The sequence below is a fragment of the Quercus lobata genome, chromosome 10 (assembly GCF_001633185.2).
Source record: "Quercus lobata isolate SW786 chromosome 10, ValleyOak3.0 Primary Assembly, whole genome shotgun sequence".
Classification (NCBI taxonomy): domain Eukaryota; kingdom Viridiplantae; phylum Streptophyta; class Magnoliopsida; order Fagales; family Fagaceae; genus Quercus; species Quercus lobata.
In genome coordinates this window covers 41,935,929-42,008,017 of record NC_044913.1, presented here as the reverse complement: position 1 = coordinate 42,008,017, position 72,089 = coordinate 41,935,929, and the positions used below count along the sequence as shown (strand labels likewise).

At 39.0% G+C, this 72,089-nt stretch overlaps 4 protein-coding genes across 4 annotated transcripts; 1 reads left to right on the top strand and 3 right to left on the bottom strand.

Annotated features, from left to right (window-relative positions):
- The first annotated feature begins 19,208 nt into the window (after positions 1-19,208).
- LOC115964776 (stress response protein nst1-like) lies at positions 19,209-20,716 on the top strand. Its single transcript, XM_031084028.1, has 3 exons — positions 19,209-19,415; positions 19,838-20,284; positions 20,357-20,716. The coding sequence occupies exons 1-3, from the start codon at positions 19,209-19,211 to the stop codon at positions 20,714-20,716; spliced, it is 1,014 nt and encodes a 337-aa protein (XP_030939888.1).
- Positions 20,717-22,678: 1,962 nt separating this feature from the next.
- Positions 22,679-25,536, bottom strand: LOC115964775. The gene is made up of 3 exons (XM_031084027.1): positions 25,204-25,536; positions 24,641-24,903; positions 22,679-24,011 (listed from the first exon to the last, which is right to left on the bottom strand). The coding sequence occupies exons 1-3, from the start codon at positions 25,534-25,536 to the stop codon at positions 22,679-22,681; spliced, it is 1,929 nt and encodes a 642-aa protein (XP_030939887.1).
- Positions 25,537-39,038: 13,502 nt separating this feature from the next.
- Positions 39,039-39,551, bottom strand: LOC115964774. Its single transcript, XM_031084026.1, has one exon. The coding sequence runs from the start codon at positions 39,549-39,551 to the stop codon at positions 39,039-39,041; it is 513 nt and encodes a 170-aa protein (XP_030939886.1).
- Positions 39,552-62,852: 23,301 nt separating this feature from the next.
- LOC115966083 (putative methyltransferase DDB_G0268948) lies at positions 62,853-70,226 on the bottom strand. The gene is made up of 2 exons (XM_031085416.1): positions 69,966-70,226; positions 62,853-63,664 (listed from the first exon to the last, which is right to left on the bottom strand). Exons 1-2 carry the CDS (start codon positions 70,113-70,115, stop codon positions 63,032-63,034), a joined length of 783 nt encoding a protein of 260 aa, XP_030941276.1. The 5' UTR covers positions 70,116-70,226; the 3' UTR covers positions 62,853-63,031.
- Between the last annotated feature and the right edge of the window lie 1,863 nt (positions 70,227-72,089).

Genomic DNA, 72,089 nt, shown 5'->3' with positions numbered 1-72,089 from the left:
TGGATGGTTACCTCTTTCTTTGATTTGGTAAACCTGCTGTAGATTTTTTCCAAATCGACTTTGGGTTCCTGAAACCTAGGTTTGGATGTACTTGTTTCCTTGACTAGGGTTTTATGGAACTCACTAAGCCTTTGAGCTTTCTCTTCCGGGTCCTTGATCTGTTCTATGAGATCGAGGAGCAGCTCTTCTTGCTTGGTTAGAACATGGAGAGTTTTGTTTCTACAACAACTATCCTGGCAAGCTAGGATTTCACCTGAGTCATTAGAGGAACTTGAAGATACTCTAGAGGTTTCAGAGGATGTCCTAAACAACTGGTGTTTCTCCTGATCACTAGACTCACTACTTGGGTGGTCGAGTTCTAGAAGTTTGAAGATTTCATTCTTGCTGGTTTGGTCACTAATGAGGGTATTGATAAGGGTTTTGGCCTTAGCTTTACACTCTTTCTGGTAATGACCTTTCTTTCCACATTTATAGCATGTTTCTGATGCTTGTGGTGTGAACTTGTTTGGAGGGCTGGATCTACCTTTCTTATAGAAGTCATTAGTCTTAAACTTTTGACGTCTATGATGTTTGGGGGTAGGTTTTCTCCTATGGGTTTTCTCAGAGGGTTCTTCACCTCTGTGTTTGGATTTCCTTTTGGGAATGATGGAAGGTAAGCCATATTGGGTACAGAAATTCCCTATTTCGTACTTGGCTTTGCTCTTGTTGGCTTGGCTCTGGATTTTGAGATCTCTGCACATCTTCATCCCCTCATTTCGGATTGTGCTTGATATGTCTCCATAAGTTAGGTTATCATAGTCAATGATACCTAAAGAGCTAGCAAGAGTTTCTTTGACCTTCTGTCCAAACAAGGTGGGTAAGCCATTGATAAACTTCTCCTTCCAAAATGGAGAGTTACAATCGCTTCTATGCATGACATGGGTGGTGAACACATCTTCATACCACCGGTATTCTCCAAGGTTCTTACATCTAAGGTTACTCAATTGGTCGTAAATCCTAGATGTGACATTGCTGGGTTTACCTATGAAGTGTTTCATGATCGTATAGATCAGGGTATTGACTCCATCGGGAATACCTCTTCCTATGCGTTCATCAAAGATAGGGTTCTCGTCCTCATCTTTCTGAACGGCATGCTTAATGTCTTCCTTAGAGGTGGCTGTCATACAGTGGTTCCACCAATTCAACAATTTTCCAGTAAATCCTAAAACAATGAGCTCTACAACCTCAGTATTTGGAATACCATCATTTAGATAGTTATTGGCTACCATGGTTATATGCTGGATTTTGTTTTGGATTTCTTGCTCGGATAAACCATCTATGTTCCATTCATAAAGTTTACCACTGGACACTGTGAATTGCATGGATCTTTCCTCAAACTGGAGGTCAGGGGGTGTTGGTCTGGGATACCAATTCTTGGTAAGGCTAGTGGGCGTTACCTTGGGTTGGTAAAGCTTATTTACCTGTAAACCTCGAAATTGGTCTTCTATCTGTTCTATCTCCTTTTCAGTATCTAAGGAGGTTCTGCTAGAACTGCTAGAAGCTGTATGAGCATGTAGGGTGTTTGCCTGGTGTTCAAGCCTAGGGTCCCTACTGGTCGAGGTGTGATCTGGTGAAGGGGTGACTGGTTCCTTTTTCACAAGATCATCAAGTTTTTGAGCCATTTCCTTCAGGGCTGTTTGCTCCTTTGGTTTGAGGCTAGCTTGTCTGGTTGTGGGGAGCTTGACTAAGGGTTCTTCTAGAGTTTGGATTGGTTTGTCAAGGTTTCCTGGTTGGAGGAGGACCGTGTTATCAACCCTATTCTCTATTCTATCAAGCTGTTTTCCTATGACCCCTAAACACTGGTTGGTATAATTGTTTTGCTCTATTACTTTCCTAACAACCTTTTCATCTGGGGTTGTAGCACATTTGAAAGGAGAGGCAATAACATCGGTACCACGCTGGTTAAAGAGGATGGCTTCCTGGGGAGGATGGCTAGATCTAACAATTTCTGGTTTGGTAGAGCTTGGTACATCCTTTTTGGGAAGTAACTTCCAGTTGGTTTTGGTAATGACACAGTTCTTTTTATGCCATTGGAAATGTTTCTCAAAGTATTCAAAGAAAGGATAATCTGCTTTTACCTCTTTCATGAATAACTTCCATTTCTCCAAAACTTTAATCTTTTGTTCCTTGGTATGGTTGGCTCTGTAGGCTTCTCTTTTAACTCTGTTCTTTTCAGAATTAAATTCCTTTTCGAGCATGTCCATATCTGGAACGAACTCTTTGGTTATCACTAGGAGCTGATGGTCGTATTCAGTTTCTTGCTGAATAGGATTCTTAAAGTCAGATCCTGATGGTGAGGGGGGTTTAAGACTGTCCTGACTGTTGTTGTCTTCTTCTTGATCAACAACTGAGTCTTGCTTGGCTGTGTAACAAGGGGTACTAACCTGGGAGTGGTCTTTAACACCTTGAAACTTTGGACCTAAGTCTCTTCTAGATGTGGGGTAAGGAGTTCGTGTTCTAGACGAACTACTCTGGGGTGCAGGTCTATCTTTTAAGAGGATAGTTGGCTGCCAAAAGGGATGTCGTAGATCTAAAGAAGATCTGGACCTTGGTTCCTGGTATGTTTCCTGGTGCAGATCTGACGAGGATCTGGGCAAGGGTTCATCATACTCTAAGGGTGATCTAAACCTAGACTGGTCAAAGCTAAGTCTAACCGAACCGTCGGCTAGTTGCTGGACATAATCTAGATCTGGATTCCTAACAAGATTCTGGATCTGTAGAGGATAATTTTCATTCTCTAAAGACCATTGTGCTGGGAATGTTATTTCAGACCATTTCAGGGTTCTTGGTACCTGAACGGTGGATCTAACATCTGAGGTTTGGATAAGAGTGGTTTCACCTGGTTTTCTCTTATCGAAAGCTTGGACGGACATGTTTGTCCTCATGCACTTATAATACACTCTGTATATAAGAGCAAGCTGCTTGGTGCCATGTAATACAAAGATTCCATGGGTTCTGATGTTGAGGGTGAGGACCTTCAAGATATGAGGGTCGTCAAGTGCAACTGTGAGGTTTGGAAAACAGTCGAAATGAATTGGACCGTTACTCAAACTGGATTCTATGGTTCCTAGAAGGCTGTCTCTAAATCTGATGAGACGAGTATCTCTGAGGGCCATAAGGACCGAGTTGTCTAAACCTTCTCTGATCAGTGGTTTAACTCCTACTTGGACAAGTCCTATGTGGAGGTATTTGTGACCAGATTCCCTATGCGCTTTTATGGCTGCAGGGGATAGCAAATAACAGGTTTCATATTCCTTGTTAATGCTGTAGACTTGTTCTATAGTCCTAACATGGTAGTCGTTCTTGAAAGACTTTTTCAAAGACCATGACGAAGACTTATAGACCTGAGTTGTGGGAACTTTGGGTATGTTCCAATCTCCTAACTTCTGATCTAGATCTGAAAGCTGGTACGACTCTGAGTTGATTGTTCCATCTTCTTGTGGAATCTCAGGTGGGTTTGTACTGCTAGATCTAATTGAAGTGGAAGAGTCACTCCTTCTAAACATCCTATTCATCATTCTGGATTATAAGCCTAAGAAATCAATTACAACCTAGACTACCTTTATCTTCCAATTTCTGGATCTATCCTTAGATCTGAAACAGGGTGTGTATGGACGCCTATTGTGTTTTGTTACCAACTTACGACCGCTCGGACACCATTCTGTAGACCTTGCTACTGCTTATACTATTTCGCTTTGTTGAGTGTACTTTCCCTATCGTTTCCGACCCTAACGCCTAACGCTGTCCTGGCTAACGGCTCAACGGGCATTACAGATTGACTCGGGCTTCCTGCTCAACTTGGGTACTCTAGACTTTCTGGGTAGCAAACAGTTACAGAACTGGAATTACTCCTAGAATTACTGGATAACAACTTGACACAATACCTAGCATAGTACACATCTGCAACAAATTGTGGGGAAAGAAACAAAAAATGGAAAAAGAAGATAACTGGGAAGTAAAGGATTAGCTTAAACAGATAATCACAGGATAATAAACAGTTTGAATGAACGGGAGGCTCAGCCTACCACAAAAAGAAAGAACAGTATAAACTGGCTAAGATGAAGTAGTAGATGAAAAATGCAACATATGGGAGTGGAAGTGCTATCAGAAAATAGATGTAAAACAAAATAATGTTTGTTAGAGATAACATACTTTCAAAGTAATGAACACAACAAAATAATGGATAACTATGGCATATATATAAGGGTTTTAAACTTTAGTTGTCTCAAATTTTATCAAATATTAACCCAATAATTAATTAGATTATTTATATATGCAATAGATTTGAATCAAACAAACATCAAATAAGCATAGATCACATGAACACCAAGAATGATGACCCAGGAAAACTTTTGAAACAGTGGTTTCAAAGTAAAAAATGTGGGGTGGATTTAACCTAAACAATCCTCAAGGCAAAATTTCACTAATAGAATCAAAATTTATATAATAGACTTAACCCTAAATCTACTGCTACTTCATATAGTACTTACTAGCATGACCACACGTAACTTTGAATTCACAAATTCTTCTACTGTAAAACTCTAACACACAAACTCCCCTATTTGTGACTCTGAGATCTCCACTCAACGATTTAAATCAACAACTGTGGTTGACTAAATTCTCTATGACTTCATACAGATCTGCACTATGGCAGCAATAACAATATTGTGTTGATCTTTCTCTATATGCTCTTAAACTCTCACAGGTTGAATAGATAAAGGCTCAAATCAACTATGAAAGTCTCCAGTATAGTGAGATTGAGAGAAACTTGCTTATACAAACCCTAGCCGCATATACAATGATTTATCTCTCTGAAAAGCCTCCTTAGGGATAGCTTATGATGTCCTTTAAATAGCACAACAATTGGATCATGAATCGGGTATGAAATGAGCAAGTTATGAGCTTTTTCACGTGTCAGATTTTTGCTGATATCACAATCTCGATCGATCGAGCCAAGTGTTGACTGGTGTCAAAGTGACAATTTCAATCAGTCGAGCTGGTGTCAAAGTGACAAAACCAAAACCTTTGTTTATTGCTCTAAACTTGATTCTTTCTTGATCTGAACTTGGATCTTGGTCTTAAACTATAAAATACACTCAATACTAATCAAAAAGACTATAAATGGATTACATTTGATCACAGTTTGCCAACTTAAAAATATGGGTCTTGGTCTTGCTAACATTTTGTTTGTTTCAAAGATCAATTATGATTGGTGCTTATTTGGGTTTAGGTTAAATTTATGGTAGGTTTCAATTAATTATCATACTTAATATTTGGTAAAAGGTATTTTTTGCTCTGTTTATAACTTATACTATGATAGATTGATAGTGTCTTTTATGTTCTCCCCCTCTTTTACTTGGAACTTGCATCCTCTTTTGATTTATCAAATTATTTTAGATTACATTGCTAGTACAAATTCATGTTATACCATTTTCCAAACACACGCATATAATTTAAGAGAAATATTACAAACTATTTTACAACAATTTCATACTATTGAGTTGAAAAGCTTTTATTGATTCTCATATATTCTACTACTTACATCATTTTTATTACATACCAATAAAAATTTGTTGTATATAGTATATACATGGATAGGTTGTAATAATGTTATTTGAGTTTAGAGAATATTGTTTCATAAAGTAAAAATTCAGGTTCTGGAATTTTCTAAGTGAAAATTCAGAATTAAGCATTTTTAATCAGTCGAAGCTTTGGCTCGATCGATTGAAATGGTAAAGAAAAAATCTTGGAGCTTCTGGATGGCTCAATTGCTATTTGATTCTTGTTTGATCGATCGAAAAGAGCATTGAATCGATTGAAAGAACCTCTCGATCAATCGAAACTCGAAAGCTGAATTTTTTGCAGAATTTTCTGGGGATTGTTCGAAAAGGTTGAAGAGGTTTCATGCCTTGTGAACTATTTTATGAAATATATTAACTCTCTATACATGCCTTTTGATGAAATATAACACTATGGGTATAAATTGAGGCCTATGTTCACTTGAAAATAACCCAATATCTTGGTTGTATCTTGGGGACAAATTTGCGATAACCCTTTAGCAACAATAATGTGGGGGGCAAATATTGTCTAAGGAAACTGATATTGTGTTTCCAAGTTATTTATTTTCTGTTTGTGTTTTGTGTTAACCTTGTTCTTCTATTATTACTTTGTATAATATCTCCAACAATCTTAGACAATATTTCCTATGATAGAAGGAACAAGTGATGTTTCAGCGTTGAAGATGTTGAATCATGAGTTGGTGAAATTGGATCGCTTTGATGGAACTAATTTCTCTCAATGGAAAGACAAGATGAAATTCCTACTTACTGCACTCAAACTCTTCTATGTCTTGGACCCGAAGTTGATGCCTTTTCCTATTGCGAGTGATGAAGACACTGATGAGATAAAGGCGCAAAGAAAGAAATGGGAGGAAGATGAATTGATATGCAAAGGGCACATTCTCAATACTCTTTTGGATCGTCTCTATGATCTCTATACATCATTGAAGTCACCGAATGAGATTTGGAATGCTTTGGAAGCGAAGTACAAAACTAAGAAAATAGGTACGAATAAGCTTATTATTCAAAAGTATTTTGATTATAAAATGCTTGATAATATCTCAGTTTTGGATCAAGTACATGAGTTACAGATTTTGGTCAATAAACTCCATGATTTATCAATTAATATTCCTGAATCATTCCAAGTGGGTGCAATCATTGCAAAACTCCCACCAAGTTAGAATAATTTTAGGAAGAAGCTTTTGCATATGTCAGAAGATCTCACTTTAGAACAATTCAAACAACATCTTCAAATTGAAGAGGAAAGTCAGGTTAGAGATGGGACTAACACCGATTCTAAAGTGAATGTGAGCAATGTTCAAAGTGGGAGTTTAAGTAAGACCGATAAGTACATGAAAATGAACAAAAGTGGGAGTAATTTCAAGAAGAACAACTCCAAGAATCACAACAAGGACAAGGAGAACCGAGCATGTTTCCATTGTGGAAAGAAAGGCCATTATATTCGCGAATATAAACTCTTAAAGAACAAGAAAAATGATGAAGAAGGCAATACCATTGAAACGAATGTCATTGAGGACATTGTTGCTATGGTGAGTGGCATATATATTGATATGATCACTGAAGTTCATATGGTTGTGATTACAAATCCTTTTGATTGGTGGTCCGACTTGGGTGCAACGGTGGATGTGTGCAACAATAAAGAACAATTCAGGACTTATGATGAGTCTTCCATAGAACAACAAGTGCTGATGGGCAACCACAATAAAGCAAAGGCTCTTAGAAAGGGCACCGTTGAAGTGAAAATGAGTTCTGGTAAGATGCTGATCTTGACCAATGTTTTTCATGTATTCAATATCAAGAAGAATCTAGTATCTGCCAATTTGTTATGTAAGAGTGGTGTAAAAGCTATACTTGAATTAAACAAGTTAATTTTGTTCAAGAATGGGATATATGTAGGAATAGGAAATGCTACTGATGGCATGTACAAACTAAGTATAATTAATAAATAAGTTTCTGGTTGTACTTATTTTGTTGATTCTTCATATTTGTGGCATGTTAGATTAGGACATTTAAATTTCAAATACTTGAAGTTTATGTCAAAGCATGATATGATTTCATATAAGCAAGATGATAAAAAGAAATGTGAAATTTGTATTCAAGCAAAGATGACAAAGAAACATTTTTCTAAGTTAAATAGAAATTCTATTATACTTGAACTTGTACATTCTGATGTATGTGAATTGAATGGTGTATAAACTAGAGAAGGTAAAAGATGCTTCATTAAATTCATTGATGATTTCTCTAGATTTACATATGTGTATTTAATGAGAAATAAAGATGAATCCTTTGACATGTTCAAACGTTATAAAACTAAAGTAGAAAATCAAAAGGATAGGAAAATAAAGATCCTATGAAGTGATAGAGGTGGTGAATATTTTCCTAATGGTTTTTTTACGTTTTGTGAGGACCATGGTATAATACACCAAAATTCAGCCATTTATACACCCCAACAAAATGGTTTGGCTGAAAGGAAAAGTAGGACTCTTGTAAATATGGTAAATGTCATGATCTTAAGTGCAGAGCTCCCATTTAATTTATGGGGAGAGGCATTGCTTACAGCATGTCATGTGCACAATAAAGTACCTTCTAAGAAGATTAAAGTATCTCCATATGAGTTATAGAATGGAAGGAAACCAAACCTTGATTATATCAAAGTGTAGGGGTGTTTAGCCTTTTATAGAGTGGTAGATCCAAAAAGAACAAAGTTAGGACCAAGAGCTATAAAAAAGTGTGTTTGTAGGTTATGTTGAAAATTCAAAAGCATATAGATTATTAGACTTAAGCTCTAATACAGTGGTGAAATCAAGAGATGTTGAGTTTATTGAGGATAAATTCAATAAAGATTCCATGGATGCTTTGATACCTACTCAAACACAACAATGTGACTCTAATCCTAATACTACTTTGCGTGGTAATAAAAGGATTAAAAGTGATTCACCAAGTGAACAAAGAAAGAGTCAAAGGATAAGAAAAGTAAAGGACTTTGGTCCAGACTTCATTTCTTATCAAGCTCAATTGTTTCTTATTAAAGGAAATAAACAAGTGGTCCTAAATAAAATACCTATAGTGTTTAATACAGAGGATGATCCTAAATCATATAAGGAAGCTATGGCTTCTAGAGATTTAGCTTTCTGAAAAGAAGCTGTAAATGATGAGATGAACTCAATATTATATAATAATACTTGAGTTCTAGTGGATTTATCTATTGGTTCTAAACCAATTGGTTGTAAATGGGTATTTAGAAGAAAATATAATACTAATGGATTAATATAAACCTTTACAGCAAGGTTAGTGGCAAAAGGCTTTAAACAAAGGGAAGGAGTAGACTATTTTGATACCTATGCACCGGTGGCTAGGATCATGTCTATTCGTGTAGTATTAGCTCTTGCATCCATATACAAGTTAATTATACATCAAATGGATGTTAAGACAGCTTTCTTAAATGATGATCTTGATGAGGAAGTTTACATGGAACAACCTGAGGATTTTGTACTTCCTAGAAATGAAAAGAAAGTTTGCAAGTTAGTCAAGTCTTTATATGACATGAGAAGTTTGACTCAGCGATTTTGTCTGATGGCTTTGTGCATAATAGTTCCGAAAAATGTATGTATTCCAAATTCACAAAGGAATATGGAGTCATTGTATGCCTTTATGTGGATGATATGCTCATATTTGGTACAGATATTAAAGGTGTATGTGAAACTAAAAAGTGTCTATCTTCTATGTTTAAAATGAAAGATTTAAAGGAAGTGGATACTATTTTGGGAATCAAACTTAAAAAACATAGTGAAGGATTTTCATTGTGTCAATCTCATTATGTTGAGAAAGTGTTTCAAAGATTTGAACATCTTAATATAAAGGAAGCAAATACACCTTTCGATCGGAGCATAAAGTTGGGTGAAAACACTAGAAGAGCAATTGCATAGCTCGAGTATGCTAGTGCTATTAGTAGCATGATGTATGCTATGCATTGTACAAGACTAGATATATCGTTTTTAGTGGGCAAACTTTTTAGATTTACAAGTAATCCAAGTGTGGATCACTGGAAAGCAATTGGTAGAGTTCTTGGTTATTTAAAGAAAACCATAAGTTTGAGACTCTTTTATTCCGAATTTCCAGCTGTGTTGTAAGGTTATTCGGATGCTAGTTGGATTACTAGTGTGAGTGATAACAAATCCACGTCTGGTTGGATATTCACTCTTGGTTGGTGTGCCATCTATATCTAACAACATATTTCTTAGTCATTCCGCTTCCTTGCCTGCTGCCGCCAAGGCTATAAATTCTAATTCCATGATGGAGTGAGAAATACACGTTTATTTCTTTGATGCCCATAGAGTTATGACCACAACCAATACTAGCTATTTTGGTGTGCTACAATAGTGAAGCCACCTTGGGCAGAGCATATAGCAAAATGTGTAATGGAAAGTCTAGACATATAGGTCTAAGACATGATTACATAAGACAATTAATAGAATCTGGTACCATTTCAATTGTCTATGTAAGGTCAAATAGTAATTTGGCAAACCCTTTAACCAAAGCAATGTCTCGAGATATGGTTGGGGTAACATCCATTGGAACAAGACTAAAACCCTTCTTTTAAGAGAATCACCAATAGTGAGAACCCAACCTCAAATTGATTTATTCTAAAGAGGTTTAAAGTGTAACAACAAGATATTGATACGTGGTTAGTAAGAGTACTGATTTTGTGTCTCATTTAGGATGGATTAGTGCAAACTGTTACGATGAAATTGAGGATGAGTTTTACACTCTTAATGAAGTTCATAAAGTGTAAATGTCTGTGTAACAAGGACATAAGAAGGAACTTCACCTTTGTGAACATAGAAGTGGTGTCACTTCTAGCAAGAGTAAAGGGTTTTCTCTTGTAAATGTTCACTAAACCGGGAAGAGCGTAAGGCCATAATAGTGCTAACAACAGTGGATTTCTAAATGTGTTGTGGATGTTCTCATGTGTGTATTGTTTCCATTTTCAACACTTAAGAGTTTTGGTTTAAGCACCAAGCCATCATTAACTCTCTTGATTTCTTAAGCAATTACACTAAGGGAAGGTTTAAGTTGAAAGATACATTTCATTATGCATGATAGAATATCAATCAAGTGAGACATATATTATTACAACCTAGTAGGGGATTGTTGTATATATAGGTATACACATGGATAGGTTGTAATAATGTTGTTTGAGTTTAGAGAATATTGTTTCATAAAGTGAAAATTCAGGTTCTGAAATTTTCTAAGTGAAAATTCGGAATTAAGCATTTTCGATCGGTCGAAGCTTTGGCTCGATCGATCAAAATGGTAAAGAAAAAATCCTAGAGCTTCTGGATGGCTCGATTGCTATTCAATTCCTGTTCGATCGATTGAAAAGAGCATTCGATCGATCGAAAGAACCTCTCAATCGATCGAAACTCGAAAGTTGAATTTTCTGCAGAATTTTCTGGTGACTGTTCGGAAAAGTTGAAGAGGTTTCAAGTCTTGTTAATGGTTTTATGAAGCATAGTAAGTTAGAGAGAAACACAAGAAATCCTGTGGTTATTCTCCAGAATTGCTATCTATAGAATCCAACATATTGGTTGTATCTTGGGGACAAATTTGCTATAACCCTTTAGCAACAATAGTGTGGGGGGCAAATATTGTCTAAGAAAAACGATATTGTGCCTCTAAGTTATCTATTTTCTGTTTATCTTTTGTGTTAACCTTGTTCTTCAATTATTACTTTGTATAATATTCCTAACACAATTTGCTAGACAATTGTGATGATTTTATTTTATTTTATTTTTTTGTGCTTTTAGACTTATTGCGTATGGATTTCTTTTTCAAGGCTTATAAAATCCTTCATTCAAAATCTTATTCCTCTATTATATATGAACTTAAAATATGACTGTCCAACATACTAATGTACCAAATTTTATTTCATGGTCTCCTTTTGGAAGTGTTAAGTTAAATACCGATGATAGCTCCAAAAGAAATATGGACCATTTCGAGTCGGAGATATCATTAGGGAATATTTAGGTCATTGGATTGTTTTGGTTTGTCTAAATAGTGGAATTATAATTTGGGTTTTAGAAGTCTCTTTTTGAAGTTGATTCCTTATAAGTATATACTACTTATAAATCTTATAAATCTCTAGTTAGAACTTCAATCATTCCTCCTTATTTCACTATTCTGTTTGTTGATTGCATATCTATAGAGAAGCCAATAAATGTGTCTCATTGTGTAGTGTATATGGGCAACCAACTTTTGCATCCTTTTGAACTTTTTTGTTTTTGATAATTCAATAGTTAGGGTTAGGAGATTTGAATCTTAGATGTTTTTATTGAAAATACAGAAGTGCTAATTGAGTTATATGCTTACATGGCTCTTGGCACTTCTTTTTGTACTATTTGGTAATTCATATGTAATTTAATTGCCTATGGGAAACTCGGTAGTTATCCACTTGAGGCTAATATGAGTCCAAATCTTTTATCCCACTTTTCTTGCTCTACTCTATACTCCACCAATAAAAACTTGTCACATATTCATCTAATTAATTAATTACTACCATTAATTAATAATGGTAGATTAATAAGTCAATAATGGTAGTATTCAATTAGTTAGGTGAACATGTGGCAAGTTTTTATTAGTGGAGCATAGAGTGGAACAGGAAAAATGTGACAGAAGATTTGAACTTGGCTAATATACCCATTTTTCATATTATTTGTTATCTATTTGTAATATGAATCATATGATCCTAAAAAGAACCAACAACGAGAAACATACTCAAGAATCTTCCAAATGCAACAAAACATTCTCTTCCAATCTGAATTAATTAGTAACCTTCATAATAGTCTACTTAAAGTTCACAACTTAACTTGTAAATCACAATTATAGTCACTATAGTTTGCATTTTTTATTAATAGCCCCTCGTGATAGCCAACTGAAAGTTTACAACTTAACTTCAGTTAATTACAACTATAGTCAATAAATTTTGTATTTGTTAATAATTCAACGATTTCAATCATTAATGATGAGGAAATAAAGACAAATGAAATATCTTTTGAGAATCTAAGTTTCAAGGTGAATAATATTAATCAAAAAGCGCAAAGTGCAACCAAAAAGATTTTTGCTCACTATTTTGTCCATATCTCACAAAATATTATGTATTTCAAGATGAAATTATTTAATGTCAAATTACACATTTAGGCCTTCCTTTAAGCACTTATTCAACCTTCCGCTCAAAAAATAAAATAAAATAAAGAAAAAAGAAATAGTTACTGTCATCAAAGCTGCCATGCCCGAAGTAACCCAAAATCCACAAGGAGCTTGTCTAAGAAATCTAGTTGTGGGAGGATTCTCTGCAGAAATTTCGCTTGAGAATGCTAAAATTGAATCTTGAATTGCTTTTATCCCAAAAAAGTCCAATCACATCACCTTCTTTTAGTTCCCTCCTTATAACAAATTCCTTGGTCCAATCTTCAACGAAGACATTGCTCCCATTTGTTCTCTGTTTGAAGATCAATTGATGCTCAGACTTGGTATCAAAATCCCAAACAACCACTTGTACCCCATACTTAGTTATGAAATCTTCAATATATTTTTGTTCTAACTCAGTCAAAACATGCTTCTTTACCAAGTCTGTCTCCAAAAAGAGCCTCACCCATTGCTCGTTACTATAGCTTGCCTCAACCCTCTTCCTTATAACGCAAGTATCCTCAAAGCCGTTCAATGAAGCACCTCTATGACTTTCTTCCTTTAAAACTTCATGGCCATTAACTTTCTTTCTTTTGCTTATTTCACAATCTTGAGACGCGAGAGAGACATTGCTAGCAAAGTTTTCAAGTGATTTCCTCTTTTGGTTGATGCGATTAGGACCATAACCCAACCTCAATTCTGTTGAAATCTCTTCCAGTTCTTGCTGGTTCTTGGTCTTAGATAGTTTTGCTTCACTGATCTGAGGGTCGCGATCTTTCTTTTCCATCGTAGCAAGAAAATTATAAAAGACAGGTTCTCTTTGTTTCCTCGTAGAAAAAATCAAATTAATCTGATCATTAGTTGGGATATTCTCTGTCATGACCTTGGAAGAAACCGATGGAAGTTCACTCTTTATGCCATCTCTTAGTTCTTGGTTTCGCTGGGCTTGTAGCATGGCACTCCTTAGCTTCAACACGGCTGTTTTTCTTTTCTCTGGCATAGAAGAAAGCAATAAATCCAAAGAAAGTTCACTCTTTTCTCCTCCTTTTCCTCGTTGGTTTTTCAGGGCTTGTAGCCTATGCTTCAAAGCAGCAAGTTTATAGTCAACAGCTTGTGCAGTTCTGGGTTTAGAGAATAAACCCGACTCTGATGGGCACGGTAATGCAGATGAACTGGGTATGGAGGAACCTGAAAATCCTTCCATCACGCTGAGAAAAATTAAGAGAGAAAGAGTTTAACAATTATGGGGGTGGTTTTTGAATGAATGAGAAAGAGAAGGCAGTGTTAGAGTTAAATAGAAGAAGAGAATAAACGGTGTGGGAAACGTTCAATGCCAACACGGAAAACTAAAACTCATCGCAAGAAATTTAAAGCTCAAGTAGTATTAGTAATTTGTGTTTCCAAATCCTATTAGGAATTGGCTTAGTCGGTGGTTCTAATTTCTAACGGCTAGAAGCCTAGAAGAGCAAAACAGATGGGCGTGTGTATTGGGCCTTGTTGGTTGGTACTCATTAGGGCCATGGTCAATTCCAATTAGGTAAATAGGTTTAGGACAACTACTTTCACAAGTATTGAGGTGGCAATTTTCTGATTGGTATGCAGATGTTAATTATAGTTATGTGCAAAAGTGTTGTATTAAACGAATGTAAAGCATTTAGAACAACATAAGAAATTAAGTATACCTCGTGGTAGGTCAATTGTGGCTTCTCTTGCTCTCTGTAGCTCCTGCGCCGATGAGAGTGGTGATTGCTTCTCTTCCTCACCTCTTTTTTGGGATAGTCTATAAGATTTTGTTGAAAATGAAATTCTTATTTCCCGTAATGATTGATTACACAGCTGTGCTCTTTATATACAAAACAGAGCATCAGTTACTAACTTAACTGATTAACAAACTCTTAACTGATTAACTAACTCTCTTAACACAAACTAAAACTCACGTGCTCTCTCACGTGCAACACTAAAAGCTATATACAATAGAGCTAAACTACCTTCAGTTTATACACAGTGAATTATGCAGAACTACAAGTCGTTGCTTTCTTGTTCTAAGTCTGACTTCTGCTCTGAGTCTAACTGTTGTTGCTGCTGCATATTCTGCTGCTGCTGCTGCTTCAATCTTTGACATAGTCATTTGTATTTGCTTTGAGTGTTGCTAGATCAAGCTGACTCTAGGAATGGATTATAACGTCATCAGGTATTGTTCTGTACTTTGTGTGGGTCTCGCATCTTTCGATTAGAAAGTGAAATTGTGGCTTTGGTAGTGCTGCTGTTGGTGGAATAGTTGGAGAGGGTGTGGCCATGATTGCCCTTCCACAATCACTAGTTAAATTCAGATATGTGTCATATATTTCACGCACTGACTATTGCAAACTTACTGTATACACAATATCACCTAGGCTGAATTATGTTTTGAAAATACGATTTTACAATTTTAGCTGAATGCGATTTTACAAGGAATGTATACAAAGTGTACAATAAGAAGTGTGCAATAAGAATTATTTTTTTATTTAATTTTTTTTTTTTTTGAGAATAGTGCTATCAATTATTTACAATATTTTCAAAACAATACTTAGGTGGCAAGTTATTATTGATTCTAATTTAGACCCACCACTAACGTAACATTTTGTTTACTACTTATAGTTAGGGAGACAATATTCCACAACAAAGCCTAGGTATAAGCTATTAATGGTAAATAAATAAATAAATAAAAGTGACGAAGGGGATGCAGATGAGAACTACTAACAGCTTGTCACCTAGGCTTTGTTATGAAAATATTGTGGATGTAGAACTATTCTATAGATATAGTACATGATTATTATTATTATTATTATTATTATTATTATTATTATATATATATAACCGAAACATTTTAAGCTCCCATAATTTTCCACGTTAGCAATACTTAAATAAATAATAATAAATCTTTTTTTTCCACCAAATACAAATTACGAACCGTAGGTTTCAGCCGCAACTATCTCAAACCTATCTCTCAAACGCAAACTCAGCCCTAACAAAACCCTCGATCAAACTCTCTTTATTTCAAGCTCACTCCCATCTCCTTCTTCTTCTTTAACTCTCTCATTCAATGCAGCTCCCTCCTTTTCTCAGCCACAACTCCTTTGGCTGATGTCAATTTTGATTCATGGTTATTTTGTTCTTGAGTTTTTATCATCTGGGCATTGATTTTTTTTGGCCTCCTTTCTGGGCATTTGATTTTCAGGACTGACTTGAAGAATTTGGATCGTTTTCCGTTTCTGATGTTGGATGAATTTGGATCCTTTTTCGTTTCTGATGTTGGACGATTTTTCAGGTATGAAGAATTCCAATCTGATCTTTTTCGTTTCAATTTTATTTGATTGATATAGGTTAAAATTCACATTGAAATTGGTTTAAATGGAACAAAGCCTCAAAGTTATGTTTTAATTATATGTCTTCAATTAGGTTTTCTATCGATTTAGGGATTTCAAATTCTACAGGTTTTGTAAGAAAATATTGTAAATATCGATGGGTTTCATAGTGGAGATAGTATCAATTTAATGGTTTTTTTTTTTTTTTTTTTTTTTTGAAAGGCCTAAGAGTCGGCTTGATGATTAATTTATTTTGGCTAAAAAATCAATTCATATTGTTGTAGATTGTGGTTTCAAAATTTTCAATGATATGTATGGGCTGTGTGTTGCAGATAGTTATGGGCTGCTACTGGGGTTTGTTTAATTAATTTATTTTGGGTTGCTGTTGGGGTTTGTTTCAGTTTTGGGTTGTTGGAGTTTTTAATATCGTTTTTTATCTGAATTTGTTTTAATTTAGGCTTATGTTTGGATTTATAAAAAACTTAGGCTTATGTTTGGCCATGTGATTTTTTGAAAGAAAAATTATTTTTGTTAACAGAGAATGTTCATAATATACGATTGTTTAAGGTCCTCATATATTGTCAAGAACTATTTTTTTCTTTTTTGTTTCTCTAAAACTACACAGTAAATTAAAACATGCATTTCTCTTTATAGAAACAGTCCTATGGACAGTGAGATTGACATGTCTTTCCATTTTATTTTTGAATTTGATTGTTGTAAGGATTGAAATTGTATTGATCCCAAAACCGGATTGGGCTTAAACTCGAACGGCCCAAACAATAAATTTGTAGAGCGTGGATAGAAGAACTAGATTTATCCCAGAAGAAAGACAATCAGACTTAACGATTCAAGATGGTTTGACACAAATATGATTATCAAATTTATCCTCGGAACAAACTAAGCTCTTTGTTTCATATGGTTTTCTTCAAGACCTAAATTGTATAGAAGATCCAATCCCTCTTTTAGTGCATTCTTCCAGGTTATATATTGCAATCTTCATGTCATCCTTACCACACATGTGTATGTTAGATTAGTCTGATTCCTTCCTGTCCCATCCAACACTTCCTGGAACCATCAACCAGTAGCTGTAAGACTACTTGATCACTGTTCAGGCATCACTTCCACATTAATGCGGTCAGAGAGTTGGTTGAGAGGCAATTAATGTGGAGGTCGCAGCCTTTGAAGATATTTGTTTGCCTTTTTATTCTTATCCCTGGTCCAATGTCCTACCCTCAGCTGTGACGTAACCCCGAAATAAGTCTGTGATGATAAGGCACTCAAATTTACCTCGGACACATGTTGCCGAGAATACTTTTGTCCTCGGACGCTTACTGGACCTCTCTCACATTGCCTCTACTCCTCTCTTAACTTTATTCTACTCATAGCCTTATTTGGGCCTCCTCGGATGGTCTAACGTCCTCATATAGGGCCTTAGGCCCAGTTAATACCACTTTTAACAATACTTCCTGATTAACTGGGCCCCACAATAGCCCCTCAAAATCTTGCTTTTTGGCTCCTCGGAAGAAAAGGATGATTTTGATGTCCTTATCTCGTCTCGTTTTTGGCTTTACTCCATATTCCTGACCTCCTTCATGTCTTTTGGTATGCTTTGGATATGCTCTTGACGCTTCGATGTCCAAGGCATGCCTAGCATTAAATTTTGGCGACGCCCTTGTCTCCCACGTTCAATGATAATATGTAAATCAAACGGTGGGAGGCTTTTCTTGTTTTACGAGCAGGAACTTTCCCACTTGTAACTTCTGAGCCACTATAAATATTTTTTCAAATCAACTCTCTCTCTTACTTTCAACAATCACACAATCCTAGAGCTCATACACTGAACCTGTCACTTTCTTTCGTTTCCTTGTGCGTCTACAAATACTAGACTCTTGTCCGAGGACCCTCTTTCAAACCATTAAGTCTTCTTAAAACCTCTTTTTAACTTCCATCTTAAACTTATTGATTTTTCTTCGAAACCCCTTAAGAAAATGGGTAAATTCGAAGATCTGGTTAAATCCGAGGAGGGTATGAGAAGTTTCCGGGCCAAGTATAGGATTCCACTAACTGTGGGTATGAGGTACGTTGCCCAGGGGGAATGGGTTGGCAATAGGAGAACAGGGGAGGTAGTCATTCCCATGATCGCCTTCATAGAAGGTGGGATGACCATTCCCATGGGTCCCATTACTAATAGCTATCTTAGGTTTTTTAGGTTATCTCCCACACAATGTGCCCCAAACATGTTTAGGGTCCTGGGAAGTATAGAAGCCTTAAATGAGAGAATGAACTTGAACCTGACCCATCTTGATGTAAATTGGGTGTACAATCTACATAATTTGAAGGGGCAGGGATATTACCTCAAATCGAGGTATTCCGCAGTAAAACTAATCCAGTGCCTTCCCACTTCAAACAAAAATTTAAAGGAGGACTTCCTTATTTTTTCCGGAGAATGGCATGATGGCTTGCCTTACCCAACGGAGGAGGGAGAACCAGGTGGCAGTATAGCCATGGACTCATGAGTTTTAGTATACATCTTTTCTTTGTTTGTTCCATGTCTCAATATCTTTGTTTCTCATGAAACTTTCCTTTAATTCAATGACTTTGCAGATAGGCATTATACCAAACCCAACCTCAACCTAGTCAACAAAGCGAGCTTGGATAGGGTGTTGCGAGCCGAGATATATGTGAACGAAGCTGATGGTCAACTTCGAGCATCTCATTTGATTCTCGGATACACCCCTCTTTCATTCACCTTCCAAGCTCCTAAGTACGTAATCCGAGCTCGTGACCCTCGGCTCCAATGTATCAGCGTTGCCTACCAAGGGTTTTTCGTTCCAGAGGGTATCCCACTCCCTAGAGATATTCCTTCCACCCAACCACTTTTTGTTGCCAATCTTTCAGCAGAAGCATCCGCATCCCAACCCGTCCTTAGAGAAGAGGAAGACAGAGGGAGGAAGAAGAAGAAGAAGAAAGAAATCCGGACAAAGTTGTAGACTTGACAGATTCGTCAGACGAGTTTGAGGTTTTTAATTAGACTATACACTCCGAGGACGATCCCGACGAAATGGGTATACAAAGAAAGCCCCAAAAAAGTCTAATGGAGCTGATAGAGAACCAACCCGGGAAAAGTGCACCGGGGAGATCTGCACAATCTCAAATTCCTCCTCCTCCCACTAAGTCTCCTCCTCCTGCTCGACAGCAACCTCCTCAGCCGGTCAGAGTTGAAGCTGTTGACTTGAAAAGGCGAAGGGAACAGAAGGGAAAGGGCATGGTAGATACTGGAAAATCCCGTCCGACCTAGGAGGAAAAGGCTCAACGAACTGCAAAGCAGCAGAAAACCAGTCATACTTTACAGCGGGGCCAGGAAAGGTCAGACACTCAACCTCCTGAGCCACAAGCTTGGCTGCTAGCACCTATGCATGGTGGGGAGCCCCTGAGGGATGACACATCAATTAGGGACTTCAACGGTGGCATTGGGTGCCACGTAGCCTCGGTTGTAGAGAAGGCTTTATTGCTTCCTAAGGATATGGCCGAACTAAAAAATGCAAGGAAGAATGAACTCATCCTTAATAATAAAAGATATTTGGGAATGGTATAATGTTCAACTCTCTTCCCCCTTTTTCTTTTTACTTGCAACTATCATTTACTGATGTGTGCTATTTGCCAACTATGGTGTTGATCTTTTCCTTTTAGGTTATCCAAAACACTTTTAGACTGGATGAGATACTCAATAACTGCTACAATCAGTTAAAGGATGAAATGAAAAAACGGGTGTCTGCCGTGCAAACTCTAACCATATCGGAGCACGACCTGGCCGAAGTGAGGAGAAAATTAACTATTGAGGAGCAAGCTCGCCGTAGCGCTGACTTGGCCTTGGAAGGTGCACAAAGGCAAGCTGAGGACCAGAGGAAGAGCCTACACGAAGCAAATGAAGAGTTGAAGGCTGCCAAGGAACAAATGGCAGCCCTTAAAAAGCAGTTGGAGGAAGCCCAAAGGTTAAAAGACCAGGATGAGAAATCCAGGGAGGAGGCTGTGAAGGCAAAGGTTGAGGTCGAGCAGGCAACGAATGTGGCCGAACAGAAAGGTTACGACCTCGGTGTAGCTGAGATCGAGGAAACCCTTAGGGCAGAGGTCCCAGTGGTATGCTGCATTTACTACGCCCAAACTTGGGATGAAGCCCTTAACTGAGCTAGGGTTGAGGCTTCATCTAAGTTAAGGAAGGCAAAGAATGTGTTCTACCCTCCTGCAATTCGAATCTCGAATCCTCCTTCCACTCAAGTCAAAGTGACTTCCAAAACTACTGATCCAAATCCAGAAGAATCGCTTCAAGATCCTCCTCCTCCCAGCCAACAAGAACCAGCCAAAGAGGCCAGTGCTTCCCAAGTAGCACCCCTGGATAAAGTTGCAGCCATTCCAGATGCTGAGGTAGCTTCTCAAGGCTTTCAGCAAGATTTGGCTTCTATAGTCATGCCAGCTGAGGGAGCTGCTAAGGGCAAAGAAGGAGTAACTACCTCGGAGGCTGAGAAACCGGCAAACCAAACTTCCAAGCTCCAAATTAAGTTGAAAAAATAGGCATTATTTTGTGATTTAACTAGAACTTTTGTAAGGGATGTTGTTTCCGTTTGCTTATTGTAATGAAGTATACATTTTTATTGTTTGGAATTTGTTTGAGCTGCCGTTTTTCTCATTTTTGTGTTGTTTGTTTACTCATTTTAGTTTGAGTGGTTTCGTCTTGATTGTCCTTTGTTTATACAAGAGAAAAAATATAACTTACACATATTAACAGTTGGCAGCCAAAATCCATTAAGACTATGACACCATATAGATACATTTCGTATATGTATATATCCATTCTACTAAACTGAAACTTTAGGAAGCGTTCATAAGTTGGATAAAGTTAGATCTAAAGTACTTCAATTATATATTAAATGATGGTCATAGGCCTATTGGGATTTATATCTTCAATAGGTAATTAAGAACCCTGTGATCCGAGGATGGTACTTGAGGGTTTATTATTTTGAAATGCCCTAGTTCATGTGGCACTAGCATTTTAATAATAAAAGATTGTATTATACCTCAATAGATGTCATAGGGTATTAATTTTCACTAAGTTTGTGGTCCGAGGGACCTGACATGACTTAATTTCTGTTTAATACTTTAATAGATGTCATAGGGTATTAATTTCCACTAAGTTTGTGGTCCGAGGAACCTGACATAACTTAGTTTCTGTTTAATACTTCAATAGATGTCATAGGGTATTAATTTCCACTAAGTTTGTGGTCCGAGGAACCTGACATAACTTAGTTTCTATTTAATACTTCAATAGAAGTCATACGGTATTAATTTTCACTAAGTTTGTGGTCCGAGGAACCTGACATAACTTATTTTCTGTTTAATACTTCAATAGATGTCATAGGATATTAATTTCCACTAAGTTTGTGGTCCGAGGAACCTGACATAACTTAGTTTCTGTTTAATACTTCAATAGATATGGGAACACATGATGTATGATTGGCATAAATTAAAAGAAACCCAAACTAGATTATTTTTATTAATAATAATACCTCTTAAGATTATTTACATTCCAAGGATGGAGTACAGCTTTTTCATCTAGGTCTTCCAGATAATAGGCTCCTATTCCGGCTACTGAAGTAATCCGATAAAGCCCTCATAATTAGGCCCTAATTTTCCCCAAGTTAGATTCTTGGTGGTTCCCAGAACTTTCCTCAGCACCAGATCTCCTACAGCTAACGGCCTCAGCTTTACATTAGTATCATAGCCTTGCTTGAGTTTATGCTAGTAATAAGCCAATTGGACCATTGCATTCTCCCTTCGCTCTTCGATCAAGTCCAAACCTTTTTCTAACAGCCCATCATTGCCGTTCGAGGTAAATGTACTCGTCCTTAACGTTGGGAAACTAGTTTCCAGAGGGATGACGGCCTCAGCTCCATATGCCATTGAGAAAGGGGTCTCTCCTGTTGAGTGTCGAGGCGTTGTTCGATACGTCCAAAGAACATGTGGCAATTCCTCTACCCATTTTCCTTTCGCATCATCCAGCCTCTTTTTAAGTCCATTGACTATAACTTTGTTGACAACCTCAGCTTGCCCATTCCCTTGAGGATAGGCCAGAGTGGAGTATCTATTCTTTATCCCTAAGTCTGAACAGTATTGCCTGAAGGCTTTACTATCAAATTGAAGGCCATTATCTGAGATAAGGGTGTGTGGAGTTCCGAACCGCGTTACGATATTCTTCTAGATAAACCTCTTAACATCTACGTCTCTGATGTTAGCTAAAGGTTCAGCCTTGATTCACTTAGTGAAATAATCCGTGCCAACTAGTAGATACTTCTTGTTTCCTAATGCTTTAGGAAAAGGGCCTACAATGTCTAAATCCTACTGAGCAAAAGGCCACGAGCTGGAAAGGGGGTTAAGAATTCCTCCAGGCTAATGGATGTTAGGAGTGAATCTTTGACACTGGTCACACTTTCTAACATACTCCTGCGCTTACTTCTGCATATTTGACCACCAGTATCCTTAAGTAATGGCCCTGTGAGATAAGGACCTTCCCCCCGTGTGACTTCCATAAATTCCTTCATGCAGTTCCTCTAGAAGTGACTTTGACATCTCAGGGTGTATACAAAGCAGATACGGCCCAAAAAAAAAGCGTTTGTACAATTTTTTGTCCTCGGATAACCAAAACCGAGGAGATTTCCTCCGTATTTTCTTGGCTTCTATTTTATCTTCAGGCAAGATGTCACTTTCGAGGAATTTCAATATGGGGTCCATCCAACTCGGTGCTAGGTTGACTTGATGAACCTGAAGCTCGTCCTTCCCTGCTGGGGTGGGGGTGCATAAATCCTCAACAATTATCACCCGAGGCAAATTCCGTGCTGAAGAGGTGGCAAGGGTTGCCAAGGAATCGGCATGGGTATTTTCACCTCGGGGAATATGTGACAAATCAAAAGATTCAAATCTCGTTTGCACACGCCTAACTTGACTCAAATATTCTTGCATTCTTGCATCTCGAGATTCCAGTTCCCTTTTCCCCTGGCCGACTATCAACTTTGAATCTGAGAATACTTCCACTACGTTCCCACCCATTTTATGGACCATACTCATTCCCATTAACAAAGCTTCATACTCTGCTTCATTGTTCGTGGTTGAGAATCCCAGCGTTAAGGACTTCTCAATGATGATCTTTTCGGGGGATACCAGAACTAGCCCCACTCTTGCTCCCCATTGATTCGCTGCGCCATCCACATATACTTTCCAGGATGAGACGCTTTGGGTGGAAATCAGTCTAACCAACTTTTCATCCATGTCATGTTGCTTCATCTCAGCTTCTTCTGAGAGCTCGGTGAACTTGGCTACTAAATTGGCGAGGACCTGGCCTTTCATGGAGGTGTGGGGCATGTATTTGATGTTAAAAGCCCCTAGAATCATGCCCCACTTAGCAATCCTCCCCGTATAATCTGCGCTTCTAAGTATGGACTTAAGTGGTAGCTGAGTTAGGACTACTACAGTATGTGCCTGAAAGTAATGCGAGAGCTTGCGAGTTACATGGACTACTGCCAAGATGGCCTTTTCTAGCGATAAGTATCGCACCTCGGCCTCACGAAGTGACTTACTTACGTAATAAATTGGCCTTTGAATGTCATTGTCCTCTCGTATTAAGACAAAACTAACTGTATGAGAGGCAACCGCCAGGTAAGCAAACAGGACTTCGTCCACCTCAGGGCTGGACATGATAGGCGGCCGAGATAGATACTCTTTTAGCTGCTGAAATGCTACAGCGCATGCCTCAGTCCACTCAAATCCTTTCCATTTATGCAGTAAACGGAAGAAGGGTCTGCACCTATCAACTGACCTGGAGATAAATCGGTTCAAAGCAGCAGTTATTTCTGTCAGTTTCTACACCTCTTTTGGACTCCAAGGTGCTTGTTAATCGTTAATGGCCTTAATCTGGTCTGGGTTCACCTCAATTCCCCTATGAGTCACCATGTACCCTAAGAACTTCCAGAACTTACACTAAAGGAACACTTTAAGGCATTCAGACGTAACCTATGCTCTCTCAGGATTCCAAAAATACTCGTAAGATCCTCCACATGCTCGGACACCACTTTACTCTTCACAACCATATCATCGATATAGACTTCAATGTTTCTGCCCAATTGCGGTTCGAATATTTTAGTCATCATTCATTGATAGGTAGACCCTGCATTTTTCAAACCAAAGGGCATCACTTTATAATGATAGTTTCCAATGGGGGTGACAAAAGTTGTCTTCTCTTGATCGTCCAATACTAGCAGTATTTGATAATATCCTTGAAAGGCATCCAAAAAACTCATCCGAGGATGTCCAACTGTTGCATCCACCAACTGGTCTATCTTCGGCATAGGAAAAAGATCCTTGGGACAAGCCTTATTAAGGTCCGTGAAGTCCACGCACACTCGCCACTTCCTAGTCTTCTTTTTCACCACCATCATGTTGGCTAACCATTGAGGATAAAAAACCTCCTTGATAGCCTCGGCCTGCTTGAACTTGGCCACCTCACTCTTAACGGCTTCGGCGTGCTCCTTTGATGGTCGTTGAGGTGGCTGTCTCTTCGGAACAATGGTAGGATTCACATTGAGTTGATGACAGATGAAGTTTGGATCTATACCCGGGGCTTCGTGTGGACTCCAGGCGAACACATCGACATTTTCCCTGAGGAATTCTACTAACTGCTCCTTCTCTCGCGAAGGCAATTTGGCCCCAACCTGGAAGAATTTTTCAGGATCATCAGCAACAATTACCCTTTCTAGATCTTCGCATTTTACCTCATCGGCCAGTCCATTTAAGGGTAATGTTGGGGCTTTTAATTGCTATAAACCATTATCGGTGGTTGCCGAGGTCTCCGCCTCTAGCCGATGTTGGATAGCCGCTACTAGACATTGCCGGGATGTAGCCTGGCTTCCTACTATCTCCAAAACTTGGCCCCCGGATGGGTATTTTACCTTCTGGTGTAGGGTAGAGGAGACGGCCCCCAGGGTATGGAGCCAAGGTCGGCCCATAATAACCGTGTATGGAGAGAAAACATCTACGACGATGAAGTCCACCTCCACCACATCCGTACCGGCCTGCACAGGTAGCCTTATTTGACCTTTTGGAACGACCATTCTTCCCTCAAAACTCACCAAAGGTGAACTATAAGTTTTCAAGTTCTCAGGCTTCAAACTTAGCCCCTTGTATAAGTCAGGGTACATTATATCAGCAGGGCTACCTTGGTCAAACATTACCTTTCTCACATCGTACCCGCCGATCCTCAGTGTGACCACTAGAGCATCATCATGTGGTTGTATGGTTCCTACTTTGTCTTCATCTGAAAAGCCCAAAACCAACGGGATGTCCATCCTGGGTTTTTTAGACGTTGAGCTACACTCCTCGGCTGGAGATCGGGATACTAACAGTGCCCTGGAAGGACGAGCCAATTCTCTCCGGGGCAGCAAAAATAACGTTTATTATGCCAAGGGGGAGTTTTAAAGAAGCATCTCCCCGCATCTCCGAGCCTACTTGGCCTACCTGACCACTGGAGTGGTGCAAGAGTTGCTTCAACTTCCCTTCTCGGACTAGTTATTCCAAATGGTCCCATAAATTCCTGCATCATCAGTCGTGTGTCCATGGTTTTGATGATAGTGGCAGTAAAGATTCTGGTTGCATCACGTAGATTCTCCTGCCATCTTGTTGGGCCATTTAAAAAATGGTTCATTCTTAATCTTCTCCAGCACCTGTTGTACTGGCTCCCGAAACACGGCATTAACCGCCTGCGTGTTGGCAAAACCCGACTGCCCAATATAGTCTTTCCGAGGCCGGTTACCGTTGTACCGGTCCGACCTGAAATCCCTCCTCTCTTGAGGGATTACCTTAGCCTTTCCCTTTCCCTGTAGTTGGTCTTCTTCTACTCTTCTGTACTTATCAATCTGATCCATCAATTGCTGTACACTAGTGACAGGTTTACTAGTTAAAGATTTCCTCAAATCATGTTTGGCTGGAAGACCAGCCTTGAAAGTACTTATAGCCACATTGTCATGCTCTCCCTCTATCTCATTAAACATTTCCCAGTATCTATCCAAATATGTCTTAAGAGTCTCACCCTCTCGCATGGACATTGACAACAAAGACCTCAAAGATCGAGGAACCCTGCTGCAGGTAATAAAGTGAGTGCCAAAAGCCCGGGTAAGTTTCTTGAAGGAATCAATAGAATTAGCCCTTAAATCGTTGAACCATCTCATCGCCACCGGGCCCAAACTTGATGGAAAGACCTTACACATCAAAGCTTCATCTCTGGAGTAGATAGCCATCCTTTGGCTGAAATGGCTAACGTGTTCTACCGGGTCTGTCCGACCATTGTACAGGGTGAATGTAGGCTGATGAAATCGCTGAGGAAGATTCGCATCCTCTATATTACTTGTGAAGGGTGATTTGAAAACTTGATGATTAATTTATTTTGGCTGAAAAATCAATTCATATTGTTCTAGATTGTGGTTTCAAAATTTTCAATGATATGTATGGGCTATGTGTTGCAGATAGTTATGGGCTGCTACTGGGGTTTGTTTAATTAATTTATTTTGGGTTGCTGTTGGGGTTTGTTTCAGTTTCGGGTTGTTGGAGTTTTTAATATCATTTTTTTATCTGAATTTGTTTTAATTTAGGCTTATGTTTGGATTTATAAAAAATTTAGGCTTATGTTTGGGCATGTGATTTTTTGAAAGAAAAATTCTTTTTGTTAACAAAGAATGTTCATAATATATGATTGTTTAAGGTCCTCATATATTGTCAAGAACTATTTTTTTCTTTTTTGTTTCTCTAAAACTACACAGTAAATTAAAACATGCATTTCTCTTTACAAAAATAGTCCTATGGACGGTGAGATTGACATGTCTTTCCATTTTATTTTTGAATTTGATTGTTGTAAGGACTGAAATTGTATTGATCCCAAAATCGGATTGGGCTTAAACTCAAACTTTTCTCATAAACAATACTACTTTTGTTAGTGGGAAAGAAAGGAAAAATAGCTACTGTACATCATTTGTAAAGGAAAAACCAAATAGCTTAGCAAGCCAATCTGTTTTGTGTTAGACAGCACCTTTAAGATAATATACCCGACTGTTTTGTTCTTATTACATAATCTAAATCTAAATCCCCAAATTTTTGAATGTTTACATAAATTTATGATCTTTTTCACTCATTTTTATTGTGTCCATGCTTTAATTTAAAAGATATTGCATTAAACAACGTTGTTGGGTTATTTAGGCATTTTAAAAGGTGCAGGAGTGGTGGAGAAAGTAGAAGTAGAGGTGGAGATAAAGGAATATAAGTATGAGGAATTAGTTAAAGCCCTTGAAAACTTTGAAAATAGGTATTATATCTTTCTATTCTTTTTGTTTGTTTATCTAATTCTTTGACTGGATTGAAAAGAATTAGATTCCCATAGGTCTATAAAATTTGTTAACCCTAACAAATTAACTTTAGTAGTTTTGGAAATTCTTAAAAAATTTTGGCAGTTATAAATAAACAGTTAATTTCTTTCTCAATCTAACATTTTAATCTATTTGGATTTTTATAATTTTGGGTGTGTTATTGATGGTTGATATACGTGCTAATTTGTTTGGTCTGTTATCCGCTCATCCTGTAACTCCCTTGATATCCTTGCTCTAGGAGGTATAAAACAATGCAAGAAAGCTTGGCGAGCTAAAACTTTTAGAGTTACTTTCTTTCCAATTGAGTCTAAAATCTTAACAATTTATGCTAGGTTTGTTAACTCTGCTTCCAACAATCTCCCTCTATGTTCTTGATATTTGGTTCTTCATTTTGTGAATTTTAATTATTTTTATTTTGCTTCATTCATCTCTCTTCAAATATTACGATTATTTGTTGGTGATGTTTCTGCATTATAGTGTTTTTAAAATAAGGCTGCTTTTAAATCAATTTGTATCTATGCTAATGGTGTATATATTGAGAATTTTAATAATAAAGGCATGCAAGATTTTGATAAAATCATGAATCTTAACTTTTGTTGAGGGCTGCAAAAGTAGGAAATGAAAATTCTGGAATTCTGCTTTTGTCTGCACAATTTTGCAAAGCAGGAAGCTTATGATGGGGGAGCTTTAGTTGTAGAGCACAGAGAAGAATGAAGCAATCCAAGAGAGACTCTTTGTGATACAGTGTAGAGTCAACAGCAATATGCTTGCACCTGTTTTCTCATATTTAATATGATAACTTAAACAAGTCTTATGAAGAAAATTATGTTTATTGATAAAATATAGTTAGTGAAGCTGCCCCGAGCAATTTAATAAGATTTTGTTGTTGATTTACAATACTCTTTGAATATTATGATCATTTGTTATTAGTGCATGTCATATATTTTACTTTATATTAGTGTTTCTTTTAAATGTTGTAAAGACACGATTCGTAACGAACCGTAACAGTGTTGGGTTCGCACGTAAAAAGGCCCAAACAATATGATTTGTAGAGCGTGGGTGTAAAGAACTAGGTTAACTGTGGTATCTCCAAAAGACTCACTCTCCAGTATATTAAAGGTCTAAAGTTGGTATTACAATCGTTTTCTTTGGTGATCAATAGAATTCTTTTTCTCTCCTTTTGCTCTTCTTCTTTTCTCTGTGTTTTTCTTTTCTTTCCTTTTTCTGTTTCGATTCTCCCTTTCGTATGTTCTTCTTTCAGTTTATATACCACCCTTTGCCTTCCATCCTCACCGCACACGTGTAGGTTGGGTTCGGAGGATTTCTTTCTGTCCCATCCAGCACCTTCTGGAACTTCCTATGGGCAGCTGTAAGGCTGCCTCCTTACTGTTCAGGTATCACCTCCACATTAATGCGGCCAGAGAGTTGGTTGAGAAGTCATTAATGCGGAGGCAGCTGTGACTATAGATATTTGTCTATCTTTTCCCTTTTACCCTTGGTCTACAATCTTATCAGCATTGGTGACGTGACCCTGAGGCCCGGTTGCCACAAGACTGCGTCCTGCTCGTCCTCGGACGCATAGTGCCGAGGAGTATGGCGTCCTCGGATGAATACAGCACCTCACCCTCGTGATATTGTCCACCACCCTCTTCAGCAATTACCTTATGACCGGACTTGGCCTCCTCGGACGGATATGCATCCTCGGATGGGCCACAGGCCTAACAATCCTGACCTTAAAGGACCTATTGATCGAATGGCCTCCCACAATAGCCCCTCAAAATCCTACTTTTCGACTTCTCGGGAGAGAAGGTGGATTTTGACGTCATAAGCCCGTACTTACGCGTGTTTCGGGGCATGCTCCTGACGCTTCAGCATCTCGATTTTGGCAGCATTAAATTTTGACAACGACCCTGTCTCCCACGTTCGACGGTGAGATCTGAATCAAACGGCAGAAGGCTTCCCTTGTTTTGTGAGCGGGAATTTCACCGCTCACAATCCTCATATGACTATAAAGGCGTTCCCTAATTAATCCCGTACTTTACTTTTGATGACGGTTCCAGAGCTCATACATTGAACCTGCCTCTCTCCATCCTTCGTTATTCTCCTGATGACTACAAGTAATCGTACGTTGTCCGAGGTCCTTCATTTGAACCTGTAAGTCCTCTTGAAGTTTTTACCACTTTCGTTTCAAACCCAATAATCCTTTTTACTAAGTTTTTTAGAAAAATGGGAAAACAAAAGAATCCATTTCGGTGTCTCGTTGAGTCCGACGAAGGTATTAGAAACTTTCGCTCTAAGTATAAGATTCCCCCAACGGTAGGGATAAGGTATGCAGCCCAAAGGGAGTGGGTTGATGCCAGGCAAACTGGGGAAGTAGTTATCCCCATGATCACCTTTATAGAGGGCGGGATGACCATCCCCATGGGTAGTATTACTAGGAGTTATCTCAACTTCTTTAGGCTGTCCCCCACCCAGTGTGCTCCAAATATGTTTAGAGTCTTGGGAAGCATTGACGCTCTGAATAGGAGAATGGACCTAAAGCTAACCCATCATGACGTGAATTGGGTGTACAACCTTCATCGATTGGTTGACTAGGGATATTATCTCAAATCGAGATACCCTGAAGTAAGGCTAATTCAGTACCTCCCCACCTCAAATAAGAACCTAAAGGAGGATTTCCTTATTCTCTCTGGGGAATGGCATGATGGTTTGCCCTGTCCGACAGTGGAGGGAACACCAAGTGGGCGCGTAGTCATAGATCTATACTATTTAGTACGTGAACACATTTCGTTCACTTTTCTATTTTTTATTATTTTTGACTCCTACGATTTTAACTCCAGAATCAACGGTTTTGCAGATAGACGCTACACGAAGCCCAATCTTAGGTTGGTCAATAAGGCGAGCCTAAATAAGTTATTGAAGGCTGAAATATACGTGAATGAGGCTGACGGTCAGCTCCGGGCAGCACACTTAATTCTCGGCTATACACCCTTTTCTTTTGCTTTTCAGGCGCCGAAGTGTGTGATTAGAGCACGTGATCCTCGGCTTCACCGTATCAGTGTTGCCTACAAAGGGTTCATTGTTCCAGAGGGGATTCTGCTTCCCCAGTACACATCTCGCGTAGAGCCGCTTTTCGTAGCCAGCGCCTCGGCGGGAACTTCTTCACCTTCACCTTCCCTCAGGAAAAAGGGAATAAAAAGGGGAAGGAAAAAGGAAAAAGGCGGGGAAACCGTTGTAACAGTATCTGAGTCCTCGGACGATTTCGGGATTTTTGATCAACCCACAACCCCCGAGGAAGACCCTGACGAGATGGGGATACAAAGAAAACCCCAAAAAAGCCTTCTGGAGCTGATGGAAGGTCAGCCGGGAAAGAATGTACCTGCAAAAACAATTCCACCCCAGGCTTCATCTCATCCAGCTAAGTCTCCTCCTCTTGCTCCTCGCCACCCTCCTCGGTCATCTCCACAACCAGCGCTTCCCGACGCTACTGAGTGAAAAAAGCGTAGAGAACAGAAGGGTAAGGAGGTGGTGGATATGAGCAAGTCTCGTCCCATTCGAGAGGAGGATGTCCAACAAGCTGCAAAGCAACAGAAAACTAAGCACCCAGCCTCGCGGGGCCAAGAGAAATCTGATTCCCCACATCCTGAGCCACATGCATGGTTGCCAGTACCTATGCACGGTAGGGAGCCCCTGCGAGATGATGCCTCTATAAGGGACTTTAACGGCAGCATTGGGTGTCACGTCGCCTCGGCCATAGAGGAAGCCTTATTGCTCCCAAAAGATATGGCCAAGATAAAGAATATGAGGAAGAATGAACTCATCCTCGACAACAAACGATATTTGGGCATGGTGAGAAGCTGTCTTTTATCCTGTTTCATTCTATGACTGTTACTCACTAATATGCACTTTTCATTAACTATAATGTTAACTCCCTTTTTTTTTTTTTTTTTTTTTTTTTTTTTTTTTTTTTTTTTTTTTTTTTTTTACAGATCATCCAAAATACTTTTAAGCTAGATGAGATGCTCAATGCTTGCTCCGATCAGTTAGATGGCGAAAGGAAAAGACGGGTAATGGCTGTACAGACCTTGTCCAAATCTGAACAGGACTTGGCCGACGCAAGGAAAAAACTACAGGTCGAAGAGGAAGCTCGGAAGAGCGCTGAGTAAGCATCAGAAGGCTACCAGAAGCAGGCCGAGGAACAGGTAAAGCTTCTGCGCGAGCGAATACCGAGCTGAAGAAGACTCAGGAGCAAGCTTTTGCTCTTAAGAAACACCTAGAGGAAACTCAGTAGCTAAGGGAGCGAGCTGAAAAGCTCAAAGAGCAAGCTGAGAAAGCGAAAATCAGCGCCGAACAGGCAATGAACGAAGCTGAGCAGAGAGGCTACGAAGTTGAGCAGAGAGGCTACGAAGTTGGTATAGCTGAAACTGAGCAGGCTTTGAGAGCCGAGGTTCCAGAGGTATGCCATATTTACTGTGCAAGAACCTGGAATGAGGCTCTTAACCGTGCTGGGGTTGAAGCCTCATCTGAGTTACGCAGGCCAGAGAACGTGTTCTATCCTGCAGCGATACGCCCCTCGGTTCTTCAACCCCATCAGGCTGATGCTCCTTCTCCAGTTATTAACCTAAACGAGGAGGTTTTGCCTCGCAGTTCTCCTCCTTGAGACCAACCGGAACCAGCTAAGGAGGGAGTTGCCCCTCTAGGAGCTTTCCCAGACAAGACCACCACCGCTTCGGAGGCAGAGACGGCCTCCCAGGTTTTTCACAGGGAATTGGACTCCACGGTTCTACCAACTGGGGGTATTACCAAAGCCAAAGGTGGAATCACAACTTCGGAGGCAGACCTACCCGCCAGCCAGAACCCACAGGTCCAGTTGAAATCAAAAGAGTAGAACCTGTTTTGTAACTTAATTAGATACTTAATAGAGGACTTCTTTGCTCATTTTCTTTTCGCTCTTGCGGCTCTATGTTATCTTTGCACCCGTTCACTTTGTCATTGTAATTTTGGATGGGTTCATTTCAACCTCCTTCTTAACTGTATGCCAACCTGCGTCCAAAGATCTCACTCTGACTCCTCAATGAATGTTACTGGGCATTATTTGCCGTTAAGTTTATGATTAGTAGATCTATCACAACTCCATTACTGTTCAATAATTCAATACACAACATAGGAGGTCAATTTCTACCAAGTTTGCGGTCCGAGAACCTGGCATAGCTTAGTTTCTGTTTAACCTTTCAACGTAAATCATAGGAAGCTAATTTCCACTAAGTTAGTGATCCGAGGACCTGGCATAGCTTAGTTTCTTTTTAACATTTCAATATGCATTATAGGATGTTAATTTCCACCAAGTTTGCGATCCGAGGACCTGGCATAACTTAATTTCTGTTTAACAACTCAATATACAACATGGGATGTTAGTTTCCACTAAGTTTGCGATCCGAGGACCTGGCATAACTTAGTTTCTGTTTAACAATTCAATATACAATATGAGATGTTAATTTCCACTAAGTTTGCGATCCGAGGACCTGACATAACTTAGTTTCTGTTTAACAATTCAATATAAATCATAGGACGTTAATTTCCACTAAGTTTGCGATCCGAGGACCTGGCATAGCCTAGTTTCTGTTTAACATTTCAATATACAACATGGGATGTTAATTTCCACTAAGTTTGCGATCCGAGGACCTGGCATAACTTAGTTTCTGTTTAACATTTCAATACAAATCATAGGACGTTAATTTCCACTAAGTTTGCGATCCGAGGACCTGGCATAGCCTAGTTTCTGTTTAACATTTCAATATACAACGTGGGATGTTAATTTCCACTAAGTTTACGATCCGAGGACCTGGCATAACTTAGTTTCTATTTAACAATTCAATATACAACATGGGATGTTAATTTCCACTAAGTTTGCGATCTGAGGACCTGGCATAACTTAGTTTCTATTTAACATTTCAATACAAATCATAGGACGTTAATTTCCACTAAATTTGCGATCCGAGGACCTGGCATAGCCTAGTTTCTGTTTAACATTTCAATATACAACGTGGGATGTTAATTTCCACTAAGTTTGCGATCCGAGGACCTGACATAACTTAGTTTCTGTTTAAAAATTCAATATACAACATGGGATGTTAATTTCCACTAAGTTTGCGATCCGAGGACCTGGCATAACTTAGTTTCTGTTTAACATTTCAATACAAATCATAGGACGTTAATTTCCACTAAGTTTGCGATCCGAGGACCTGGCATAACTTAGTTTCTGTTTAACAATTCAATATACAACATGGGATGTTAATTTCCACTAAGTTTGCGATCCGAGGACCTGGCATAACTTAGTTTCTGTTTAACAATTCAATATACAACATGGGATGTTAATTTCCACTAAGTTTGCGATCTGAGGACCTGGCATAACTTAGTTTCTGTTTAACATTTCAATACAAATCATAGGACGTTAATTTCCACTAAGTTTGCGATCCGAGGACCTGGCATAGCCTAGTTTCTGTTTAACATTTCAATACAAATCATAGGATACAGGAGTACCGGATGTATGGTTGACATAAGTTAAAAAAGAAAATATTTGAATTGAAACACTTTTATTAATAATAATACCTCTTGAGATTATTTACATTCCAAGGATGGAGTACAGGTTTTTCATCTAGGTCCTCTAGATAGTAGGCTCCTATTCTTGCTACGGAAGTGATCCGATATGGCCCCTCCCAATTAGGTCCCAGTTTTCCCCAATTTGGATTCTTAGTGGCCCCCAGGACTTTCCTCAGCACCAGATCTCCTATGGCTAATGGCCTCATCCTCACATTGCTATCATAGCCCTGCTTGAGTTTATGTTGGTAGTAAGCTAGTCGAACCATCGCACTTTCCCTTCGTTCTTCAATCAGGTCTAAACTTTTTTCCAACATCGCATCATTATTACCCGAAGCGAATGTACTGGTCCTTAACGTCGGGAACCCAGTTTCCAGGGGAATGATGGCCTCGGCCCCATAGGTCATGGAGAAGGGAGTTTCCCCCGTCGAACGTCGGGGTGTTGTCCGATACGTCCAAAGCACATGTGGCAATTCTTCCACCCATTTTCCTTTCGCATCATCCAGTCTCTTCTTAAGCCCATTGACTATTACTTTGTTAACAGCTTCAGCCTGCCCATTGCCTTGTGGATAAGCTGGAGTGGAATATCTGTTTCTTATTCCCAGTTCTGAACAATATTCCCTAAAGGCATTGCTATCGAATTGGAGTCCGTTATCTAAGACAAGAGTTCGGGGAATTCCAAATCGTGTAACAATGTTCCTCCAGACAAACTTCTTCACATCTACGTCCCTGATGTTCGCCAAGGGCTCAGCTTCAACCCATTTAGTGAAGTAGTCTGTGCCAACCAGCAGGTACTTCTTGTTTCCTATGGCTTTAGGAAAAGGGCCGACAATGTCCAGCCCCCATTGCGCAAAAGGCCAGGGGCTAGAGAGAGGGTTAAGAACTCCTCCCGGTTGGTGGATATTCGGAGCATATCTCTGGCACTGATCACATTTCTTAATGTACTCCTGTGCTTCCCTCCGCATGTTTGGCCACCAATAACCTTATGTGAGGGCTCGGCATGATAGAGACCTTCCTCCTGTATGGCTTCCACAAATGCCCTCATGCAATTCTTCCAGAATTGACTCTGCTGTCTCAGGAGGCACACAGAGCAAATATGGCCCAGAGAAGGACCGTCTGTATAACTTTTTATTCTCAGATAACCAGTACCGAGGAGCTCTCCTTCGTATTTTCTCCTTCGTACAACTTTCAAGAAATTTTAATATGGGATCCATCCAGCTTGGCTACAGACTAGCTTGACGGATTTGGCAAACCTCCCTTTCTGGTGAGGTGGGAGTACACAAGTCTTCGACGATAATCACCCGAGGGAAATTTCGTACTGAGGAGGTGGCAAGGGTTGCCAAGGAATCAGCGTGGGTATTTTCACCTCGAGGAATATGTAACACGTCAAAAGACTCGAACTCCGTTCGCATACGCCTAACCCGATCCAGATACCCTTGCATCCTTGGGTCTCAGGCCTCCAACTTTCCGGTCAGCTGGCCGACTACCAACCTCAAGTCTAAGAATAATTTCACTGCCTTTCCACCCATTTTATGGACCATGCTCATTCCCATTATCAATGCTTCGTATTCTGATTCATTGTTAGTAGCCGAGAACCCTAGTCTTAACGACTTCTCGATGATGACCTCTTCGGGGGATATCAACACCAATTCCAATCCTGCTCCCCGTTGGTTTGCGGCCCCATCCACGTACACTTTCCATAAAGACTCTCCTTGTGCGAATATTAGGCCAACCGATTTTTCATCCAAGTGATCTTGATTCCTACTAACTTCCTCGGGGCACTCAGCGAATTCAGCCACCAGATCGGTGAGGACTTGACCTTTTACAGAGGTGCGGGGCATGTATTTGATGTCAAAAGCACCCAGAATCGTGCCCTACTTGACAATTCTTCCGGTGTAGTCAGCACTTCTGAGTATGGACTTAAAAGGCAGTTGGGTCAAAATAACCACAGTATGAGCTTGAAAATAGTGCGGAAGTTTACGTGTTGCATGGACCACCGCCAGTATGGCCTTTTCTAATGACAGATATCTCACCTCGGCTTCATGGAGGGATTTACTTACATAATAAACTGGCCTTTGGACGTCATTGTCTTCTCGTATCAAGACGAAACTAACAGCATGAGGGGCTACCGCCAAATAGGCATACAACACCTCATCCACCTCAGGGCTAGACATGATAGGCGGCTTGGACAAGTAATCTTTCAACTGCTGGAACGCTTCAGCACACTCCGCGGTCCATTCGAATCCTTGCCACTTATGTAACAGGCGGAAAAAAGGACGACACCTCTCAGCCGACCTGGAGATGAACCGATTCAACGCAGCAGTCATCCCAGTCAGTTTCTGCACTTCTTTTGGATTCCGAGGTGCTTGCAAATTGTTAATGGCCCTAATCTGGTCTGGATTCACCTCAATTCCTCTATGGGTCACCATGTACCCCAAGAACTTCCCGGAACCTACACCAAAGGAGCACTTCGAAGCATTCAAGCGCAGCTTATGTTTTCTCAGTATCCCGAAGATACTAGTGAGATCCTCCACATGTTCGGACACTACTTTACTTTTCACCACCATATCATTGATATAAACTTCAATATTTCTGCCCAGTTATGGTTCAAACATTTTCGTCATCATGCGTTGGTAGGTAGACCTAGCATTTTTCAAACCGAAGGGCATCACCTTGTAATGGTAGTTCCCAATCGGGGTCACGAAAGTAGTCTTTTCTTGATCATCAGCGGCCAGCGGTATTTGGTGATACCCTTGGAAGGCATCCAAGAAACTCATCCTAGGGTGACCCACGGTCGCATCCACCAACTGGTCGATCTTCGGCATAGGAAGTGGATCCTTGGGGCAGGCCTTATTAAGGTCCGTGAAGTCCACGCACACCCGCCATTTTCCAGTCTTCTTTTTTACTACCACCGTATTGGCCAACCACTGAGGGTAAAAAACTTCCTTGATAGCCCCGGCCTGTTTGAGTTTAGCAACTTCGCTTCTAACTGCCTCAGCATGTTCCTTCGATGGTCGCCGAGGAGGTTGTCTCCTGGGCACCACGGCAGGGTTCACGTTGAGTCGATGACAAATGAAATTCGGGTCTACCCCTGGGGCTTCATACGGGTCCCATGCAAACATGTCCACATTGGCTCGGAGGAATTCCAGCAAACTCGCTTTCTCTTGCAAAGGCAATTTAGCCCCAACCTGGAAGAATTTTTCTAGATCATCAGCAACAACTACCTTCTCCAAATCTTCACACTCTACCCCATTGGCCAGCACGTCTGAGCTTGATACTGGGGACTTTAATTGCTATAACTCATTGTCGGCCGTTGCCGAGGTTTCTGCTTCTGGCCGATGCTGTATAGCCGCCACTAGGCACTGTCGGGAAACCACCTGACTCCCTACTATTTCCAAAACTTGGTCTCCGGATGAGTATTTCACCTTCTGATGGAGAGTAGAGGAGACCGCTTTAAGGGTATGAAGCCAAGGTCTGCCCACAATAGCCGTGTACGGAGAAAAAACATCTACGACAATAAAGTTCACCTCCACCACATCCGTGCCTAACTGCATGGGCAGCCTGATTAGCCCCATGGGAATGACCAACCTTCCCTCAAAACTTACCAGAGGGGAATCATAGGTTGTTAAGTCCTCTGGCTTCAACCCTAGCCCCTTGTACAAATCTGGATACATCACATCCACTGCGCTTCCCTGATCAACCATCACTCTTCGGACATCATACCCGCTAATCCTCAACGTTACCACCAAAGCATCCTCATGGGGCTGTATGGTCCCAACCAGATCCTCATCCGAAAAACCCAAAATCAAGGAGACACGCCTCTTGGCTCTCTTCACTGCTTGAGAATGATCCTCGGCCGGGGATCGGGACACCGACAACACTCTGGAGGGGCAAGATCCAGTCCTCCCCGGGGCTGCAAAGATAACGTTAATCGTACCCAGGGGGAGCCTTGATGAAGCATCCCCACGCACCTCGAAACCTGCTTGACTCGCCCTTCCGCTGGAGTGATGCAAGAGTTGCTTTAATTTCCCTTCACGGACCAACTGCTCCAAATGGTCTCATAAATTCCTGCAGTTATCTGTTGTGTGCCCATGATCCTGATGGTAATGGCAATACAAACTCGGGTTGCGTTTTCTAGGCTCTCCCGCCATCTTGTTCGGCCATTTGAAGAATGGCTCGTTCTTTATCTTCTCCAAAACCTGATGAACAGGCTCCCGAAATACTGCATTAACAACCTGGGCGTCCGCCGAGCCCGACTGCCCAACAAAGTCCCTCCTTGGTCGGCTGTTATTATAACGATCCGACCTGAAATCCCTCCTCTCCTGAGGGATCATCTTGGCCTTTCCTTTCCCCTGTAGTTGATCTTTTTCTACTCTTCTGTACTTATCTATTCTGTCCATCAGCTGGCGCACACTAGTGACAGGTTTACCCGTCAAGGACTTCCTCAAATCGTGATCAGCTGGGAGACCAGCTTTGAAAGTGGTTATAACCACAGGATCATTCTTTCCCTCGATTTCGTTAAACATTTCCCAGTACCTATCCGAGTAACTCTTGAGAGTCTCACCCTCTCGCATAGACAAAGTCAACAAGGATCCCAAAGGCCGAGAAGTCCTGCTGCATGTAATAAAGCGAGCATCAAAAGCCCGAGTCAACGTTTTGAAAGATCCAACAGAGTTGGCCCTTAAGCCATTGAACCACCTCATCGCCGTCGGACCCAAACTCGATGGAAAAATCTTGCACATCAAAGCATCATCTCTGGAGTGAATAGCCATCTTCTGGCTGTAATAGCTTACATGTTCCACCGGATCCGAATGGCCATCATACAGAGAGAACGTAGGCTAATGGAACCACCGAAGATGGGTAACATCGTCTATGTTCCTCGTAAAGGGTGACTTGGAAATTTGACTCAGGGCTTTGTTCATGGCTTCGTTTCCTAAGCCCCTGCTAGTTGGACTTCTACGCCTACGTCGATGGCGACGCTCCTCTTCAAATGAGAAGGTCTCGCTTTGCGGAGTTCTCGATCTCCGCCTGTAACTAGTTCCATCTGACTCCTCAGATGATGGTCCGGAGCAAGGTGGGGAACGTTCCCGCCGTGCATGGCGCAACTCCCTCTTCAAATCTGCAATCTCACGTTGCAGATTCCCATCATACTTCGCGTGGGAGACGTGATTCTTCCCCCGAGAGTGGCTCCTGGTAGTAGGAGTTGTACGTACACTCCCCTCCCGGCCTTCTCTCCGCTCAGGACTCCTTCGAGAACCACCATGCTGAGAGCCCCTTGACTCCGCCTGATGCAGGTTGACATCCTCCTGATGCGGTCCCGCTGCAGGGTGAAGTGGTTCCACTTCTTCCATCGAAAACGTTGTACCGGAAGTTCTATAAGCTAACACAAGCTCTTCCCACAGACGGCGCCAATTGTAAAGACACGATTCGTAACGAACCGTAACAGTGTTGGGTTCGCACGTAAAAAGGCCCAAACAATATGATTTGTAGAGCGTGGGTGTAAAGAACTAAGTTAACTGTGGTATCTCCAAAAGACTCACTCTCCCGTATATTAAAGGTCTAAAGTTGGTATTACAATCGTTTTCTTTGGTGATCAATAGAATTCTTTTTCTCTCCTTTTGCTCTTCTTCTTTTCTCTGTGTTTTTCTTTTCTTTCCTTTTTCTGTTTCGATTCCCCCTTTCGTATGTTCTTCTTTCAGTTTATATACCACCCTTTGCCTTCCATCCTCACCGCACACGTGTAGGTTGGGTTCGGAGGATTTCTTTCTGTCCCATCCAGCACCTCCTGGAACTTCCTATGGGCAGCTGTAAGGCTGCCTCCTTACTGTTCAGGTATTACCTCCACATTAATGCGGCCAGAGAGTTGGTTGAGAAGTCATTAATGCGGAGGTAGCTGTGACTATAGATATTTGTCTATCTTTTCCCTTTTACCCTTGGTCTGCAATCTTATCAGCATTGGTGACGTGACCCTGAGGCCCGACTGCCACAAGACTGCGCCCTACTCGTCCTCGGACGCATAGTGCCAAGGAGTATGGCGTCCTCGGATGAATACAGCACCTCACCCTCGTGATATTGTCCACCACCCCCTTCAGCAATTATCTTATGACCGGACTTGGCCTCCTCGGACGGATATGCATCCTTGGATGGGCCACAGGCCCAACAATCCTGACCTTAATGGACCTATTAATCGAATGGCCTCCCACAAATGTGATATGCAATCTTTTGATTTGAAATTTTACCTTTTTTGTTGTGAAGGCAATAACCAGTGATAGAACATCATATTATTTTTCATCTACTCAAATTGTAAATCACAACAACAAAAGATGTGTAAGCTTTTGCCTAGAATGAACATTGTAAATTGCTTCAAATGAGCAATAATTTGCTTTGTTGGCAGATTAAGAAATATTTGACAAGGTCACTATATATATATATATATATATATATAGACACACACACCTACCTTGGTTGACCAGCTCAAATCCTAATGAAATTTGTATATTCCTTTTTGTGTGAGTTATTCCTTAAAATCCAAAGCGAAAAGGTTCATTTAAGTTGACTAAATTTCTCTCAACCTGACAAAAAATGCATTTAATTTGATAAAAAAAAAAATATTTAGCATTTCTTAGAACGATGCACGGGTTAGCGACTAGTTATTATTATTATTATTATTATTATTATTATTATTATGGGTTTTAGTTAAGAGAGTCAATGCCATACTAGAGACTATTTCAGTTTGATTAAGGAAACAAAATATTTTAGGTACTGGTTGATACCGGTATACTATTTCGGATTTTACAAGATATATATAAGTTTTTTTTAAATATAAATTATAATATGTATAGGTTTAATATATTAGTCATTATATATTACCTGAGTATATATTAACATAAATAGTATATATTTATATTTAGAAAAAAAAAAATTATAATATTTACAATAAACAACAAGTGAAGGAATGAAAGAAAAATGAAAAAATATAAAAATATAAAAAGAATAAAAAAGAAAAGAAAAAGAAAGATAGATGCACACGTGATGACTTTAGAAAGGAAAAAGACATACTAATTTAGCTCTCATTTGAAAGGAGAAAATGGAATGGAATGAAATGAAAAGAAATAAAAAGAATAGTTTTAGAATATTTTTCCATTCCCTTGTTTGGGAGTTTTTATGGAGCGAATGGAAAATTCATCATTTTTTTGGGAATTTAAATGAGAGAGAATGAAATGGGTAAGAGAAAACACTTATTCCTTTCTATTCCCTTAAAATCTCAAATTTTCATCTCTCCCAAAATTGGGAGGAATTGGAGGGAATGAAATTAGATTTAATGGATTTTTTACTAAAACTCCCAAAATACTCCTATATATTCAACATTTTATTTTAAAATAGGAATCTAATAGTAATATTGTCATAAAATGATTTCATTCCTTTCCTTCTATGTTACTCCCAAACAAGGTTACTTACATTCCATTCATTTCCATTGCTTTCCATTCCTTTATTTTAAAACATCCAAACAATATTACTTAATTCGATTTCACTCCTTTCCATTCTCTTATGAACTCCCAAACGAAACTTAAATTGCCACACCACTCCCACTAGTGGTGGAGCCAAGAAATTTTTCTAGGGGGCAAGCTAAATGTAACAAAATTCTAAAGGAAAAAAAAAAGGTTGACAAGCCCAAATTCTAGGACCTTTTTTTTGCAAAAAAATACCATTTTGCTAACAATTTTGTTAGTTAGCAATATTTCCAAACTATTTAGAAAATTTAGCATCTCAAGTCATTGAGACTTAAGTTAACTGTAGCAACTCGAGTCTCTAAGACTCGAGTTCCATGTGCTTGCAGAGCTAATGTGGATTAAAATCAACGTGGAACTCGAGTTTAGAGACTCGAGTTCTAGTTCCACACTGAGTTCTTGTTCTTCCTTCATTTTTCTTTTTTAAGACTCAAATCAAAGATTAAGAAAATACTTAAAACCCATTGCTCTTCCTTCTTTTTCTTTTCTTAAGACCTAAATCAAAGATTCAGAAAATACCCAAAGGCTCGAGTTCCTGTAAATTTGGTTTAAAGAGAGAGAGAGAGAGAGAGAGAGAGAGAGAGAGAGAGAGAGAGAGAGAGAGAGAGAGAATCTGAGGTGGAGAAGTCATCATTATGATGGTGGTGGTTGGGGTTTCGTCGTTAGATCGAGTTGGCTTAAGAGAAGAGGATTTGGTTCGTGTTTAGAGAGATGAACTTGAGATCAGACCACTGCTGATGGTGGTGATGATGGTCGGAAGAAGAGCCAAGGAGGCTCGGCCATGGAAGTTTCAGAGAGCAAAGGCCGCCACCTGGGTTTAGTCTGAATCATCTCCTGGGTTCAATCCGAACCATGGGGTTGCTTCGCCTGGGGTTCAGTCCCAATCATCGCTTGGTTTTAGTCTGAACCATGGGGTTGCTCCGTTGTTGCTTCTCTAGGTTTGTTGTTTATTGTTGTTTTTGTTTTTGTTGCTTGCTTTAGGCTGCAATCTAGTTTAGAGAGAGAGAGAGAATCTGAGGTGGAGAAGTAATCATTATGATGGTGGTGGCTGGGGTTTTGCCGAGAGATCGAGTTGGCTTGAGAGAAGAGGATTTGATTCGGGTTCAGAGAGATGAACTTGAGATCAGACCACTGCCGATGATGGCAATGATGGTCGGAGGAAGAGCCATGGAAGTTTCAGAGAACAGAGGCTGTCGCTTGCGTTCAGTCCGAATCATTGCCTGGGTTCAGTCCAAACCGTGGGGTTGCTTTGCCTGGGTTCAGTCCAAATCATCGCTTGGTTTCAATCCGAACCATGGGGTTGCTTCGTTGTTGTTTCTCTAGATTTGTTGCTTCAAAGTTGGGGTTGGGAGATTTGAATGGCAGATGTTTTTATTAAAAATACAGAGGTGCTGACTAAGCTATATGCCTACATGGCTCTTGGCACTTCTTTTTGTACTATTTGGCAATTCATATGTAATTTGATTGCCTATGGGAAACTCGGTAGTTATCGACATGTAGGATAATATACCCATTTTTCGTATACTTTGTTATCTTGTTGTAATATGATCCTAAAAGAACTAACAACGAGAAACATACTCAAGAATCTTCCAAATGCAACAAAACTTTCTCTTCCAATTTGAATTAATTAGTAACCTTCATAATAGTGTGCTTAAAGTTCACAACTTAACTTGTAAATCACAATTGTAGTCATTATATTTTGCATTTTTGATTAGTAACCCTTCGTGATAGCCAACTGAAAGTTTACAACTTAATTTTAGTTAATTACAACTATAGTCACTACATTTTGTATTTGTTAATAATTCAATGACTTCAATCCTTAATGATGAGGAAATAAAGACAAATGAAATATCTTTTGATAATTTAGATTTCAAGGCGAATAATATTAATCAAAAAGCGCAGAATGCAACCAAAAAGATTTTTGCTCACTATTTTTTGTTCGTATCTCAAAAATTATTATGTATTTCAAGATGAAATTATTTAATGTCAAACTACACATCTAGGCTTTCCTTTAAGCACTTATTTGACCTTCCGCTGAAAAAATAAAATAAAAAAAGAAAAAAGAAAAAAGAAAAAAGAAAAGAGAAATAGTTACTATCTTCAAAGCTGCCATGCCCGAGGTAACCCAAAATCCACAAAGAGCTTGTCTAAGAAATCTAGTTGTGGGAGGATTCTCTGCAGAAATTTCGCTTGAGAATGCTAAAATTGAATCTTGAATTGCTTTTATCCCAAAAAAGTCCAATCTCATCACCTTCTTTTAGTTCCCTCCTTATAACAAATTCCTTGGTCCAATCTTCAATGAAGACATTGCTCCCATTTGTTCTCTGTTTGAAGATCAATTGATGTTCAGACTTGGTATCAAAATCCCAAACAACCACTTGTACCCCATACTTAGTTATGAAATCTTCAATATATTTTTGTTCTAACTCAACCAAAACATGCTTCTTTACCAAGTCTGTCTCCAAAAAGAGCCTCACCCATTGCTCGTTACTATAGCTTGCCTCAACCCTCTTCCTTACAACGCAAGTATCCTCAAACCCGTCCAATGAAGCACCTCTATGACTTTCTTCCTTTACAACTTTATGGCTATCAACTTTCTTTCTTTTGCTTATTTCACAATCTTGAGACGAAAAAGAGACGTTACTAGCAAAGTTTTCAGGTGATTTCCTCTTTTGGTTGATGCAATTAGGACCGTAACCCAACCTCAATTCTGTTGAGACCTCTTCCACTTCATGCTGGTTCTCGGTCTTAGATAGTTTTGCTTCACTAATCTGAGGTTTGCGATCTTTCTTTTCCATCGTAGCAAGAAAATTATAAAAGACAGGTTCTCTTTGTTTCCTTGTAGAAAAAATCAAATTAATCTGATCATTAGTTGGGATATTCTCTGTCATGACCTTGGAAGAAACCGATGGAAGTTCACTCTTTTTGCCATCTCTTAGTTTTTGATTTCGCTGGGCTTGTAACATAGCACTCCTTTGCTTCAACAAGGCTGCAACGGCTGTGTTTCTCTTCTCCAGCGTAGAAGAAAGCAATAAATCCAATGAAAGTTCACTCTTTTCTCCTCCTTTTCTTTGTTGGTTTTTCAGGTCTTGTAGCCTAGCATATTTATGCTTCAAGGCAGCAAGTTTATAGTCAATAGCTTGTCCAGTTCTGGGTTTAGAGAATAAACCCCACTCTGATGGGCACGGTAATGCACATGAACTGGGTATGGAGGACCCTGAAAATCCTTCCATCACGCTGAGAAAAATTTAGAGAGAGAGTTTAACAATTATGGGGGATGGTTTTTGAATGAAAGAGAAAGAGAAGGCAGTGTTGGAGTTAAATAGAAGAAGGGAATAAACGGTGTGGGAGATGTTCAATGCGAACACGGAAAACTAAAACTCAAGAAGTTTGTAATTTGTGTTTCCAAATCCTATTAGGAATTGGCTTAGTCGGTGGTTCTAATTTCTAACGGCTAGAAGAGCTGAACAGATGGGTGTGTGAATTGGGCCTTGATGACTTTTTTTAGCGAAAGAAACCCCACATACCTTCTTAGTATTTCTGATATAGAAGTTGTTTCCTCATCTAGTGTCCAAAATCCATTAAACCCTCTGCAATCTGACACGAGGGTTCTAGTTTTATCAGAAAGAACTTTCTACTGGTGCCTGGTGGAGTTCAAAAATTCGCTCTACTCACAGAAGGCATAGGCGAGTTTCTTTCTTTCTCACTCCTTGAATTTCAATATTTCAGAACCCATGTTTTATCATTTTTGCAAAACCATTCTAAATGGTGGTAAACACATTACTATAGCTCAAACACCAATTCACAAACTGGGTTTTCTTCAAAACCCATCTTTATCTTTATCTTTGAAATGCAACTACATTTCAACGACTGCAAATCAATAACCATTTTCAGTCTCATACCACATAAACACACTTGGGTTCTCACAAGAAGCTGCTCTATCAGCTTCCAAGTATGTTCATTTCGAAACCCCAGAGAAAGCAGATTCTGTGGTTAATTTTTTCAAGAACGGGTTCTCTCAAACCCAGATCTCAAGCCTGGTTAGAGGGGCAAAAATGGCTCACTACCACTGTTTTAGAAATATTTAGAGATTTACTGCCTTTTTTAAACTCGAGTTTGCATTGTAACTTGAGTTCTAGAAACTTGAGTTATTTGAAAAAATAAACTTCATATTTGTCGAAAATTTTTTATGGAACTCGAGTATCATAGGAAACTCGATTTCCTTAAAATCGAGTATCCAAAAAGTAGTAGATTCTTACATATTTAGCATTTATTGTGCAAACAAGGCATTATTATTATTATTATTATTATTATGGGTTTTGGGATTGGTTTTGTGGTGTTCTGATGTGGTGGGTTTTCGTGTCCCTGATGGTAGGTTGTAGGGGTGGGATGTGAGGGACAGTGCCGAGTTTGTATTTTTTTTTTTTTTGGGTTAATTTTTTAATTTTTTTAAGGATATTTTAGATTATTTTAATATAATCTTAAATAGAACATGTGATATAGGGTGTATTGTTAAATGTTGTCTTAAAATAAATAAAGTAACTTTTAGTGTGTTAAAATGACATATTTTAGAACACCAACATCAGGTGTTTTAAAAAAAATGCTATTTTGACACATCAAAAAGTTATTTTATCTATTTTAATACTATTTTACAATACATCTACATCACATATTTTATTTTAAGATTATAACACATTAAAATAATTTAAAACAAACCTCATCTACATTAACAAAACAAATATATTTATCAAGTAGGGAATATAAGAGAGAGAGAGACTGAGAGGAATAAAAAAATATTGTAGCAATTTAGTTAGCTTTTGATACATCTCATGAAAGTTTTTTTTTTTTTGGTATGATATGCTAAATGCTAAAAATTTAGCATTTAGCACACCTTATGCTACTGCTTACACATGATAAGACGGTAGAATTGCAAAACTGTGCTCACACAAACAATAAAATAGAATAATCATACAAGACAATTTTTTTAAAATTTTTTTTATAAGGAATGGCAATTTTATTTCAATAATAAATTTAAAATGGTGGTGAATTATCTAAATTTTCCTCTATTAAAGCCAAAGATAAGACTCCTGTTGCAGTGAAGCGTGATGGGCCAAAGTCTGCAATGCCTTGTTAGAGCACTAGCATCAAAGGTTGCAAAAATATGTCAATTTAACACATCATTTTACAATACACCATACATCACATATTTTATTCTTTAATCTCATACATTAAAATAATATTTACAACACATTAAAATAATATTAACTCAAAAGTCAGACCAATACAAAACACAACTAGTGACCACCACCACAACCACATAACCACCACATCCTCCACAACCCAAAACAAACCCAACCAAATACCCAAAACAAACCCATAGTCACCACCACAAACACCGAAATCCTCCAACAAATTTCAAATCTAAAAATTGCAAATAAAAATAAAAATAAAAAACTAAAATCTTCCAACAAGATAGAGATTAAAGAAGAGAGACGAGGGTCATCGTTGCGGTGGTGGGACTCTATCGTGGGTTTCAAGTCACCTCCTCCATTGTGGGACACCCAAAACTCTAATGCAGTGTCTGATATTCGAGAAGAGAGAGAAGAAAGAGAAAGAGATAGTAAGGTTTGAGAAGAAAAAAGAAAAGAGTAAAAAGAGAGAAAGAGAGAGGTCTGAGAAGAAAGAAGAAAAGAGAGAGAGAGAGAGAGAGAGAGAGAGAGAGAGAGAGAGAGAGAGAAGAAGAAGAAGAAGAAGAAGAAGAAGAAGAAAGAGAGAGGGAGCTTGAGAAGAGAAGAAAGGAGAAAGAAGAGAGAGAGAGATGAGCAAGAGCGAGAAAGAAGAAAGAAAGGCAAAAAGAGAGTAGTGCTGATACCATATTTTGCCTAGCCCCAAAATTGATGGGAATTTTAGATGTCAAATCAAATGTTTCATTAGTTATTTGGGTATAACATTAAAAACTTTTGAATACTTTTTATTTTAATATCCAAAAACCAAAATCAGGCTTGAATTGATTGAATTGTTGTGAAAATGGAAAAGTTGCTAGTTAAGAGTTCACCTCTAAAATGAGCTCTGTTATTTAAATTGGTAGTTGATTTCCTTCAAAATGCATATCTAACATGATTACTAAAGTTTGCAGGATTGCTCTGGTGAGCTGCATTTGGAATAGAAATTAATATTAGGCCATGCTCTAGGGATGTAGGCATTTACTTTCCTACTCTGTGTGCTAGCATTGTGCATGATGTGTGTATATATATACCTGCTCCCCACTTTTCCAGTGTGATTGTCATAGTCCGTGTCACCTAAGGCAAGTGATGCCTGATTTCCGCCGCAAAAGCAATGTGACATGTCACCGGATTTTCGTCGTGGAAATCTGGTACTCTGCCGAATGTCTTAGGAAAGCATAGATTGGGACCACACCCATTCAGAAGCCAAAACCTCAAAGCCCCCGTGCATGCAAACCCCTGAAAGCCAATGCCGAAGTCATGTTTTTACTGCCAATCTCAGAAAATTAAGGTTTTATCAAAACAAAGGACTGTCCTTGGACAAGCGTTGTGGGATGCCTAACACTTTCCCCACACGTAACCAAACTTCTAGACCTAAGAATCAAGATTTTCTTGCCTTCCATATTAGATTAGGAAAAACGCCCCTTTTTTCTTAACCTAGGATCAATAATAAAATCAACTAGAAACAAGTGAACAATCACACCTTAGAAAAACCCAATGATTGGTGGTGACTCCACTCAACTTAGGTAATCACCTAAAATTTGGCCCAGATTCCTGCCATAAAACCAAAGGTAGACCTACCTATCTCCATAGAGAAAGAGAGAGCACTCAAAGCTCCACGTGCGTGCACCACACCACCAATTCGAGAAGGGCCCTCCAACAGGGCCCCGCACTCGCGGGAGTTGTTGCCACTGTGAGTGGTCAAACGAAGGCCCACGACGGCGGTGGCGGTCTTTCCGCTGCTGCTCCTGATTGAGGCCAAGCGTCGACAAACTGGCAACTCCACTGGGGATCAATAAGAGTTTAGCCTTTAGATATTTTGATAAAACCATAATCTTTGGACATTGGATTTCGAAAACACAGAAATTGGCATTGGCCTTTGAGGCTTTCCTTTTGAAAAAGACTTCTACTATATCCTAGTAGACTATTTTTAAAAGAGCAAAAAAAAATTTCCAAAAAATCTTTTCCAAAAGGGAGGCTTTGAGGTATTTTCAACATGGGGCTTTACCGCTTTCTTCACATGCTTTACCTCTTTCCTCACATGCCTTACAACTTTCCTTCACATGCAAACATAGGGTAGCAAAATTTAATTTCCGCTACACCTTTATCTGCTTTCCATATATATATATATATATATATATATATATATATATCTACTGTGCTTTGAAAAAGTCTTTCCCCTTCATTAAGAATTGCATGACATATACACCCTTTTTGGGCCAAACCCGGGCTCTGCACTACTGGCGTAGTCACATCTCTTTGGGATTTCATCACCCTATCTACAGATGCCCAGACACACATATCGGTAGTGTTACCCATAGTTAGATTCGGGCTTAATGTCGTAGTTACTTCTAGGTCCATGGGTGGATAGGAGTTGCTGAAAAGGCTCCCTTAATCCTTCCTACCGTGTAACTTCCATGAAGGGAGGGGTATGGCAATTGAGTACCCTAGGACAGGAACAACCTACCAATTAAGCCGTTGCATACAGTTGCCTTAGTTATGTCAAACTCGTGAGGACTAGATCAAGCCCAGAGCCCACTAAGACTAGGTGAAACCTAAAGAGTGAATATCCAAGCCTAGGAAAGGATACCCTTATAGGGCTAGAGGTTAGGGGAAAGTGTCTTGTAACAAGTGCGCCCTTTTTACTTGTGCGAAAGAAATTGTGCTCTATTCCAGGTTCCTTCTATCATGTTTGCACAGCATCCATGATCAAACCCTAGGAAAAGCGACCTCGTTGCTTGTACATGTTAGATCACACCATATCCCTAAAGGTTTACAACCCTACAAGGGCACTAATGCATACACTAATTGGTTTCGTCACCTAATTGTGAAAAGATAAAATTTGTGGCAAGTGACTGAAACTCCGTTCAAGGGGGAGGTGCTTCCAGAAAACTGTCGAGAATCCCAAGACATCATGAGTCCAAGATTTCTCCCAAGAAAAATCCAAAAAAGATTGCTAGGAGGCCAAGGGCTCCCCCAAGAAATCCAAAGGTCCGAGAGATCCATGCTGTCCAAATTATCAAGAGGTTTAAGTGTCCAAGAGCTTCCTCGAGAAGTCCACATCATCAGAAGCCGAGCTTTTCCTCGCAGTTACATTTCTTTTATTGTAAAAGGCCCATCATTGGAGCTGGCAAACCCAGCGTTGTAAAAGCAAATATTGTAAAAGCATGTAATCAAAGAATTGGTCCTTCTCGCATTATTAAGCATGTTATGAAAGTTTCGATTACTTGCCAATCTTGTGCATTAATCTTGCATCATAGTAGAAACTCACCATGATAAATACCCAATCAAGAGTGCAAAGCCAATTTTTGAAAATGATAGGAGCATGTCCTTAAGCATTTTGTTTGCAGGGTAGCAATTCTCCAATAAAGGAATGATCTTTACCTGCTTGCATAACATTGAGAAACCCTAGGAGAGACGGTTCTAGAACCGCTTGTGCATTAGAACCCACCTAAGTCCTAAGGGTCCCTGACCCTACAAGGACATGCATGCATTTTTTGATATCTCCCACCTAATTGTGCAGATAATAAATTGGGTGGCAAGCAATCAAGTTTTTCCATAGAAATGTACAAGTGGCTAAGTTTTTCTTCAAAATTGTCAAAAAGATCAAACTTTTTTTTCCTTGTATCAAATGCCTTTGCATCAAAATCCGTTTCTTTGTCCAAGGACCTTTGTGAATATCATTACAAAAACCTTTGCCATACAAATTGTGCCAAATTTTTCCTAAAAGGACAAGGTGTTACACCTAAAAATTTTCATTGTGAAAAGGGGTCTATCCCAAGACTTTTCAAAACCTATGCTAACGCTTAGTTGCTTGCCACAATTTGGTCATGTTAAGATTTGCATCACTTTAAGAACTCATTCAAAAACAAGAATTCCAAATCATGGAACTTCTCCCCCATAATTGTAAAATGAAATAGGGGCATGATTAAAGCATCTGGACATAAGACTAACATGTGCTTTGGTTTTTGTTTCCGCCATGAAAACATCCCAATCCATCTCGAGGTGTGAGAAGAAATGTGGGAAGTTCGAGATTCTTGTATCTCCCAGCTTATACAAAAGGACATGTGCAGGAATAAAGATTGCAAACTGAAGTCTTGGTTCATGTTAGCTAAGGATCTTCAAGAAGCTGTTTAAACGGTCGAAGGACCAAAAAAATCCCATACTAGGGCAGAATTTTTCTTGATCCTTCTCCCATGCAAAAAGAGATGAAGCCGATAGCAGTAAAAGCATCATGAATCTCGGTACAATTTTCAAAGGGTTGTCTCCAACAGACCGGAGGGTAATCCATGTTCTCCAAATTCACCTCAATCGAGGTCATGACAGAAGCATGTGGAGCCATTTCTGAATACACGAGCCCTAAATAGCTCATTCAAGAACTCACTCCAAGGAGTCAAAGATTGCAATAAACCTACTTCGGGTTATCTTGTGGATGCAACATCTCTATCAATTAGTATGAGACACTATGTTAGACATGAGAAAAGACAGTTAAAAGGATGAATGAGGCCACCCTATTGGAGGAGGGCCTAGGTATTTCCAATTTTGTCGAACCTTCTTAGGACCAAGATTCCCTACTAACTTCAGTCTTTTGAATTTCCTTTTCAAGGATTGGCTTTGGGCTATCAAGCATCCAGAGAGGCATAACCTAGGTTGCCTACTCCAATGAAGTTTGACCAATTTCTTTCGAGGAAGCCACCAAAGGCCCTAAATTACCTATCTCAAACATGATCAACAACCAATTCTATTAAAGCATTAACAACATGATTGATGAGATCAGTGATCCATAAGACGTCTGTATGGACCAGAAGAAGGCCAAGCCTTTAAGAGCTCTCAATATGAAACTGGGGCATATTTTTAGTGGTTTCATTCCCATAAGAACACTAAAAATCCATCTTGGGCAACCTCCACATTATCCATGAAGGTTAGCTACAGCAAGCCTAGGAGCAGAATTTTGCCAAAAATCAGAGCTGGTCCATACAGTTTGCAAGCTCCTTTGTCAAGGCATCTCAAAAGGGTGAAAAGAACCCAACATCTCTCAAACAAGATCTGCCCACTCAAACTTGGTTTTCTTCAGCTTGTTTCAGTAGGTTCTTCCTTCAAGTCTTCAACAACAACAACAACAACCAAAAAAAAAAAAAAAAACAAATCTTAGGTAGTCTAGGTATTTCCTTTGGATAGATTGGGGAAGTTCCTTTGAAAAAAAAGAAGATCTTCTTTTTCCTTCTAGTAGTCTAAGTGTTTCCTTCGAGTATTTCCTAGATAAAGTCTTCACTCCCCTTCGGGTAGACTAAGCGGTTCCTTCAGGTTTCTCCCAAACAAATATTCCTTCGGGTCTTCCTCAGGAAAAAACGTTCTTTCACCTTTGGGTCTTTCTGAACAAAGTCCTCCCTTTCTCCAAGTATCTTGAGATGTCTTTGGGTTTCTTGATATGTGAATCCTCATGCCCTTCAGTTGAAAATCTAACCAAGTTTTGAAAGTGATCGAGAGACATTGGAAAACGCACTGGGGCAGCTTTTTTAGCACAGTCTCTCCCCTCAAAATGGACTTCTTTTCAATAGCCTCAACAGCATCTTGAACTTTAGCAAGGACAACAATCACAATTTCTTTGCAAGGCCATCAAAAGATCTTCTCAACTTGCTCGAAGCATTCCTTGGAAGCCTGACCTTCGCGTTGACAATAAAAAATGGTGAACCAAGCCTACATTCAGGGAGAATCATGAACTATCTCCCGTTTTATTGGATCCTACCATAAGCAAAATATTCATTTAACTTGGACCATTTCCTTCTCAGGAACATTCATACAATATTAGGACCACCTCAGTCATGATGATTCACTTGACAAATCTCAAATCCATAAGAAATCAGCTCCAGCTACTTCAGCAATACAATGTCAAAACTTGCTGGTAATGGGTGCCCACATGAGAACTAGGGAGGAAGAGTAAAAGGATTAAATTTTATCGGGTTTGCCATAGCCTGGACATGTCACTAACTCCATTCAATCAATTTCATTTTCAAGGACATGCTTTAATCAAGCCAAAGAGATGTCATTCACATTGCATTCTTCAATGAATAGTGACGACCAAACATTTGAGCATTTGTGATAGAACCATTCACCTGCTCAACATCTGGGCGACAATGCCCCATCAAAATTTTAGGGAATTGCATTAACATCCCTTCTTGTCATTCTCATGTTGCCTTTAATAGGTCTCTAATGTGGCATATTGCCTCGACAAGTCATTTCAACGATTGACATGAAAATGAAGTTTGTTACTTGTGCCTCACAAGAATCTTCACCACAGATTATAAAATCTTCATCCCAAGAAGTATGCCAAGCGTGGAATCAATCACCTAAGGCTTTCTTTACAAGGGGAAGACCTCTATCTCCTAAGTGGATCTTTGCGAAAGCTTTTGGATATTAGGAATGCCATCCATCGAAAATATTGGAATCCAGATTTGGCCTTGTCACTACATCCCAAACACTGTCTCAACAAGACCTTCTCTCATTTTGGTTGGCTTAGGTTTGTTGCAATCTTGTACACATTTTTCAAAAGAAAAAGAAGGTTTTCCAAAATAAGGTCAAAGCATAAATGTTCAAATCAAACATCAAATCCTAAAAATCTATGTTTTAAAGCACATGCATATTCTAAGAGCGACAAGTCAATGCCAAAACCCTTTTTGTGGGAAAAGAGTTGTTTGAGTGAAATGGTTGTCCCTTACCAGGGATAAGGGGCATGTGATCCCCAAACACTCACCTCATGATATCCATCTCAACAACTCCATATTCCTAAAACATTCACCACTTTTGCAAAGTGCACATTCAATTCTTAACAATCAACCCCCCCACCCCCCCCCCCCCCCCCCCCCTCCAGGGAGGTCCTACCCAAGACTAGTGTGGACCCTAAATCAGTGAATGACCATATGTGCAAGTTTCATTCACCAACTGATTAGATTTGAAATGATGGAGGCATTTGTTTCAGCTATCCTAACAGTTATATCACTTGATAGCCCTTTTAAGCCAGAAAGAAAATGATTGTCAAAAATCACCCGAATTTATAATTTGGCACGTAAGCTCCTATGGCTAAGAAGTAAGCGTTCAAGATGACAGAGAAAGGCATTCATTTCACTACCATCCCGCTTGCAGAGAAATATCCCTTGCTAGCCTAGTTGAGCATGTTGAATTCTTTTCTTGTTTAACCCAGTTAAGGATTACCCCCCACACTGGGGCGAGTTAGATGGTTACAAGGACCTCATGCTAGGTGACTTCCAATATTTTAGTCAATCAAATGAGTCTCTAATTGAATTTTTTTTTTTTTTTTTTTTTTTTGAGAAAATAGCCCAAATCAAATGACAAAAGTCATGGGCCAATCAAGTATAATGAAGCCTCAAGCAAAGAAAGGGCAAAAGAAAAATTTAGCCCGAAACAATAAAGAAACATGGGCTAAGGAAAATCAAAATGAAATTGGCAAAATTCAAGAAATGGACTCAAATTGAGGATATAGCCAAGCATGAGAGGCAACCAAAAAGATTCTCGATGAAGTGTAATCCTTGACTTTAAGAAACCCTTCAAAGAATTTCACAGCCAAAATATCCTCCCGTGAGCCTAGGAAACCCATATCCTTACATTACGGTCCTGAGAAAGTCCTTCTTGATTGAGAGTGACTACTTAGTCTACGGAGCTTATGCCAAATAATCACCACATGTGAAACTTTTGAGCCTGATATCCTTCATTTCAAGCACCCAATTAACCCCAAGGCCACGTTACAATCTAATGAAAGACCTCACTGATCACTGAGGATCAGTTGGTCATGGCACATTGAACATTTGGTTAATCATTGATAACAGAATCATCCGCTTATGCCAAGGCGTTATGCCTCAAAAAGGGTAGGGTCCTCTCCCAACCCACCCGATGAGTTCAGAAAGCCAAACACATTATTCATGTTTTCCTTACATACCTTAAAACGGGACACCCTCATTTGATAAGCACAAGCACTTTGCTCAAGAAATCCTTGCTTGCGAGCATGTTCCTTATTCATGGTAAATGATAGCCGTCGAGCACATACACTCACAAACCACATAGGAAACATGGCCTTAGCGAGCCCCTCTTATGGTACATGCATAAAAACAGATTTTCATGATCATGAATGAATTTCCAAAAATTTTGAACTTGGTTTTCAAAACCAATTGAAACAGAAGGGAAAAATAATGACCCTCAAAGATTTCAAATCCTCCAAAATTTTCATGTCCAAAAACAAATCCTTGAGGGTTATTCATTTCTTCCTAAGAAATTTCCAGAAAAATAGGGTTTTAAGATTGCAACAGCTTATGCAAGCCTCCCTTCATCATTATCAGGCATCTCTAAAAAGACCTGAACCCAAAAGATTCAAATGCTCAACCGTAGATTTTAAATACCATGTGAGCATCACTCCCCTAAAACACTTTTCAAGCCTCTCAAACTCATCCCAATAGAGGATGCCTGAGTCATTGCTTTAGGCATGACCCCCAATTCCCAAGGGTTGGCCCCAGTCTCAATCCTAATACTGGGGCAGGTTTTAAATATAGAAATCAGCATCATGGCAATTCTTATCTAGCTATGACTGAGACTGTCAGCATTTCCAAAAGGGGACCTTCCCCAAGATTTGAATCCAGAATTCAACAAATCAAGGAACCCATTGTGGTATAATCGTCCAGTACGAGCTCAAACTTATGTCAAATCGGTCCACCGATCTAGAACCACACAAAATCCTATACTGGGGCAGCTTATTTTGTGTGGTTCAACCTATTTTTTGCCTGTCAATCTCAATGAGCTGGTCCACCTCGCCAGGAACTTTTCCTCTCATGTCAAGAATCACACAAAACCTACACTGGGGCGGTTTATCTTTGTGCGTCTCATCCAGCACCTCCAGATGTCTTGAACCTCATTTTCTAAAAACTCGATTCACCCGATGCAGGGGTCGGTTCAGCCCCGATAATCAGAATTCATAACAGAAGGATGCCAGAGCCCATTCTTGACCATGCGACAGCATTTTTAGCTTATCTTAAGGACGGAGGGAGACGTTTCCCATGAGGTCATCCCAAGGAATCCGTCTTTGCATTAACAGTCCGCTAGGGTAATAACAGGAGCAACCAGTGCATACTGCCTCACGGCGTGTCTAAGGAGATCTCGTTCAGAATGTCTGTGTTCATTACCCACGTTTTGGTATGGTCTATAAGGTCCACTTTTAGCCAGTCTACAAGCTTGGAACCTCACAAAACCCTAAGCTAGGGCAACTTATTTTGCGCAGTTCCATTCACTTTATGATAATCAGTATGCAAGAATGAGTCCATCTCGTTAAGAAATTTTCCTGTCATGTCAAGAACCGCACAAAACCAATACTGGGGCAGCTTTTATTTTGTGCGGTCTCTCCCTTTTCCATCTCCCTCAGTTGATTTATCACTATCAGATTGAATCGGTAAACCCATGAGGATACGATGCGATGCAAGCGCTACCAATATCACATATACATCAACAACCTTTTGAAAGGTGATTTCCAAGATTATGCATATAAGTCCTACCTAGAGACATTGTTTCTTGCATACAGCAGTGGCCCTTTTAAAGGTGATTTCCAGAATTGTACATGTAAGTCCTACTTAGAGGCATTTTTTCACACATACAACAGCAGCCTTTTGAAAGGTGATTTCCAGAATTGTACATGTAAGTCGTACCTAGAGGCATTATTTCTTGCATACAGCAGTGGACCTTTTAAAGGTGACATCTAGAATTGTACATGTAAGTCCTACCTAGAGGCATTGTTTCTTGCATACAGCAGCAGCCCTTTTAAAGGTAACATCTAGAATTGTACATGTAAGTCCCACCCAAAGGCATTGTTTCCTGCACACGTCAGTAGCCCTTTGAAAGGTGACATCCAGAATTGTACATGTAAGTCCTACCCAGAAGCATTGTTTCATATGCATGATAGCAGCCCTCTCAAAGGCGAATTTTTTTTTTTTTTTTTTTTTTTGTGGTTGTACATATAAGTCCTAATCAAAGGCATTGTTTCTCACACACATCGGCAGCCGTCTCAAAAGCAATTTTTCTATGGTAATACGGTAACCCTCTCAAAGGCGGTTTCTAGAATCATACATCAGCCCTCTCAAAGGCACTTTTACTAAAGTCATACATCAGCCCTCTAAAAGGCGATTTCCAGAATCATACACGTAAAGTCCTAACAGAAGGCATTGTTGCATACATACATCGTGAAGTTACACACATGTCCAGGCCTGTCAAAAGGCAATCCACAACATACATACATAATTGGCCCACCATGAGGCAATGTCCACAAGATAAATGAAGAATACATACATGCCCACGCAAGGGCTACATCATGCAACAACAAAAAGCTAACCCTATTGGGAATCATCATCCCTAAAGGAGTCAATAGTCTCATCATCAGAAGGAGTGTTCCCCCGGGACATAGCATACATGAGGGCCTTCCCCGGGTCCCCCCTAGAGCCAGCTCTCCGAGACATGATCTACAATACAACAAGAAATTCTGACATAAGTGGTAAGCCCATAAGTTAAATGGCAATGCAGATGAACTAACTCTTTTCCTAAACATGTTATGTAGGTCTATGTCAGGCATATGATCTCACAAGAAGCAAATTCTTGCACACATTCTACAGTGGGCGCACCAGTGATATACATCCCCGGACTCGCATTCTACAGTAGGCACACTAGCGATATACATCCCAAGACTCACATCCTACAGTAGTTGCACCAATGATATACATTATTGGACTCACATTTTACAGTGAGCGCACCAGTGATATACATCCTTGGACTCGCATTCTATAGTGGGCGCACCAGCAATATACATTCCCGGACTCACATTTTACAGTGGGCACACCAGCAATATACATCCCTGGACTCGCATTCTACAGTGGGCGCACCAGCGATATACATCCCTGGACTCACATCCTAATCTACAGTGGGTGCACTAATGACAAGCATCCCTCGGGCTCATATTCATTTAGAAGTTTTCCAAAATCCCTAATCTATAATGGGTGCACCGACAACAAGCGTCCCTTAAGCTCACATTCATTCAGAAGAGTTTCCAAAATACCTAGTCTACAGTAAGTGCATTGACGACAAGCATCCCTCGAGCTCACATTCATTCAGAAAAGTTTCCAAATCCCTAATCTACAGTGGGTGCATTGACGACAAGCGTCCCTCAGGCTCACATTCATTTAGAAGTTTTCCAAAATCCCTAATCTATAGTGGGTGCACCGACGACAAGTGTCCCTCAGGCTCACATTCATTTAGAAGAGTTTCCAAATCCCTAATCTACAATGGGTGCACCGACAGCAAGCATCCCTTGGGCTCACATTCATTCAGAAGTTTTCCAAAATCCCTAATCTACAGTGGGTGCACCGACGACATGCTTCCTTGGGCTTACATTCATTCAAGAGTTTTCGAATCCCTGATCCACTATTCCCAACTACCAGGTAAGTCCCCTTACCCATATCCAGCATTTTATTTTTAACATTCAAATTCCCACATATTCACACACTCATATATCAAAAAAAAAAAAAGCCACATTATTTGCAACCATGTCCATGAGGTGTTACAGGTTTGGAGTGAATTGTGAAAGACAAAGAAGAAGACAATGGATACAACAGGTAAGAGAGGTAACTGAGCATAGAATATGTCAGTAAAACTTACCCGATTTTTAGAATATGTCAACAAAATACCGCATCTTTGTTCTTTATCCAACACCTCTCATTCCAAACGAGATGTTAGATAAAAAAGGGGTAGTTGTTGATACCATATTTTGTCCGGCCCCAAAATTGATGGGAATTTCAAATGTCAAATCAAAGGTTTCATTAGTTATTTGGGTATGACATTAAACACTTTTGAATACTTTTTTTTTTTTTAATATCCAAAGACCGAAATCAAGCTTGAATTGATTGAATTGTTATGAAAATGGAAAAGTTGCTAGTTAAGAGTTCACCTCTAAAATGAGCTTTGTTATTTAAATTTGCAGTTGATTTCCATCAAAACGCATATCTAACATGATTACCGAAGTTTGCAAGATTGCTCTAGTGAGCTACATTTGGAATAGAAATTAATCTTGGGCCATGCTCTCGGGATGTAGGCATTTACTTTCCTGCTCTATGTGCTAGCATTGTGCATGATGTATATATATATATATATATATATATATATATACCTACTCCCCCCTTTTTCCAAGGTGATTGTCACAATTCATGTCACCTAAGGCAAGCAATGCCTAATTTCCACCACGAAAGCAAGGTGACATGTCGCCGGATTTTCGCCGTGAAAATCTGGTACTCTGCCGAATGCCTTAGGAAAACATAGATTGGAACCACACCCATTCAAAAGCCAAAACCTCAAAGCCCCCATGCATGCAAACCCCCGAAAGCCAATGCCAAAGTCACGTTTTTATTGTCAATCTCTGAAAATTAAGATTTATCAAAACAAAGGACTGTCCTTGGACAGCGTTGTGGGGTGCCTAACACCTTCCCCACACGTAACCAAACTTCTGGACCTAAGAATCAAGATTTTCTTGCCATCTACATTAGATTAGGAAAAACGCCCCTTTTTCTTAACCTAGGATCGGTAATAAAATCAACTAGAAACAGGTGACCAATCACACCTTAAAAAAACCCAATGATTAGTGGCGACTCCACTCACCTTTGGTAATCACCTAAAATTTGGCCTAGATTCGTGCCATTAAACCAAAGGTAGACCTACCTACCTCTACAGAGAGAGAGAGCACCTGAAGCTCCGCGTAAAGCACACGCATGTGCACCACACCACCAATTTGAGAAAGGCCCTCCAATGGGGCCCCGCGTGCGAGGGAGTTGTCACCACAGCGGGTGGTCGAATGAGGGCCTGCAACGGCTGAGAAGGCGGCGGCGGTCTTTCCACTGCCACTCTCGATCGAGGTTGGACGTCGACAAGGAGAGAGAAATATAATAAATTCTTTTTTTTTAGCATTTGTGTCCATATACTTTTACTAATAGAAGCATACGAATATAAATGGTAAAAAAAAATTAGCATTTGAAATGCGTAATGAAGATGAACTATTGTTTTTGGTGTTTGTTGTGTCAAATGTTAAAACTTTATCATTTGGTACACTTGATACTAATGTTCTAGCTAAAAGCACAACGAGTTGGGCAATCCAAAGTATACACCGATCCAACATTATTTTGAGATCCTAAGTACATAACATGACCCCAAGCACTGAGAGAACAATCATGGCTGCAAATTTCAGAAACTAGCCAACTTGGGTCACCTTTGTAGATAATTTTACTTGAGCTTTCAACAGACACAAACTTGGTGGTGGCTTGTAACAAAGCAATATCTAGGGCATAAGGATTATTCTCCAGTATTTGTTGTGATGTAGATCGGACAACACATGCCTTCTTGGAGTAGTATAAGCGCAGGAAGTCATAACGCAAGATCAAAGGGGGGTGCCAATAGAAGCCATTGGGGTGACAGTATCGGAATTGCATGAAATTAGGCAAATTCTTTCATTAAGGCCCCGAAAACAATGTTTTTGCTATTTATAGTAATATTTGTTTTTCCTTAATAACTTTTAGTTTAAAAGTCAAAATAAGGCATCGTTTATTTTAGGACGACCCTTAAGGTCAATAGTTTATGATTCTGCATTTAACTCAATTTTGCCATTTTTGGTAAAATTCGGCATTTTATCACCTAACCATGTAATTAGTGTAAATTAGGGTTTTTAGATGTTTTTCTCAGTATTTATATGTTTTGTAGCCATCAGAGGCAAGGCAGACTATTATCAATAAACACAAATTTTTTGTCAAATTTTCTTCTGGTAGATTCCAGTTTTATTCTCCTTGTGGATTCCGAGAAACCCTTTCGAGGTTTACTATTAGAAATGAACAATTTAGTTTCTGTTCCATCAAGAGAGCATCATGTATGCTTTTTTCAGGCTTCCGCAACATCATGTTGGTTACTAAAAGCAGCAATAACTGAACCCAGATGATCACTTGCAAATAAGTTGCAATGATACAACCACAGTAACTGGTGGGACGAAGATTGCACAAGAAAGGCAAGGCACACTTCTACGTAAGCCAAGGCCTAAGAAAGGACCAGGGTTTCAAAGAAAAATTCAAGGCATTCTTTGTTCGGTATTTTTTTTTTAGGGAATAGTTCAGTTAATTTAATACAACTTTTTCAAAAGTAAATATAAATAAAAACAAGAAATATGTCATGTCCAAAGAAAGCCACGGTCCAAGTTCAGACATCAGAGCTATGAAGCACGAGGGCAAATTCGGGTTCAGGTGTGGGTACAAATGCGGGTGCGGGACTCGACAATTTTTAAAAAATTAGGGTGCAGGTGCAGTGGGATACGTATACTAATAAATTATTAAATATATTTTTACTTACAAATTATTAAATATATTTTCATATAATAGTAAACATATACCAATTTAAGAGCAAGAATAACTACAAATAATTCAGCAATTTCAATTTAAGTTGTTTAACCTACAAATAATTCTGCTCAGGACGTGTGGGCTAGTTATTTATACCATACATTGCAAAAGGGGCTAACTGATCAAGCCACTGTGATGCACCTATTTGAGAACTTAATGCACAAGCTGCCCGATGATGTACTGGAGCTTTTTCTAGTGCAAAGTTGGCTAATATGGCATCAACGTAATTGGGTTGTGCATGAAGGTATTCTACAGGAACCTAGAACGTTGAATGCACGAGCTAGCAACTTTCTAGAAGAGTATAAGGAGGCCTAATCACAGCTGACGGTCCCTATTTCTATTGGGCTATCACATTTGTGGCAACCACCTGAAGGTCTGATGTATAAACTTAACTTTGATGCTGCGGTTTTCACAAACGTTTCAACCTCTAGTGTTGGAGCGATTATTCGGAATGCAAGGGGGCAAGTTATGGCAGCTTTGTCGTCGAAGGATCTTGCTGTTACGAATAGTGAAGAGGCAAAGGTTTTGGCATGTCGAAAAGTTTGCTTTAGATGTTTAGTTTTCAGATTTAATTGTGGAAGGTGATAATTCAAATGTTATGAGGTCTATTATTTTAGCTCAGCCATATTGGTCTCGCTTAGGAAATCTCTATGATGATATTCGTTGTTTGGGTGGACAGATGCAACATGTGGAATTTCGGGATATTAGCCGTACTACCAATGGGGTAGCACATTCATTAGCTCGCTTTGCCAGGCACCTTAGTGAGGATATTATTTGGTTGGAGGACTCTCATCCACCGACTTTAGAAGCATTGTATCTAGATTCTATTTCTATTGCTAATTAAATGAAGTTGGTTTTGCTACCAACAACAACAACAAAAAATAAAATAAAATAAAAAACCTACAAATAATTTGACAAATATATAATTGGTAAATAACTAAATAAGAAATCAACTAAAGTTAGTTTTTTTTTTTTTTTTAAAAATGTATTTTGGCTAGTTTTGGATGATTTTCGGCCAGTTTCGGCTCAAAATGGAGCCAAATTAGGGTGAATCGACGCTAAATCAGCCCTGAAAAAAAAAAAAAAAAAAAAAGGCCTAGAGAATCGGCACATCGTTGAGTGTCAGGTGTGGGTGTAGCAATCATGGAGCCGCACCCGTGCTTTCTAGCATCTTCTAGCATCAGAGACAGCAAGTTGAAGATTTGAAGACAAGATTAGGATCAGTGTTAATTAGTTGAATCGAAAGTTACAAGTTTGAATTCAATAATGATTCCGATCAGATTAGAATTGTTTGTTTAGATTAGATTAGTTGTTTTTAATTTCAACTTCAAATTGTTATTATATAAGACTAGTGCCTTGTCTGATATTGCTATTTACACGTATCAGTTGTAATGCAAATCATAAGCAAAAAAATAAAATAAAAGAGAGGCAGTCTCTTGTTATCAATGTTCAAGTGATTGGTCTCGAATCGACTAAATTATCATTTTATTTTCCAGTTCATAATAGAATATCAATGGGACATAAAGAGAATAAACTTTTGTATCTTTATTACCGTTACAATATTTTATGCGACAATCATAAACAACCCACTCCCTCTTTTCTCAGTCCCTTACCTGGTTTCTACCCAAAAAAAAAATTAAAGCCTAACTTTTCCGGCAAGCATAAAGCCCTTATAGATGATTGATCTGACCAATGTAGGTCCTCCCCAAGCACTCTCAAATTCTTTTACCACGCTTTCTGACAACAAATCAACACCTTGGTCCTTAGCTGTATTTACTGGAGACCATGACCTGAACATATTCAAGAATTTCTCAAGTGACACCTCCTTTGGTATATCTAGTTGTTGTGGTTTCCCCTCACATCCTATACCTACACTTTCAAAAGGAAATGGAAGTATCTTATAATCATCATATACGCCTTTTATTTTTGGGTCCCAATAGGGAAGAAGTGTGTCACGAAAACGCTTCAATATGGGATCAAAAGTGGGGCTAACTTCTATGTCATGATAAGCCCAAACAGCAATTACACCTCCTGGCTTTTTTAGAAGCCGTGTTACTATGGAGTAGAACTGGGGGAGATCAAACCAGTGGACAGCTGCGGCCACAGTAACCAAATCAACTGAATTTTCTCCTCCAATCAAGGCCACTAATTCATCATCTGTCATGGATAATGGAGTGTGGAGATATCGAATGCGAGGGTGTGGCATTGCAAGTTTCAACTGAGCCTCACTCACATCGGTTCCAACTACTTGCTCATAATGCTCAGCAACCTGTCAAGAATAATGTAATGCAATTCTAACAATCTTAGTTTTACTTGATTCTTCACAAACGTCAAGATGCAAGGAGACAATTTTATTTTTGTTAAGAAAGTGTGCAAGAAAATACTGGAAGAAAACCAATTTCTCTAAATTGAAAATAAGAAAAATGAGAAGCAATATTAATTTACACTGTGCCTTTCCCTTATATACACAAAGCAGAAAAAGAGAAAGAAAGAAAGAATCTTAACTACCGAAACTCTAACCACCTAATTAACAAGAGAATGACAGCTGTAAACCACTTAGATTAGTTCATATGTGCCATTAACTACACGTGCTAACAGATGAGTCTTAAAACTTAAATGCTACGACATCGTTTTAGCTTTCAACTTTACTTTCTTCCTTTTAGTCTCAGCTGTGTCGTTTTGCCCTGCTTTATCTTCAGTGCATTCCTTCAAGTCTTCTTTCTTCTTGACTGCCCCTTCTTGTTTCTTAGCAGAAGCCTCAACACTCCCGCTCAAGTCAGGAACCATAAGTTCAGTGACTTGATTATCAGTAGTCTGAAGCTTTGGTGAGTAAATATCTATTAACCCCAAACAAGTAATTAACCTGCTAAAAGCTGGAAGTCCCAATGCCTTTGTAAAAATATTTGCTATTTGAAAATGGCTTGAAACATAGAATGTTTTGATCACCCCTTTTGTTATCTTATCTCTCACCAAATGACAATCAACCTCTATATGTTTTGTCCTTTCGTGGAAGACTGAGTTTGCTACAATATGTAATGCAGCCTGATTATCACAAAACAATTGAGCACTACTTAGATGATCAACTCTCAAGTCTCTTAACAATTGAAGAACCCAAACAATTTCACATGTTATGGTGGCCATTGCCCTGTATTCTGCCTCTACTGAAGACCTAGAGACTATACTTTGCTTCTTGGACCTCCAAGAGATTAGGGAATTAGCCAAAAACACACTATAGCCTGTGATAGATCTTCTGGTATCTGGGCAGCCTACCCAATCCGCATCACAAAAGGCTTTAACTTGCATACTTGAGCTACTAGAGAAGAACAAACCTCTGCCTGGTGTCCCCTTCAAGTACTGAAGTATCCTATTGACTGCCAACATGTGAGACTCTCTTGGTTCAGATAAAAATTGACTTAACCTATGCAGTGCATAGGTGATATCAGGTCTAGTCAGAGTTAGATATAACAATCTTCCAATTAGCTTCTTGTATTGACTAGCATTTGGAAGAAGTTTACCAACATCCTTTGATAAATGCAAGTTCTGTTCCATTGGTGTTCAAACTGGTTTAGACCCTAAAAAACCTATATCTTGCAAAATCTCTAAGCAGTACTTTCTTTGATTCAAACTGATCCCCTTTTCACTTCTGACAACCTCAAGACCTAGAAAATATTTCAGAGAACCCAAATCTTTTAAGCCAAACTTAGTATCAAGTTGGAGCTTCAAAGCACTAATGCAATCAGGATCATTACCAGTGAGCAAAATGTCATCTACATAGACTAGCAGAACTATGAAAGAGGATCCTTTAGTGTAGGTAAAAAGAGAATAGTCAGCCTTGGATTGGACAAAACCAAAATTCAACAATATATAAGAAAACTTGGCAAACCATTGCCTTGAAACTTGCTTTAAACCATAAAGGAATAGAATGAGGAGAAGTAGAAGGAGGTTGTTTGAAAAGCATTTCATAAGGAGTTTTTTTGTTTAAATGCTTGGAGGGTAACCTATTTATAAGATATACTATAGTGAGAATGCTGTCCTCCCACAGTTTTAAACGTAAAGAAAAATGGAACCTTAATGCTCTTGCAACATTTAAAATGTGTTGATGCTCTCTCTCAACAATTGCATTTTGTTGAGGAGTATCAACACAAGATAATTTATACAAGATGCCTTTTGATTTGAAAAAATCCTTCATGATAAATTCTGTGCCATTGTCAATCCTAATACAATTAATTTTGGCATTGAATTGAGTTTCAACCATAATAGAAAACTGTTGAATAAGAGCTCATGTTTCTAACTTAAATTTAAGCAAATAAACCAGTACACCTAGAATAGTCATCCACAATAGTAAGAAAGAACATGTAACCCTCAATAGTGGGAACTGAAAAAGGCCCCCAAAGATCACAATGTACAAGATCAAACATACAATGAGATACATGTTGACTAGTAGGAAAGGATAGTCTCTTTTGTTTAGAAAAATGACAAATGTCACAACATACAGTCTTATTAGATGGTAAAACATATACAAGATTATTAAGCAAAGACAACTTGGCATATAAAGGATGCCCTAAACGAAAATGCCACAAATCAGCATTGACACTAGTGAATCTGATAGAAGGAATGGAGACAGAAACCTTGGAAGCAGCAGCAAGCACACATGGAGGTGGAACTCTATGCTGGAGCAGATATAGGCCTTTTGATGCTTTACCCAATCCAATCATATTCCAATTGGCTAGGTCTTGGATAAAGCAAAAAGAACCGAGGAACACAAGACAACAAAAAAGGGATTTAGTGAGTTGGCTGACAAATATCAGATTAAATGTGAAGGATGGAACACATAAAACTCCATAGAGTATAAGGTTGTCTGAGATATGAACTGTTCCTATATGAGTAACCAAAGCCTTCTCTCCATTGGGTAAATAGACAAAGGTATTAATGGTGGATGTAATTGTGGTTAGGCAAGAAACTGAATGGACCATATGGTCTGTTGCACTAGTGTCAATAATCCAATCATTAGACTTATAGGCTTGTCTATCTATGATATGGGCAGAAAAAATGGAATGAGAAAGGTTAGGAGGCAACCAAAAAGGATTACTTAAAAAATTGGCAAAGTAAGGCATAGTTGAACTAGTGCTAGCAGTAGAAGCTACATTAGAAAAAGGAGATAGGACTGAGGTAGCCTGATGTGTAGATGTGGGCTAAGATGTGGCAGCTTCCTTGAATGACTGAGAGACAAGGAAGGAAAGTAGCTGCTCACATTGATTCTCAGTAATGGGACACTAAGGAGCACTGAACTGTGATTGTGACAAGTTCAATTAAGACTTTGCTCCTAGAAGTTGTGGTGAGCAATGTGTTATCTTAGACTGATTAGTAAACCCCAACATGGGTGGAGAAGCAAAATTCCCAAAATTACCATTATTAGAAAAGAAAGTGCTAAGATTTCCATTACCAGACACCTGATGGGCAGAAGCGTTCCCTTTGTGCTTATATCCTGGAGGATAACCATGCAATTTGTAGCATTTATCAGCTACATGACCCACAATTCCACAGTATGTACAGACAGGCCTCTCCTTCTTAGAATTACCACCTTTTGCACCTTGACCTCCATGAGCTCCCCCTTGATTCCAACCTTGATGACCTTGAAATCCTTTAGGATTGGAATTGTTAGCATATAAACTGTTGGTTCAATGACCAAATCGGCTTGACCAATTTACCTACGTTTTTCTTCTTGCAAAATCAAAGAATAGGCCTTATTAGTGCAGGTAAAGGCTCAGTGATCAAAATCTGACTAGTGATAGTGGAATAACTGTGATTGAGTCCCATGAGAAAACGAAAAACTTGATATTTTTGCTGAGCATTCAATTGATTTCGTTGAGAACCACAAGTACAGGTACAAGTGCCAGCAGAAAAAGACTGATAATGCACAAGTTCATCCCACAAAATCTTGAATTTGGGTGAACCTTGTGAAAGCTTTGAAATTTCTTTCTAAACCTCAAAGAATCTTGGAACATTAGGCTCTAAAAACCTATCACGCATGTCAATCTACAAATCCCTCGCAGTGTGAATATACATCACACTAGTAGCAAGATCTTTGCTCAAGGAATTCACCAACCATGAAAGAATGGTGATGTTTGCTCTGTGCCAAGCATTGTACAAAGGATGAGAGAGATCAGGCATGGAAATTGAACCATCAAGGAAGCCAAACTTATTCCTTCCACTCAATGACAGAAATACAACCCTTGACCAACTGAGATAGTTTTCAGGACCAATCAATGGTTATGAAACAAGGACAACATCTGTAGGTGGAATGAAGTAAGGGCTTGATGGATTGGTATTTGCATCCTCAATTGGAAGTGCTTGATTGGAAGGTCTTTGGTTTGCAATATTAGAAGAATTGGTGGGAATTGGATCTGATTTTGAAGTTGTGTTGGTAGCAAAAGCCATGGATGAGCTATTAAAGATCTGATACCATGTTAAGAAAGTGTTCTAGAAAATACTGGAAGAAAACCAATTTCTCTAAATTGAAAATAAGAAAAATGAGAAGCAATATTAATTTACACTGTGCCTTTCTCTTATATACACGAAGCAGTAAAAGAGAAAGAAAGAAAGAATCTTAAGGGGCTGTTTGGTTTTTCTTTTTTTCATCACTCATCACTTCTCACTCAATTTTCGTCACTCATACTCATCACTCATCGCTTTAAATACCCCAATTTCTTATACCCCACCCGTTTGGCACATGTTTTCAGCTTCTCATCACTCAAATTTTTCTACTATTTGTGGGACCCACTGCTTGAGCACCATGTCAGTGAGTACAGTTAGCCTACCCGCCTCATAAAGCATTCCCACCAAGCCATTATATGTACCTCTCAAAATGGTTGAAGCTTTTCTTTCAATTACTCAAGCACAGATATACATAGAAAACTGTGTCTTAGACAAAAAACCAAAGAAGCAAAAGAGAAAATCTTCAAATTTGAAGAAGTGGGTTTCAAATATACACAGAGAACAGCGTGACCTAGAGATATACACAGAGAATGGCGTGACCTAGCGGTGCGTGAGAACGGCGCGACCCAGTGGCAACATGACCTAGCAGCGCAGCCCAATGGCGTGACCCAGCTCTATGTCTTCTTGATTTTTTTTATAGGTCTGAGACTGAGATGATGGTGCCAACGGTGGAAATGGAGAAAAAAAACAGCAATACCCACACACATACATCCTATCCGGTTTGTTTTTTGCGCAGTTGGGGTTGTGTTTGGTTTGGGTTGAGATTTGTTTTGGAGATTGTTTGAATTGAAAAGTTTGTTTCTTGATTTTGGAAGGATGGAGAAGATGGTGGGTCTGAGATGATGGTGGTATAGTTTACCAAAAAAGAAGAAGAAGAGAGAAAGAAAGAAAAGTGGAGAAGAAATAAAAAAGAAAGAAAAGAGAGAGTGACCGGTCAGAATCTGACTTGACAAGACAAATGGATCCCATTAATGAGTGTTTAATTACGAAAATGCCATTGGAAACTCAGTTTCCATAACTCATCACTCAAAAATCAAAAAATTGAGTGATAGAAACAAAAACCAACACACTTCTCATCTGTGGGTCCCATCATTTTTGAATTATAGTCGATGGAAACAAAGTTATGAGCATGGAAACAAAAAAACCAAACAACCCCTAACTAACTACCAAAACTCTAACCACCTAATTAACAAGAGAATGACAGCTGTAAACCACTTAGATTAGTTCATACACGTCATTAGCTACACGTGTTAATAGATGGGTCTTAAAACTTAAATGTTACGACATTGTTTTAGCTTTTAACTTTACTTTCTTCCTTTTAGTCTCAGCTGTGTCGTTTTGCCCTGCTTTATCTTCAGTGCATTCCTTCAAGTCTTCTTTCTTCTTGACTGCCCCTTCTTCTCCCTTAGCAGAAGTCTCAACAATCTAAGTCTCAACAATTTTGCAGAAAAGTAACAACAGGTTTTTACTATTTGTGATGCAACCGTACAAAATTCGGACAAGTTCATGAATTTATACCCCATGCAATACCCAAGATGCACTAACTCTTAAATTTCTTTTCTTTTCTTTTCTTTTTTTTTTTTTTTTTAAAAAAAAATTCTAACTCATGAATTGAAAGTTTTTTTTTTTTTTTTTTTTTTTAATTCTCATTCTTAGCCATTGATCCAAAAATAAAATTTAGCAATATTATCCATCTAAATGAATAACTAAAAAGCACCATCAATTGGAAGCTCAATTGTGATAATCAGACTTCTAAACTTACATTGCAGTTGATAGGAATCTAGGCTAGCTTTAACACTGCAGGTCAAGCATCCTCATTATGCTAGTCAAACTAGCAATTCGGTAAAAGAATAGCTAAACACCCATACAAACAGCACGCATCAAGCAAAATCATCAGCCAATATATTTTTTGTTTATACTTTAACTCGAAATCCTAGATCTGTTTCTACTTTTGAGAGAATAGTAAGATGCTTCAAGAGAGGTGGGATAGGCATCCTCATTAGAAAAAAGAATTCTAAAAGAAAAATTATAATAAATTGTATTAGAGAGATAGAGGAAGGACAAAAGGGACTAACACCAATAGCAGCTTGACCATTGCCGGTGCCAACATCCCAAGCTAAAGAGTGGTGCGGAGTTAGAGCAGCCAGCATGGAGTACCACTCGGTTGGATAAGTTGGCCTAGCATCCGCGTAAAAACCAGCTTGCTTGTCAAACCTACCGGCCATTCTCTAGATTAAGCTTCGTCTGTGAATTGCTTCTGTTTTCAAACTTTCACTCACTATTCGGATCGAATTGAGTATAATTGGACTGGGTGGTTACCTTCCTGCCACGTGGTATTAACCTAGTCCACACATTTGTGGATGACAACTTTTGATCATTACAAATTTGAACTAAATTTGTCGGTGACAACTTTTGATCATTATTCATGAATCTATTGATGTGAACCACAAATTTAATTAGCCCCTTGTCTAAATTTGTCGGTGACAACTTTTGATCATTATTCATGAATCTATTGATGTGAACCTGATCATTATTCATGAATCTATTGATGTGAACCACAAATTTAATTAGCCCCTTGTCTAAATTTGTCGGTGACAACTTTTGATCATTATTCATGAATCTATTGATGTGAACCACAAATTTAATTAGCCCCTTGTCTAAATTTGTCGGTGACTTGTCTAAATTTGTCGGTGACAACTTTTGATCATTATTCATGAATCTATTGATGTGAACCACAAATTTAATTAGCCCCTTGTCTAAATTTGTCGGTGGCTATTTTTGATCACCATTAAGAATATATATGTGTAGTTTACCAACAAAAAAAATGTGTAGTATATCTCATGTATTGACTATTGCACACTCACCATATATCACGTGGATTGAATCGTATATATATATATATATATATATATATATGTTGAAAGCATAATTTCATCATTTTTATCTTAAACAGATTTATAAGAGAATGTGATATGAAGGATTTCATAAAATTTGGCCAGTGATACATTTATAATATTTTTACAATAAAATCTAAATGACAAGTTATTATTGGTTCTAATTTAGGTCCACTACTCACATCACTTTTTAAATTACTACTAATAGTTAATATCAATATTTTCACAACAAAACTTAGATGTCAAGTTGATAATGGTAAATAAAAAGTGATACCAATGGTGGGTCCATATGAGAACCAATAACAGTTTGCCACCTAACTTTTTTGTAAAATTATTATAAAAAGTAAAATGCTAGAGTTACAAACTATTTTACAACATATTTTACAAACTGCGGATGTGATGAGTGGTTATTTGTAATTTGGTAAGCGAAAAAGTGATGGGCCAAATGAGAAATGAAAACAGTAAGAATGATCCCATAAACAATTTGTAAAATAGTTTGTAGTTGTATCATTACTCTTGTGAAAATGTTATAAATGTAGCACTATTTTATAGATATATAGTACATGATTATTATCGTGATTCTAATTAGCTTAATTAGTAAAGTCTCCTGTCGTCAAATAAGAAATCTAGGATTTGAACCTCGCCTATACTAAAAATAAATGAGAAATGCATGTCCATAGCATTTTTCACAATACTTTCATAACAAATACTAGATGGCAAATTGTTACTGGATGTTATTAGTGAGCAAAAAAATAATTTTGTAGTAGGTTCAAATTAGAACTAGTAACAACCTAGCAACTAAAATTTGTTATGAAAGTATTATAAAAATGTTGTGAATGTAACAATTTTCTAAATAAATTGATATTTTATCTAATGATAAAAAGCAATAATTATGAAGTGAAAACTTTAAGTTAAAATTCTATTATAATAATAATAATAATAATAATTGTAAGGACCCAATTTGTAACGACCCAAAATGATGTTGGGTTCGCACGTAAAAAGGCCCAAACAATATCACTTATAGAGCATGGGTTTGAAAGGCTAGGTCTTGGTCACCGGACGAGGGTTAGTCGTCTTGTTCGTACAGAATTAGGCGGTGTTCACTCGAGGAGTCTTTCTCCTTGAGGCGGTCGGGGAGGCTCTCGTTCTTGGCCTTTTTTCCCCCAGCCTCTTTTTGGCGCATCAACCTTCACATTATATAACCCTTCTTGGTTGATCTTAACCCTCCACTTGTTGACCAGGCAGGTGCCTACTTCAGTACTCGTCCCATCAGCTGCCTCCCCTTGTTTTTTGTTAGTTGCGATG

What these genes read in the sequence shown, in the direction of transcription:
- LOC115964776 (XM_031084028.1), top strand. Translation starts at nt 19,209, where the DNA reads ATGGGTATACAAAGAAAGCCCCAAAAAAGTCTAATGGAGCTGATAGAG. An exon ending in AACAGAAGGGAAAGGGCATG is followed by an intron (nt 19,416 to 19,837) that starts GTAGATACTGGA and finishes TTTTCCTTTTAG; the next exon opens with GTTATCCAAAACACTTTTAG. An exon ending in TTAGGGCAGAGGTCCCAGTG is followed by an intron (nt 20,285 to 20,356) that starts GTATGCTGCATT and finishes GCTTCATCTAAG; the next exon opens with TTAAGGAAGGCAAAGAATGT.
- LOC115964774 (XM_031084026.1), bottom strand. Translation starts at nt 39,551, where the DNA reads ATGGAAGAAGTGGAACCACTTCACCCTGCAGCGGGACCGCATCAGGAG.
- LOC115966083 (XM_031085416.1), bottom strand. Translation starts at nt 70,115, where the DNA reads ATGGCCGGTAGGTTTGACAAGCAAGCTGGTTTTTACGCGGATGCTAGG. An exon ending in ATGGTCAAGCTGCTATTGGT is followed by an intron (nt 63,665 to 69,965) that starts GTTAGTCCCTTT and finishes TATTCTTGACAG; the next exon opens with GTTGCTGAGCATTATGAGCA.
- LOC115964775 (XM_031084027.1), bottom strand. Translation starts at nt 25,536, where the DNA reads ATGGACATCCCGTTGGTTTTGGGCTTTTCAGATGAAGACAAAGTAGGA. An exon ending in ATGTTTTCTCTCCATACACG is followed by an intron (nt 24,904 to 25,203) that starts GTTATTATGGGC and finishes AAATTCTTCCAG; the next exon opens with GTTGGGGCCAAATTGCCTTC. An exon ending in GAGGTTTTTTATCCTCAATG is followed by an intron (nt 24,012 to 24,640) that starts GTTAGCCAACAT and finishes ATTTATCTCCAG; the next exon opens with GTCAGTTGATAGGTGCAGAC.